Source organism: Myiozetetes cayanensis, unplaced genomic scaffold (assembly GCF_022539395.1).
Source record: "Myiozetetes cayanensis isolate MyiCay16 unplaced genomic scaffold, myiCay2020 scf19, whole genome shotgun sequence".
Lineage (NCBI taxonomy): Eukaryota > Metazoa > Chordata > Aves > Passeriformes > Tyrannidae > Myiozetetes > Myiozetetes cayanensis.
Genome location: NW_026087400.1, coordinates 648231 through 720319, shown reverse-complemented (window position 1 = coordinate 720319; position 72089 = coordinate 648231). Strand labels below are relative to the sequence as shown.

Genomic DNA, 72089 nt, shown 5'->3' with positions numbered 1-72089 from the left:
CCCATCTTGCACAGGCAGTAATATAAAAGGTGTAAATAATATATTATTGCTGTCATTCCTGTTGGCATATTATTAAAGAGTAATCAAGAATCCACTAGATTCCTCTGTCACATCCCAGTACAACATCTTTGTCTGTAGAAAATACATAAATTGTGAAAGTAATTGAAACAAGTGCAGGAAAGGCTCATGGATTACATGCTCCTGGATCTGAAGTCAGCTTCAGGTCTACTTTGTTCTCTTTTCTTTTTTTCTATATATTAAAAAAAAAAAAAATAGTTGCAGTGAAAAATCAAAGGCAGCTTTTGAAAAGTCAAAATGACATGAAATGTTTCACACCACACAAATACATGAGATTTGTCCTGCCAGCATAAGTACGTGAGGAACCAGCCATGTGCTCTACCCTTTTTATTCCTCTTAGCTGTGTAAACTACTCAAAACTGGAGGGCACATGTCATTTGCACTGACATGCAAATCATTACTGCTTTGTCTGCCAGGAAATTTGTGTAAACCAATGCTGAGTCCAGGTTCATTATATTGACATTTTTACCAACAAGTAAATTGAAAGGTTACCTTGTTGACATACCAGATGTTATGCAAACTGCTTTTCAAACCATGGTTTCCATACATCTCTATAAATAAATAAATTAGACACTTACAAATGGTGTGTGAATCAATATATGGTAAATCACCCGTTTATACACACATAGCAAAAACTACTGTGTGTAAACCCCATATTTCACACAATGTCAAAACCTCCTTTTCCACCCAGTACTTTTCATTTTCCTGAAAATAGCTGTCATCTATGTAAATGTTTTCCCTCAAGACCAACTGTTCTTCATGGTAAGAACAGTGCACAGAAACCTGGGTGCCTGAATTAGCACATGGTGTTATCAATGGGAGCTAAGAATCCAAGTGAGAGTTAGGCTATGACACAGCCTTAAGGATTTGAGTTTCTGTGTCTGAAAGAGTAGATTTGCATGTGATAAGTTCAGGCGCACTCAGTTTTTTAATATGGCTTTCTTCCAGTTTGGATTAAGCCTCAGGGTATTTTGACCCCCTCCTTCTGCATTTTTTCCCTCCTTGACTCATCTCTAACAACAAAAATAAGCAAAATGCTTTTTGTCCAATGAGATACTTATTTGAGACTGACTCTACCTTCTTGCAGATGCAAATCAGGACTGAGCTCGTAAATACAGTCTCTGTGAAGTACCTGCGGTCCAGAATGAAATCATAAGGGTTATTAATGTAATTTTAAAATGGTGCTGCACTCCCTCAGCCCTCAAGAAGGGCTGACCCAAGCTTAGCTTAGAAAGGCCTTCAGGTACCTCAGGCTCCATTACTGCAGGAGAGAGAATGGTGCTTGGTCCCTTTTATTCCCCAGTGTCTCCCACTGCAATCATTATTTCTCTCCAAGTCCCCTGCAGTGCCCGGGATTTCTTGACATGCCCAGTCTGCAAAGTATGAATGGATTCCAGAGTAAATCAGGGCAAAACAGATTAATTTTCTAAATCTCCAGTTGCAGAGAAATGGGATTTCTTGGAATGATGGTGATGCCTTCTGCCAGTTGCCTCATCTCCTAATCAGAGAAATGTCATAACAAATCAGGACCTTCCATACATTCAACATCCAGACACAGAATGGTTTCAATACACTCCAAAAGGCTCCTCCAAGCTGGAAGAAACCTTGATCAATGCAGCCCCTTCTCAACCAGCTGTGACACAGGACTGTGTCTTTCCCACTTTATAACTCTTTGCTGAGTGCTCATTCTGAAATTGTTTCATAACCACATGAATTTGGAGTTTTCATTTCACCCTTGGAAGAAATGTAGAGCCTGGCACGCTGACAAGTATAACAGTGTGTAAAAGCACAATTAACTTATGCTCCCACCCCATTTTTTTACATTTCTAAGGAAGCCCTGAGATTTCAGAGTGATTGTTTTCACTTCAGAGCCAGCAGCACACGATCCCTTCACTTCATCACAGTGCCGTGCAAAGCTCGGGCACCGGCACGGGCGGGAGAGCTCCCAGCACATCCCGCTCCTTCCCCAGCAACAGCCTTCCCAAACAAGGGAAGTGGCAATTAAAAAGGCCAAGTGGAGTCAAACACAGCACTAACAGGCACTGTAATCCCCAGGGGTTTCTTCAGGACAACCGACTTTTCATTTCAATATGTGGATTTGTCTATTCACAAACAAGCAACACCTTGGAGAATAAAGATCATACAAAGTTTTACAATCTGTTCAAGTAGAATATGCTGTAGTTATCTGCTTGCCAAGTATTTTGAGATCTTGGGTTCTCAACTCACCTTGATAAAAGAAAGACAGCTGCAAAGAAAATGGTTTCAGACACTCCATATTAAGAACCCAACACTAAAAATGTTTATGAACTTTGGTTTCCACCTGATTTCCAAAAACAGAGCAAAGGTAACTGTAAATGTTTGCAGAATATGGTCCCTTCTCTCTGACTAGTTGACACCATTTAGAGTATCTCCATCACATTTCATCTTCTTCCTGGTGAATGTAGACCCTCAAAACTTTTTGTGGATCTTCCAATGTATCTTAGCCATTATCTGTTTTCCTTCTAGTCACCCTTGTATTGATCTTTCTTTGGCAGCTACATGTAGATATCTCACTAGCAAGTGGTGCTAACACAGATCAGAGGGGCTTTCAGATTTAATCCCCTTAGTAATCGCCTCAATAATCTTGAGTCAAGAAAAAAAAAAATCCCTCCAGAGTTCATCTGTCTTAAATTCTCTCAGAGTTTGTTTTAGATATCCACCAGGCTTGCCACTTCTGAGGGAAAATAGTTTAAAACCACTATCAAGAGACTGCCACTGCAGAACCAGCATCCCCTGGATCACTGATGAGCGGGGCTCCAGCCAGGTATCACATTTCCAGAGACACTCAACAGCACTGCACATTTGCTTTGCCTTTAGCACCAATACCATCCAGACATTCTGCCAGACACAATCATCTGTATCCAGCCTGGCAACTTATAAACTATCCCAAGCACATGGTCTGAAGAGCCTGGCTGTCAAAAGAGGAGCAGCAATGGATAAAACTGCATCTGAGAGCAGAACAAAACACCACCATGCTGAACCTTTGCTAGCTCTATTTAACAAGCCTGTGCCCAGATCTGTGTAGGGCTTTAAAACTCTGTTTAAATACATAGGTAAATAAATAAAAGTATTCTGCACTCCCAATGGTTGGAAGAATCAGAAATTATAAGCAAAACACACCTATACTCACGGGACAAGCAAAGGAGACTGGTATTGTTTTATATTGAGAGGCTTTGCTCTGTGGATTCTGATTATTTTTTTTAAATGGATTGCTCATTTTTAATGGAGTTCTAATGAAACACCCTTAAGCCTTGCAGTGCTTTGCATCTACGACTAGCAAGCCAAATACCAGTCTGTTTTGTTTTGCAAGTAGCATTAGAGATAAGAGAGGGTAGGATCATGCCCTGGTTTTACAGGGCTGTAAGAGGCACTTAGGGGCCATACAGTCTCCTGCTTGGCTGCCTAAAGCCTACTCTGGTCATTAAATAACGTGAAAGGCTTAGAATAGCAGCTGGTGACTAATCTATTCCCTTTGTACAAATGTTTTACATTTGTCACTAGAACCACTGCAGAGACACAGCTCTGCTCTCCCAAACATTGAATCTTGCCCAGATTTTTTTTTATTTACTCGAAACTGCACCCTACAAGTCACCACTTGCCAAATACTATCACGACATGATGAGAGCTTACATCCTATGGTAAGGATGAGCAAAGAGATCATAGTCACAGGACCTTTAGGGCACCAAGGTAAGATAAAACATCTTAAGCAGGAAAAAGGAGTGGGAGAGATGATAAAGAAGCTCTTTCTTTAAACAGGTTGGAATTGTACTTTCCAACAGAAGTTTCTCTCAGTCTGGAAGTAGAAAATAACCCAAAGTTTTGTGTGAAGAGGTAAAAACAAAACAAAACAAACCAAACCAGTAGTTCATTTGGAGTTGAGATGCACCACAGACACACCACAGCCAAAGTTCTCTATTGTGCAAGTCACAGCTGAGGTCTATCAGACACTGCTTTCTGCTTTCCAGACACACAGGTCCATATTTCCCATATTTCATGTTTCAAGAGATCACATACGAATTGCACATGAGAATCACATGCACCAAACGTGTTGCTGTTGGTCCAGTGCCTTTTCCCTCTGATTAAAGAAATAATATTGCGTTTTTGGACATCCCAGGACATCTGTGGGTCATCCAAGGCAAATGGCAAATCATTGCACTGAGTCACTTCTCCAGATCAGTTTGTGACTTGCACAGTGAAGAAGAGCCTGACAGCGAGTGTGAACCTGGACGGGGCCCCGAGTTCCTGGAGGAGTCCCAGCAGCCTCCTTGTTCTAGAGAAATTGTAATTGTTCACCTTCCACTCTTTGTGGTCATTTATATCTTTTATAGTGGCCTGCTTCCAAGTAAAGGTCCAAGCATTAACCCTTCTTCCACCACTTTACCTGCACTTCTCCATTTGCAGGGAGGATCAACAGAAGAATATTTGTTCTGCAAGTGGGAGGGATTCTTCTTTCTTTCTTTGGGAATGGGTGGGCAGACACCTTTTTCCATTGTATGTAAATATGGGCAGAGAGCACAAACCCACAGCTCTTTGGCCAATGCTGCCTGAGACAAAACAAGCCTATGCAGGAATATGAAACACACAATTCAAAAATGGCCTGCAGTTCAGAGCACACAGACTCCCTTTCTCCTCACTGTTTGCCCTTTGGGCAGGAGTATGGAGAGTTTTACATTATAATCCCTCAGAAAATCAAAAATCCCAAGCAACAGAGAGGATGAAACCTTTCTTCTCCTTGCACAGCTTAGGATCAAAGATTATTACAGTCCTTGTCTTGAGTGAAGCCACGTACTGTCTCTGGTTGTGTCTTACTTTATTCAGGAAGGGAGAAGAGACAAGATTGATGCCTAAAGCTGGTCAGTGTTGTAGCAAATATTTCACCAATATCTTCTCTTTGGTCAACCAAAATGTTCCTCAGCTCTGTACTAGTTGCTGCAAAATCTAGTGGTTTAAAATACCCTTCTCCAACTATAAAACCAAACATTTAGTTTCAAGTTTTCAAAAGGAAATATTGGCATTTTTCAATCATAATTTTAAACTTAGTGTTTTTTGGGTTTTATTTAAAGCTTTAAAAAGTTAACAATACCCATTAAATGAACAAAAATTAAAGTAAATTCCTCATTTGGCTAAGGAAGGAAGGCTGACAGCTTTTCAGTTCACACACTTTCTAAAGACAGATTGTTTTGAATACATTCAAAGTTCTTCACAAATATTTTGCTACATGTTTTCAGAATTGTCAGAACACAAAAACAGCCCATTATTCACATAGCTGTGCCAGTAAGTTCTATGACTGTGAAGACTCATGAGGCCTCCAACAGCTGTATTCCATCTAATTCTCCTACTTCAGCTTTGGTTTCCTATTGGTTTGGCAACCCTGAAGGTCCAGAATATCCTGTGGATAACATTAGGCACGAGAACACAGGTAGAATTTAGTCTGTCTGAAAAACAGCCCTGAATTCATGGACATTTTCCATCTCCTGCTGGTCTTCCAGGAATGGTGCCACTCTAACCCACCTCCTTCTCCTCTCTGTCTAGGATTGGGTGCCAGTGGCACAACTGGGCTCTGCAAAGGACACCGAAATCCATATAGGAACCACAAAGGTGCCAAGAATGAGGCAGGACTGGCATCAGGTGAAGGCAGGGAGAAGCATGCCAAGGGAAAAGAAACCTAGGAGTGATGAGTCAACTAAATTCTCAGAAAGTAAGTGATGAGATGGGATGGGAGATGCTCTGGTGACAAAAGGAGATGTGACTCACAGGGCAGTCACATGAAATGGAACTGTGTTGCCCAATGTTCTCTGCCATGTCCTCCCAGAGGTATCACTAGGAGGAAACTCTGCTAGATGTGTGTGGTCACCTCTTCCCTGGAATTCATCAGGGACTGAAAGAGGAACTAAACGTGGCTCTGCAAAATGTGTGCTTTCTCGCAAACCTTCCATAATGCTGCATTTTCCAGTTCAGGCTCAGCTGTGGAGCTTTCTTTTGTGTCTTACATTCAATACCTATTATCATCCTCATTTAGTCCCAAATCAAGAGCTCCTTTGGAACAAATCTCTGACTGTTGGAACAATGATTGCCAAATCACACTCTGTCCAAGAAGCTGAAAATCTAAATGTAGGAAAGAGAGAGACAAACAAACAAACAAGACTGCAAGAGACCTATGGGACAACTGTGATAAGCAGGAGTCCAGGACATCGTGTTCCCTGGCACTGCCAGCTCCCTCTGCAGGCATTGCGGCAGAGAAGAACTTTATTCTCTTCGTCCAAAAATAACCTATATTTTGAATGTTTTGTTATATATCTGGTTTGATCAGAGACACAATCTCTGGAATGAGAATAAACACAGGCTATCTTAACAGACAAACAGCTCATTGAATGTTTATCTTCAAGCTGTTTTTCCCAAACAGTTTTATACTCTACACACACATGTATTTAATTGTATGCTTTAAATGAAATGGCATTCACGCTGTGCCTTAGCCCCACCATCAAAACACACTCTGGATAATTGAGACATTTTTATAAAAAACAATTTTACAACTAGAAGTGGACATGATCTCGTAATGTTTCTGGCTTGTGAGATCACAGGGATCAGATCTGTGCTGTACCTACTGCCTGAGGAAGCGAAGATCTTTCTTATAGGAAAATAGGGTGAAATCAAGACGCTGACAAAGCACCACAAATGACACCATCAAAACTTATTTCTAAGATAACCCACATGAGACTAAACTTGGTGGAAATACTGCAACTAGTATCAGTAGAGGCAAGCCCTACTGACAGCAGAGACAGTTTTAGAAGGTAGATGTGTTGGCATATTTTATTTACATGGCAGAACTTTGAGATATTCACGTGCAAGGTCCGGTTAAAGTGAAGGCTCTGTCTCTGACTCAGCCCCAGAACTTGGTGTCCCTTGTTCTGTTCCTGTACACAGGAAGGACTGATAGAGCAGCCACAGAGGAAGAGGGGAGTGTAATCTGTTCACAGCCTTTCTCATCCAGTGGAATTACAGGCAGGAAATGAGGCGAGCCCCAGCTCAGCTTGCTGGCAAGAGCATCTCAGGCTGTGTGGGGTAGGAGATGGGAAGGCAAAAGTCCTCCTGAGGTTAAATGGTCACCAGCAGATTATTGGCCTCCCTCAAGCTGGAGGAAACAGGGAGGGGTGTGATTCCAAGGGATACCAAAATTCCTGCTCAGATCAGCAAAAGAGTGATGCAGTGAAGATGTTACCTACTGCACTGGGCAGGACCTGTGGGCATAACTCACAATGCTCTCAGGCACATGGTGGGATTCTTGGGCTGTCCTGAGCAGGGCCAGGAGCTGGGTGATCTCTGTGTGCCTCTTCCAGCTCAGGGTATTTTATTATTCTATGATACCCTAGTGCAGAGAACTGCAAAGGCATCTGAAATTTTTAAACTTAAGTCTGCAGACAGATATAGATCTGAAAACCTCCACCTGGCACTGCAGTGAGCAGGGGGCTATTTTCAAACAGGCCAGGACAGTGGCTCCCACCCCTAATGGAGCCCCTCCAGCACCACCTCCAATACAAGAGATTCTTTTCTCATCCTTCACAGCCTGCAGCTCGGAACACTAAACCATTTTTTCTTCAGGTAACTTGTTCAAATCACCTTTGAGTGATGGTGAATTAAAGCATTCACCATCAAACAAAAAGTCTGGTGGCTGAAATAAGCTGCCAGTTGCATCGAATCAGACTTCAATGAGGCACACTTTAATAACCTGTGTGACTGCCTGTGCTAAGAGACCCACCAGCACAGTGATCCAAGAGCAGTGCTGTGCCACCAGCATTGCCTAAAGCAGGCTGGAAAAGGACTGTCTGACCACTGCTTCCCTGGGGACCTCTAGGGAAATGAGATGTATCTCATGAGCTTCTCAATCAGCAGAAATTGGAAGAAAAACAAATAAAACAGTTGGTGGTCTCAACTGTGTTTCTTGTGGGCACTCACCCATGTTGCAAAAGCTTTCCTTGTGATGGGCACTAATTGCTGTCCCTTGTGAGAGGCCTTAGTCAAGAAGTCAGAAGTGAAATTACAACGGAGAGTAAAGGTCAGGATGACAAAAGCATTGAGGTGCCTTGCCCCAAATAAGGAGACTGAACATCCACCAGAACTTATGGGGATGTTGGTCCTTGTGTAGGAATTGCAACCTGGACTCACCTGACCCACAAATTTGGGCAGTCAAAATGTTGCTGTTTCAGATTTTCTACAGTGGAGTAAGAAAGGCACCTCCAAAATCAGATCAGAGCTCCTGTGGGACACTCAGCCTCCCTGAAGGTGCCCATATCAAACACCAATCAGAAAGAAAGATGATCACTAAATCCTTGGAAAGCTGCCCAGTCTAAGATGTCCTGAACCTTGGGCTCTTTATTTACACCACTCTGCAGAGCAGCCCTGATTGTAGGATATCTCTCCTCATCCTACTCTCTGAAATGCAAGCCTCTAGTCTGAGCAGGTCTTCCTCGTGCCCCTTAAGGGGAAGCCCTTCTTCATTGACCTAGAGGGACCTTTCACTTGAATTTGAGGCTTTGAGTTTCTTTGAACTGAGCTTGCTCTTTTTTCTCCTCTGCATGGTCTGTGCAGCGTGAATGAACCTCAGAGCTGTTGCCAGGTTGGAGAGGAACATCCTGAATTTTGAATTAGAGATCTTGATTTCTGAGTCAAGCTTTGGTGAGCTGTCCCAGTTATTGGAAGGTACCACTGAAAGGTACACACCCTCTCTGCTGTGAAATTCAGGGAGAAGTAGCTAAAGCAGAGTGAAAAAGCAGTTCTGAAACTGCCCATTTTGAAAGAAATGAGCTGAAACAGGCAGGCAGTGATTCTCAGGCACAAATGTTAGTTCTCTAATCAGAAAGCAGGTCACTGAGTGCTTCCCACGAACAATGCATTTGTGGTTATGAAAACCCTATAGGCTCAATTTCCAGTACAAACTGAGTATTTTCATTGCTACTAAGTTCAGTAAAAACGTGTGTTTTCCAGTGAAAAATATGGTTTTAATTGCATTTTTTATCTTATTTTCATTAATTAACATAAAGATTTGTTTATTTAATTGAGGTTTAAAAAAAAAACCTTGTAGAAAATATGTTTATACTCTGAGGCCCACATGTAGCTAAGAAGAGATCCCAGATATTCCTCTCACTACAAAGATACCCTCAAAACCTTAATTTTAAGTAGTTCCTAGTAATCAGAATCTTGATCTTGAGGGATCAAGATGGGGAGCTGGCAGAAGGTTCTTACAAAGGACACTGTGAAATGGTGCATACCTGGTGGCAAGAAAGTGGTATTTGGTGTGAGATGGACCAGCCTTTCCAGTCAGTCATCGCTGCAGCTTCTCCCATCACAGGCATAATCCTAGGTTTTATTCTTCTCTGTGTTTCCTGCAGGAAGATTGTACGTGGCAAATCTTCAGGCTTTCAAATTTACAAGTGGGCTATGTCACACAGAATGTCAGAGGACACATCAAAGTGGCTACAAAGAAACAAGAAACAAAATCAAAACCATGAACAGTCAGATTAGATATCACAAAACTGATAATATGGAATTTTTACTGAAATCAATTTAGTATTTCTAAGAAGGTATCTAATTCTAGTGGGAATTATTTTCTTATGTGATATTTCAATGCTCAGAAATGCCAAATGTTTAAAAAGTCACCATGTCAAAACAAATGGTGGTGTTACAGTGGAAATGTTGACACTTTTTCACTTGAACGTCACTGATTCCTGGGGAATATTTCATTCTACAACAGCTTTTGAAGCTGTATCCAACTCTCCATGTTGCTCTCCAAAGGAGAGCAGGAGGGGAAGGGGGACATGCTTAGCAAAACAAACGGGTTTTAGGGTACCAGGAGAAAATTGCTGCTGAGTAGGAAGGTGAGTTGGTGCAGTAACTGCTCTGATCTGAAATGCAATGTCCAACCCCATCTCCTTCTTAACTTGAGCTTGGAGGGAGTGTCAGATCCCAATGTAAACTTTCCCATCTGTGTTATTCTATTAACTGAGAGGGAAAGGGATTAGCATGTGTACTTGTCCCATCTTTTGACCCGCTGCATACTGAGCCCCAAGGCACCCTTAGAGCCAAGAGCATCCTCCCCTCTGCCAGGACCAGCAGGGCACGGGGTGGCGGCTGCTGGAAGGCAAAGAAAGCCAGACCACGGAAAACCAAGTATGTACCCTGTGCAAAAACACATCTTGGAAGTCTATTTCCAAAGGGTATACCTTAAACAGGGGGAGAGAGAGGGAGAGAGAAAACATTTGAGAGGAAAGTTCCCCTCCCTGCCAAGCAGCAGATGGAGGCCCTTCCCACGGAAATAGCTGCAAAGACAGATCGCTGACAGCAACCTCTGCCAAGAGGGGGTCCCACTCTCTGTGCTGGTAAAAGCTCAGTGCACGAGAACACAATGCCTGAGTAAAACTCATGCTCCAGAGAAGGGAGCTGGAGTGTGGCACAACACTCTTTATCACAACAGAGTGCGGCCCCAGAGCCCCAAAGGATCGCTCATTTTGGAAGGATGATGTGGTTTGGGCCTTCTCTCCTTCCTGTCATACAGATCCTGTTTTCCCCCTCACTCTAAGTTTATAGAGCACATGTGCACACACACAGACATGCCTAATGGCAACAACAATCTGGTTTGTCTCTCCCTTCCTCTTCATTTTATTTCCACAAGGTCTTTGCTGTGACTGGGACAAGATGAAGTGTTGGATGCTGACACTGATAGAGAATCCATTTGGGGACAGAGGGTTTAATGAAGCCAGGCACCAAAAATCTCTTTCTCAAATGTTTCAGTTAACTTGGCACTAAATTATTCATAGAAGAAGAAATTGAGGGCTTTCTACTCCTTCTTTTTCCTGGATGTTTCTGATTCCTTTGTAAAAGTCCACAGGAGTGTATGCAATTACTCCGGGAAAGAAGAAAACAAATTCAGCATCTCCAGGCCAAACCAGTCAGTTCAGCAATGAGAAAAAAGACAATTAACTGTATTGCTATTGCAGAGAGCCAAAGGAATGGGACAGGATGGCCTGGGCACAGGGTGTTCAGGAAACAGGCTCTTCCAAGAAGGCCAAGCAGGTACACCCTGGTGTTCCCAGCATTTGAATGAGAGCCATTATATTACTGTTATGACCAACGCTTGAGCATCTGATGTCAACAGGTAGACATTTATTACAAAATATTAACCACAAAGAAAGCCCAGTTTCACTTTTGGATTGTTTTCCCTCCTCAGAGTGTAAGAACATCAACAAATTAGACTGAGTCCAGCAGTGGACAATCGAGATAGCAAAACAGATGAGAAAAGATAAGGGAGGTGAATTTGTTCAGCATGAAGAAGAGAAAGCTTAAAGAAGGAACTCTAACTGGTGCCTTCTACTACTGATAGATGGCTACACAGAAGATTGAGTCCAACTCCTCTCAGATACACACAGTGAAAAGATGAAAGGCAACGATCACAACCTGCAACAAGACAAATCCTTACTTCATTAAAAAATAAATCGAAAGGAGGACAGTTAAGTTCTGGAACAGGTTGCACAAAAAGATGGTAAAACACCTAACCTTGCAGATTTTTAAAACTTGACAGAACATGGCCCTGAGAAAGCTCATCTACCTTTGAAGCAGGCCCTCTTTTAAGCAGGGCCAGATGATCTACAAATGCCAGTTTCAATCTGAACTAGTCCATGACTGAGAGGACCAATTATATTTTTTGCATTGATATAGACAGTAACTTTCTGAAATCCCCATCTCCTACCTCAAACCCTAATGTTGAACCCTAACTCCGAATGAAAACTTTTTCTTTCACTCCTACAAACCAGGAGAGATAAAAGTATTGTTGAAAATAGAGTTTGCCCTTTGTGCTTTCGTGGCAGGGATTTTGATTCCTCTGTGAGCATCATCATCTGTGACAGGCCATGGCTCTTCCATTGGGAAGAGGCAGAGATGTGCCAGGAGTTGCACAAACACATGGCCCCATTAGTGGACGATGGGCACCCCCTCTGCACTGTCCCTACTGCCATCAGAAAGCATTTACCAGGTTGTGAAGGACATCAAACAGCAAATCATCCCCTGGCTTCAGTGGAGCTGGGGTTTTACACTGGGTATTCTAAGAGCAATATATCCTTTGATTAGCTAAGTGCTACCAGTATAGGTCTTGTTTGCACTTGATCTTCCCTAATCCCATCATTACCTGCCAGCCTTTGGGGTACCACTGCACTCACTGCTCTGTCTCCATCCTCCCTGCAATCAGTGCTGTTACACAGCTGACAGGAATGTTAAATAAATTGTGCCACTATTAATTAATTTCAGATTTGTCTGTCTGTCTTACGTGGATGCTGGTGTGAATGAACAAGTCAAGAGCTGCTCCTCCCAAAACAAAAGTAAGGTTCATTCAGCATCAGTCTGAGTTCTGAACCATGGTACATCACCATCCAAGCAAGCCAATTGCTATCACTTTGCTTATTCCTTCACACTAATAAAGTCCATCTACACAAACACAAAGTCCTCAGAGAAGTTTCTAAAAGGAAAAAAAAAAAGTCAAGCTAAATCAACTCTCAAATTCCCATGTAAACTGAATTTAAGAGTGGAAAATTTTTTTACCTATTCTTTGGGTGGTACAAAAATCTAAAATTCCTATAGCCCTACTTCTCTGGGCCAAGTCAAACAAGGATATTGTCCTTTTAATGTCTTAAAGGCTCTGTTTTCTTGTAATGCCAAATGCAATATTTTTTTGAAAACACTACACCAGAAGTTTCCCAGCTGAGAAAACAGGCTGGTGAAAAATGGTTTCAGAAAACGAAATAAACCATGCAAAAGCTGTTCAGGGTGTGTGTATGAAATGAACATCTGGATTTGGCTTGTTAAACTGCCTCTTTTTTGTACCTCTCCCCCCCACCTTTCTTTTTCTCACAGCTGTTCGAAGGAGTCCTAAGGGCAAAGAGACAGGTCAATGGACTGGGTTACACCTTTTTTTCTTTTTCTTTTTTTCCAAACCTCTTTGCACCTACGCAAGGAATCCAGGCCACATGTGTGTTTAATAAGTAGGCACAAACACAAGAGAGAAAAAAAAATATCTCAATTCCTGTTGGTTCTTAGGAGAGACACTGAAGGAAAAATAAACTCCGGATTTCAAATTTTCTCTCTCAAAAAAAGAAACCTTATGGTTCCAATAAAATATTTTTTTACAAACCCAATGGATTTATTTTTTTTTTTTAAATCAGGGTTTCTGCAGAGTATACCTTTTTTTCTGTTCCTTTAGAGAGGAATAACAAAGGGTTAATCCCTTACCTGCTGGAGCAAGAGGAAATTATGAAGTGCCAATGGCCTGGGTTCACTGAACTGAGTCCTCCTATAGCACAAAATAGATACACACATTTATATTGAATGGGTTCTTATTTCATTTCAGGCTGCAACTTCCTCAGCTTGAGCAGTCCAGAAATGCAACAGAGAACAAAAGGAACTGAGAAATTATCTGGAAATTATATTTTCTGAGAAGCAGAAGATTTCGCCTTTTCCTGCTGACAGGATGTCCCTGGCATTGCCACAGCAATGGCCAAGGGCAGAGCATCTTCCAGCTGGCACAGGCTGCAGGAAGCTCCCTCACCTGGCTCTGGCAGGCAGGGTCGAAGGGCTCAGGGAGGTCTGACCTCAGTCCTGGGTCAAAGGTCTGCACTCCACACTTCAGCCATCAACCATCTGCTAAGACACCTCCAGTCCACTGACAATGAACTGCTTGCAAACAGCTCATTCCCTCTGAAACAGCCACAGAGCACCTCGTGGAGGCAGCCAGGGAAGGCCATGGGACCTGAGCAGACACTGGCAGTTACTGTGAGCAAACCCACCCTCTTTATTTAAAGCTCCATTCTCTGCCCACCTGTTACCAATTTCTGTGCTCCCTGTGCACATCCACGCTGGATGCACACATTTCCAGCTCAGACAGAAGTACTGCACTTGTAGGCAGATCTACATAAATGCCCACCTGCTGCTGCTCAGAGGTTTTGCACACACAGGTGGAAGAGTTTGTGACCCGTGAAGCAAACCTGAACCACGACTATTTACTGACTTCCTTTTACTGTTGTTCCTTTGAGTTCTCCTTGGGGTTGGTCACAATACTGCAGTCCAGTAAGTCCAAGAATAAATCCCCAGATCCTTGGGGTTTATTTGGGGAATCTTACTCTGGGTAGAAAATTGATGTTGAAAATTAAATACCTGAGCAAAAGCCCTTTGCAAAACACAAGTGCTGGTGCCAGGAAAGAAACAGTATTGCTTAACATTAGTGCCATAACTCGGACAAGGCAGTGATATTTTCTGGAAAAAGCCTTTGCACAGCAGCCTCCACTGAAAAGCCAGGGCTTGGCAATAGGGGCTGCATGTACAGACCAGATTAAACACACAGTGACAGCGCTGAGCTTTGGGAAGTCCTTCCAGAGAGGAGAAGGCAGTGCTGTTTGTTGCTGTAATGACCAATGACCCTGGATTTGAGGAACATAAATACTACAGAAAAAAAAAAAAAAAGAAAAAAAGAACAACAAACAAATGGTACACAGAAAAATATCCCACTCTAATCCCAGCACTGGCTTGCCTGTCAATCCTAGGTCTGTGTGGGATCCAGACAAGAAGACAGATCTAAATCTGAAATAGAACCCTGCCAGAGGAACATTTTACAAGGGTATATAGAGACAGGAAAGGGGGAATGGCTCAAGCTGACAGAGGCAGGTTTAGATGAGATATTAGGAAGACATTTTCTAGTGTGAGGGTGGGGAGGCCCTGGCACAGGGAAGAGAAGCTGTGGCTGCCCCATCCCTGGAAGTGTCCAAGGCCAAGGTGGAACAACCTGGGCTAGTGAAAGGTGTCTTTGCCCATGGTAGGGGGTGGGATGAGATGGTTTCTAAGATCTCTTCCAACCCACACCATTCTGTGATTCCATGAGGATTCTATGATTCTTGCATTAAGCTGGTCCAGTGACCATTTTAGGGCACAATGTTTGGTCAGCAAGGAACTAATCTGCCCTTTTTTTCCCAGCCCAATGAGCTGCTTCAATAGGACTCAAAGACAGAATTATCTCAAAGTCCAGCTAAAGGTAAAACAAATTCCCCTTCTACCTTTTTTTTTTTTTTTTAATAAAAGACCATGAGAAGAGCATGGCAGTGAATATTATTTATGGAGCACCTAATAAAAATGCTATGGGGAAATAATTACTGGAAACATCTGACTGTGTGACTGTAAATGCCTGGGCCCCAGTGTCCTGATTTAATGGACCACTGCTCTAGTCTGTTATGCCTTGTGCTACTGACTGCAACCCCCTGCCCTCCTATTAAACCCCTTGCATCGCTGTTAGACCAGGAATGGATTCTGCAAGGTTTGTGGCAACTTTCCAGAGAGGGATAATGTGGGCAGGGGTGACTCTGTGTTCACAGGGAGGCCAGGAGCCAGCCCTGGGAGAGAAAAAGGGCTTCAGAAAGGAATCAAAGTGAAAACTTGAAGTTTTTGTGGTTCTGGGACCGAATAATGTTTCATAATCCAGATACCAGGTTCTTTAGGTATTTCTGACAGGCACTGGTTAGATGTGAACTCTTCCCTCTTTTTCTTTCTACCCATTTATCACTCACAAGCCACCAAACTGTTGTTTTGGTTTTTGTTTTTGGTGTTTGGGGGGGTGTTTGTTTGGGTTTTTTGTTTGTTTGTTTTATTTTTGGCTGTTTCTTTTTTCATTTCATATCCCTTTATGACCTCCTGAACCCAGCAGTACAAACCCATGCAGGCTCCCTGCACAAAGGGCATTTCCCACTGAGCACCACTCACATCCCCTCCACCCCCATCCCCTATTCATAAGATAGATGCAAAAATGTTAAAATTCACAAAACACCTTGTAAGTGATATGAAAAAGACAAGGATTTGAAGTTCCTGCTTTCATTTGCAAAAGCAGTCCTGAAGAAAGACCGGAGGGCTATCATTTAGCTGCTGCTGCTGACTTGCTAAATGAAGCAGCTCACTGCCACACTGACAGCAAGAACAAAATCACATCCACTCCTTCTGAACCCAGCAGTTAGCACTTTTTTCTTTTTTTTTCATTGCTGGTTTTAATGTAATATTTAAGTTGGAGCTAAAACAGACCATGGAACATTAAATCACTACCAAATGCAAATTTACCTATATATCTGAACTCCATTTTCTCCTACATTTACAAAGCAAAGTTCTACCATTTGAACTGCAAGCTCCTACCGCATCTAATGGGAGGCAGCAAACTCCAGACATTCCTTGGAATATACATGCACTTATCTTGTTGTTACAGGTCTCCCTCGCAGAACTAAAGAGAGCTTTAGCACCAGACAGTATCTCTCCGGGGTCATACCCAATGAATAGTGTTTTTTGAAAGGATTATTTCAAAGGAACTCTGAAAAAGAATCTAATGACTTGCAAGCTACAGGATTGCAGCATGGGAGGAAGTAGATAATGGAATTTGACAGCAATGCATTTTTCATAAACCCAGTGATTTCTATCATAACGAGAAGCCCATCTCTAATTCGGAGAACCCCCCAGAAGGAGACCTGGGCTGATGCAGAGAGTGCACTGGAGTACGAAATGAAACAATAATGATGAAGATGTTACCGATGAGTCCCACAGCTCTGTCTTCCCTTCTGTCTCACAGGGTCAGGCACGATGCAAGAGGAGCCCTTGCAATCCCCCTCTGCCTCGGCATCACTACCCAGGGAGGCTCCCAGTGCACATCAGAGCCCTCAGAGATGCAGAGCCCTGGAGAAGAGCTGCTCTTTATCTGCCCAAAGTTAAGGCCTGCATCTGCTCTCAATTAGCAGGCAATTAGGGGAGTTGAAAACAAACCTGTTTACATTGGCTATGAAGTCTAAAATAATTTGTGAGATGTCAGGACAGGATATTAAGATGTTAATGATCTTGTTTCCGTACTTGCCTGCACGCAGTGTAGTATCACATCTTCCCTTCACAGGTAGCAGGTTGATTGACCTCTGGGAGGGCATAAAACCCCCGGGGTCTGGTTTGGATGGGAGGGGAAGTTGTGTCTTACAAATAGTATTAATGAGAGACCTGAGGATGAGAGCATCTTTACAAAAAAAAGGGTGGTTGTTCATTTTTAATGGTGAAATAACGCCATGTCATGGATTACAGTGTTCAGAGGTTTCAACCACAATCCCCATAGTAAAGGCCCAGGTTGTAACCTCCTGTGAACGTCAGGAACAGTGACTGAACAAACCCAAAAAAGCCTGTCTGCACCCCTTTGCTGAACTCACTCTGGTGGAACAGTTCTGAGCCCAGCTCTCCCAAAAAGCCCATCTGGGCAGGTGACTGTGGCATCCTGCATGAGACATGGAAGGACAACTGTGACCCTTGAACTCCACATTAACATAGGGGACAGGACCTGCTCATTTCTGTGTTGCTTCTCTATAAATACCCATTTAAAGCATTAACTCTTTGGGAAGCAAATTCTCAGTTCAGCAGCATCACCAGGGTAAGGTTGCTTAAGGTTCAGCTTCTTGGCTTTGCTTGGATCATTTCTGACCAGACACATGAAAAAGGCTTTACACAAACATATCTTCTCCTTGAACAGAAAATGAAAAGCAGCATTAGGATTCTTTGTCTCTGAAATCAGAGAACTTGTCTCCACTAACACAATACGATAGAAGAACAGTGGAATTGATGAGGAAAGGGCAGAAACACCTGCCTGGAAAGTGCATTTTGTACCTTATTAAATATAATCAGCACATTCCTACTGGCTGCCCACATTAATTCTGTCAAACTTGCAGTGGGGCTTATTGCCATATTGACCTTCTATGGCACAGTCATCACATCTTATCTTTGTCCCTCATAACTAACAAAAAAGTAATTCTAGTAAACACTCCACTCCAAGTTGACAAAATTGCATTTTTACCGTTCCAACTAATCAACCCTGTTACTGTAGTTATTTATGTCATACCAACAGAGGCCTGAACTCACCCTGCCCTCGACAATTCAAAGAGCCCCAGAACAAAAAGTGCACCACAGGTGCTGCTGTGCCCTCTTGTGTTCTCCTTTGGGCCATCTCCTCTCTTGTCCTCTCGGGTTTTTTCACCACAAGCTATGGATCCAGCTCTAATAAGAGCCAGGTGCTCAAGGCCCCAGGCTACAAAATAGCTTTAATTACAATATTAATAGCATTCTGCTAAATCAGAAAAAAACCAAACCAAACCAAACCAAACAAAAAACCAAACCCCACAACAAATAGGTCAGTATCTGTGGTTATATTTTTCAATGTCCCGGTGTTTGTTTTCTTTCCAATTTTATGTTTCTTACTGACATTTATAATGCCTAAAAGACATTCCAGAGGTTAAAATACAGGCGATCTGATCTTTGCATGATACTCCAAATTTTCCACAAAAAGAAACAGCAGGAGGAGATCAGATCTACATTATACCAGCCCCAGAGGTATACCCTTGAGTCTTGACCTCCTTTGATGAAAAGCAGAAGAGCTCAGTATTATTAGTATTTATTGTTATTATCTTAATTGCTACTATTATTAAGCAGCCCATGAAATATATTAATATAAATAACACAAACACAGACATTTGAAACACGAATTCAAGCACAAAGGAAAGACACCTCCTATTTACCAAATATTAAACTAAATTCATTTAATACTTTCCATTAATAACTCTTGCAGATGCATACTGCATGAGTCAGTCAACAGTAAAGGTTAGGATGAATGTGTACAGTATGGGAATGCCAGCTGGGCTCCTTGGTGGATTCTTATTATTGTAAAGATTAAAAAAGGGGGCTGTGTTAAAAGAGAAACATTAAACTAATGGAGTTTCTGCCATTACCATTCAGGTCAAGCCAATTCAGTTCAAAAGCCAAAAAAATCAAGCTTTTGCTGGTTCCTTTGCTGGTGGAAGGAGCCTGTGCTGAGCAGTGGGGGGAGGGAGCCACAGGGTGATAATCTGTTCCACAGCATCAAGGACTGCAAACACGCTTGAGCTCTGCATGTGCTGGAAACAAAACTTCTCCAGCACTTCCACAGAAGCAGAATTATGGCCATGGGCATCACAGCTCTCCTGAGCCATGGGAAGGATCCCCACTCCACAGCATCTTCACCCCACACAAACCAACCAACATCTCGACATCCGCTTGCCAAGTCATTTCCCTTCTGCTGCTTCCCCCCCTCTCACCAGCAGTAAAATCTGGGCATGCACCAAGCTCAGTCTGAGCACCCTGCTCTAGTGGAGGTGTCCCTGCCCATGGCAGGGGGGCAGGACTGGATGATCTTTAAGGTCCCTTCCAACCCAAACCTTTCCATTGTTCTGGATTCAGCTGTTGACACTCGATGCAAGGAGCTCAACACTTTCACTCCCAGCTCTGTTGCCTCCTCACTACTGAGAGTAGTGAAACATGTTTTTGTCAGTAAACTCCAGTGCTGTGACTCAGACCCTGACACACACAGGGCAGTCACCGTGTGTACAGTAACACGGGGCCATATTTAGAGTTTCTAACCATAACCACACTTGCAAAAACTGCATTAGATCAGCAGCCAGTTTCCCGGACTCCCACTCCTTGTTTCTGGCTTCAGGAATTCAGATTATTTGTCTTGTACCAAATAAAGTTGCTTAGGAGATAAAACAGTACGAAGGAAAAACAGAGGGGCCTAACAATTAGCTTTAATCTGCTCTGGCTCAAATAGATAATGCTTATAGCGGAAAAAAGCAGATAGTAAAGACAAAAAAAATAGCAGCAAATTGAAATCTAACATGAAAATAAACCTTTTTCCTTGATTTTTATTTTTAAACTTTGAATGTTATCCTTAGCAGCACATGAGTAATTGGCAGAAGTGTTGGCCAATCTTCATTAACTCCATTTGTCCTTGCTAAGGCTGCCTGTAAATATCAGCATAGGCAAAACAAGAAGACTCCCAGAGGAAGGTGTTCACTGTGGCTACTGCTGCTCTCTGCAGTCAGTGTAAAGGCTCTCTCACCTCGTTTCTCCTTTTTTTTTTTTTAAATAACTTCAGGTATTGCTGGTAGGATGAAGAAAGTCAAGAGACTCATACAATCACACAGGATGTTTTGGGATTAGAAAGGATCAGAAGCTCATGCTTTCATTGCAAGAGAGAGTGTTTAACAGTGAGACCAGACAAGATCAAAGATACCTGTCCTGGGAAAAGAAAGGCAGATAAACATCATGAGTTAGAGAAGGTGACAAGTGCTGGGAGAGGGGATCCGGGACATATCAGATAACTCTGACCTAGGTCCCAAAACATATCCTGCCTGCAAGGAAAGGGAGCCTATACAGGTGTATTTATTATTTTGTCTACACTCGTTTCTTTCCCATGCTATTTCAGAGAGAATCATTTCAGTACCCTAGGCAACACCTGCACTCAGCTGCTCCCAGGGGATTACAGGGATAACACCTGCAGGCTTGGGAGTCCAAGCAAAAATAGGGACTTCAAGTGCCCAAGGTCAGGGCTGGCCCTGTGGTTTCAGGGCAGCTGCACCCCAGAGCGCTGCTGCCTCCAGCACCAGGCACCGAGGGACAAAGTGTGCCAGCAGGTGAGAGCTGGCACAGGGGCCAGGGCAAGTCCAGTGTCTGGGAGCTGCCCTGGAGAGTGGGAATTGAAGCCTCTGCAGTGCCCACTCACTCACCCAGTGTCGTGGACAGGTGGCACAGCACTGGCACACCCAGTCAGTGCAGCACTGGGGGACTGCTGCATAGCAGAAACCAATTCAATCCACTCTGAAGGCAAAATGGGTTGGAAAATTGTTCAGCATATTCTTTGCTTTATTTTTTAGTCATTCTTTTGATGAATGTGCACAGTTTCAGCGATGATGGAGTTTTGTTTGTTTTTTCCTCTTTTTTTCTTCATTTTAATAGCAATAATCACAGAATGGTTTCTGCTGGAAGGGACCTTAAAGACCATCTAGTTCCAAAGCCTTGCCATGGGCAGGGATGCCATCCTGTAGATCAGGTTGCTCAGGGCTCCATCCAGGCTGGCCTTTGGCATTTCCAGGGATGGGGCAGCTGCAGTTTCTCTGGGCAACCTTTGCCAGTGCTCAGTACCCTCACAAGCAAGAATTTCCTCCCAGCATCTCATCTAAATCTCTCCTTTTTCATTTCAACCATTGAAAACAAAGGACAACAGTAAAAGTGATCATAAAAGGGAATGGCTGTTTGGATTAGTTGAAGTGGGGGGCTCTGGAGAACCCTTTTCTATCAATAGCACTGAGAGATGCCACTGACCTGGCTCTTCTTGCTCCATTTTCAGGGCAGGAAAACAGTTGTGTCCAACTATGCAGGATCCAACTGAGGCTGAAACAAGAAACCAGAACTGTGAAAATTCAAACACTTAGCAATATTGTTACTTTACAGCAGACCCGGGGGGGAATCCTTTAGGTTGGGTCCCTCTCTTTTCTACCCTTTTCTCTACTACAGAAAGCCCAGAACTGCTCAGGGTCACCCATCAGCTCTCTGGAGGCTGCAGCTCCAGGAGAGGGGGCTGGCTGGCTCTGCTCTCACTGTTTACTTTCTGGGAAGTCAGGCTTGGTCAAGTGGAATGAATCTTGTGTTCATTTTAAGCAAGTTTATATTTGACTCTGGTAGAGCTGGGGAGGAGGTAAATGATAGGAAGAGGAGGGAAGGGCCAGAGAGCTTATGGGGCTGCCCCCACAACACCACAAGCAGCCCCATGACTAAGGCAGCAAGAAGATAAAGCAAAGCAGCAAAATCAAACATGCCTATTGTTTTCCCTTTCTTCAAAGCTGAGAGATGACTCTAAAGCTAAATTCAGCTCTTACTCCACAACTGACCTTGCAGCCCATGCAAAAATGCAAACTAAATCCCCAACTTTTAAAAATCATCTCCTAAGTTATGGAAAAACAGTTCCTAACTTTGCAGCACAACTTGACTCATTCTGCAGCAACAATCTCTATTTGCTACCCACACCTTGGGGACCTCAGAATGTCATCTGCCACTGCTGCCTGCAAGAGAAAGTAAGGGGATGCTTTTTCTCACGCAGTTTTTGGAGGCATTTTGCTGGGACAGGCATGGAAGTAGAAGTGGAGAGAAAAGCTGGGCCATTCTGGACTTCCACACCAGCTTTGCATAGTTACTTGAATCACTTCTAAACTTCTTAGGCTGTACCCTGCAAGCAGGGTAACAGAAACAGCCGATGTAAATCCACAGCTTTGCATTTTTTGCAGGGCATCATTCCCTCCCCAGGAACTGTCAGGAGGCAGTGTAAGCAATCCTGCCTTGGCTGCTCACAGAGGAAGCAGTAAATGGAGATGCCCTGTGCAGACTCTGAGTTCCCCATGTGGTGTAAACCAAAACCAGTTCCTGCAATTCTGTGCAATAATATAGAAAGTTTGCTGGTTACTGCTCCCATCTGTCTCCTGTGGGTATAGACTCCTGGCCTCTGAGGAAACCAAGACTGCCATCCTTCTAGATTTATAATCACAGGGATTTATAAAGTACAGTGTTGTTGTTAGGTGCCTTGAAGTGAAAGAGGAAAATAAATAAATAAACTATGTGGGCGTTACCACTGGAAAAAAATAATAATAAAAAAAAATCTGATCTCAATCAACCAACCACATTTACTACTCTGCATCTATGGCCAGGCTCGCTGCATAAACCACCCCTGTCAGCCCTTCATTCCTTCCAATACTTCTTGGGAACATCCATCTTCTTCAGCTCGCCGTCCCTGATGTCAGAAGCCAGACAGGAATCAATTCTGGGAATCCTACGGTGGGGAGACGTTCAAGCCCATTCCCAGGTTCCTGGGGAGGCCTCTCCGTGCCCGTGTCAGCCAGCCTGGAGCAGCCTGTTTCTGTGGCAGGGTGGGCAGAGCTCTGCTCTAGAGAGCTAAATTAAATATTTCTTTTATTTTCTTTTTAACTCTTTAATTCTTAGTGAATTCTTAAATCTCACAGGTTTCATCTCCACAGCCCAGTTGCCTTCAAGATTTCTGCTGCAGCTCTCCAAGGTTAGGAAAAACAAGGGTGGAAAACAAGGAGGGGGAGCTGACCCTTAGCGTTCAGAAGGAATGTGTCTAACACATCTCCCGGGGTCTGAAGGTTTGGGGGGTTAAATTACCCCTCAGGGTTAGGTGTTAAGTAGCATCTCTCCTTCCCACATGTAAACATTTATACTGTCAAGGATCTCCCTGGCTGTGGTGTTGAATGGCTGTGCTGAGACGTGCAGAGAGCTGGGAGGGTGGGGATGGGACAGGGACCTGCCTCCTGACTCACCTGGCCCCAGACAGGATCCAGGGTCACACGCTGCATCTTCAGCTGCTGGCACAGACCATCACAGCACATTTTCTTCTCTTCAGCTCCTTCAAATCATGCATTTTGTCAATAACCCCACCTATTTTTATATTAATTTTATGGGGATTTTTTTTTCCGGGTATTGTTGAACCTTGTTTCAGACAATCTGTGGGTAAAATAAACATTTCCTGAAGATACATTTCCTTCCTTTGTGCTTCAGAAGAGGAAGAACACCTTGTCCTAAGCGGATATGGTGAAAGGTTTGGGTTGTTTCAGGGAGTTGAGCATCATTTGGAGCTAAGCTCAGACCTTCATTTGTGACCTATCTGCTCTTGTTAAGAGCAGACAAGAGAACTCAGTGCCATGTTCACCCTTTTAGGAGCAGAGTGGTCCATACCCAACATCTGCCTCCAAACTCCTGCACACACAGCCTCCTCTGCCTGGATCCACACCACTTCTGCAGCAGATGGTGGTGAACATCCCCCACCTGCAGCAAAGACCAAACCAAAATCTCAGCCCTGCCAACTCCCCTGACTCTGGGCTGTGTTTGATCCAGCCACCAACACTATGGGTATACTGGATTAACTACAAGCTGAAGCCAATGTGGTCCACTGGCACTCAGGGAAAATAGCTGGTGATGAGAAGATAGGAATATGAGCTGCTGTGTTACAGCCAACATCTGACTCACACCAATAGCCAGAATTTTGGAGGAAGGAGGGAAAACTCCCCAGATATTCAGGCATTGCAAAAAACAAGGAACAAAGCCCGTTCCAGTCATCTGGGAGAGCCAGCCCAACCACAAAGACACAAAGGAAAAATTGGGAAAGGACCAGTTATGGTCAGGAGGGGCTTTTGTTTGTTCTTACCAGCATTTCTACACCCCATCTTCTTCATGATATTGTAGTTTATATGATATCTGTAGTGACAGGACAAGGGGGAGTCGCTTCCAACTGCAAGAGAGTAGGTTTAGATTAGATGTTAGGAAGAAATTCTCCCCTGTGAGGGTGGGGAGGCCCTGGCACAGGGTGCCCAGAGAAGCTGTGGCTGCCCCATCCCTGGAAGTGTCCAAGGCCAGGTTGGATGGGGCTTGGAGCAACCTGGGCTGGTGGAAGGTGTCCCTGCCCATGGCAGGGGATGGAACGAGATGATGTTTAAGGTCCCTTCCAACTGTGATATTTCTCCACTGTGGGAGCTGGCGAAGTGGATTGCAAAGCTCATGCAACACACTGATATTTTCAGTACAGACAACAACAGAATAGCCATTTTCCATGGGTGAAGATGGATGAAAGAGTATTATTTAGAACTCCTTGAATGCTAGGATTCAGACAGTTCATTTAGTAGTTTTTAGAGCTCCACTGATGTTTTTCTTTGTGTTGATCAAAGGACAAGACTTGTTCTTGCCTATTATACAGACCTGAATCTTGCCTTTGGCAATTCCACTTCAGCTGGCTACACCTCAGTTTCCAAACTATAGCAGGAGAACAAAGAGAGCTATTTACCTTCTTACACACCTGGGGCTAAGTGCTTTTTGACCATAACAGACATGAACTACTATTAGAAATCTGTCTTACAGACTATGTCCATAAATGCTTGAGAAGACAGGCTCAAAAGCAACATTTCAGGGATCAGAAACTAAATTCCTTGAAAGATCTATAAGAAAAAAACACAACAGGCACATTAATTATTTAGCAAAACTCAGATGTCCATTAATGGCCACTTAGACAGCGTTTTGGCAGGACATCCCATCTCCTGTATCACTGTTGTATCCCTGCTTTGCTGTGGTGTGTTTGGGAGCCATTTCTCCTGCTCCTGTCACTGGGCTGAGGCTCTGCAGTTCCCTGGCTTATTATGAGTGGTTTCTGCTACCATACCCACCCCTAGAGCCAGCCCCCAAAAAGCCTTCCATGGATGGCTGAACAGCAAAATGAAGTCATCAGCCCTGGGGAGAAAGGAGCTTTGGCAGATATTATTTTTTTCAGCTGTAAATCAGTGTAGCCTCATTTTACCAAAATGTAGGATTGAATCTTCATCTGCCTCGGCCAGCAGAGCTTCCTAAGGTGATGGAGATCAGCATCTGGCCACTGAACACAGAAAGCTTGGAGAAGTGACATTCCATGCTCTTGGGTGCCGCCTGCAGGCTTTGGGACTGCAGCAAGAACGATTCCAAACCAATACTGAATGTAGTCACTTGTGCAACAAAAAGGGGACTTATTACACTCAAATTCTAGAGAAATCAAGGGTGGAAAATATGAGCATTTTTTGAATCAGTTTTTAGTAAGAAGAAGCTGAGATGGGCATTTTTTTTCTCACAATGAGTCTTCATGTTGATTTAAACCCAAAAAGTAAAATTCAATAAACAAGCCAGAGGGCCATAAACTCACACATAGCAGCCAGGGAGGAAACAGGCACAGGAATGTCCCCAGATGTTGCTCCCTCTAACACAACATTGCGCTTTGACGAGGCCTCACAGACTTTCAGCCACATAAATGCCTTTGAGGATACTCATTCCAGCCCCAAAAGGTAGACCACATATGAACACTTACAAAGTTGCTGCTATTTTCAAGTTCTTTTCTTCCTTTTCTTCCCCTCCATTCATTTTTGTAATGCTTCATGTTTCTTGAAATACAGAAGTCCAGAGGCTCTGGCTTCAGTGTCCCCAGAGCACCTCACTGGAGCTGTGATAACAGAGAAGGGACAGTGATGTGGCCCTGGATGCAGGGGTTGGAGCCACCTGCCCATGGCCAATGGCTCTCCTGTGACATCAATGGCCAATAAAACCTAGCTTTCAAAATCCTATTTTCTTATAAGGAAAGAAGGTTGTCCTACACTCCCCTTCGCCTGGAAATGCATGCTCATTTCTATAAAGAACTGTAGATTTTGTTTCAAAATAGATCTAAAATTGTTTTCATGTTTTTGCCAGCTTGATTCAAACAGCAAGACACTGATTTGGTTTTAAAACTTATAGAATCATAACAAAGTCTGAAGGTTACTAGTTTACTGGTTGTTTTGGTTGTTTTTTTTTTTTTAACTTTATAACCGGGGGTTATATTTCTTGCATAAATATAAAGGAAAAAGGAAAAGAACAAAAGGAGAGAATAACAGATCAGATGAACCAGAAATACAGAACTGATAAGTCTGGAAGAAGACTATATTAATTTTAAGTCCTTTTTTTCCCCAGAAAAAGTGGAGCCTTTTACTACTCTGAGAATTTTTCATGGCAATTGCTGCACTGTCCACCCAACTATATTCAACTTAAAAAAATAGCACTTCAAGAATACATTTTAACCATCACTCATAAAATATAGTCTTTTCTCCTTTTCAGTGCTTTCTCTCATATGTCAAAGTCTCTGCCAGAAGTTCAAGGCCCTTCTCATTGAAAAAGGAAGAAGAGAATGCGACAGAAGCGAGAGCGAGTTTAGGGGGGGATGGAAAAAGGAAGAGAGAGGAACAGCCCTGACACAGCAGAATTGGGAAGGGTTCAGTGCCCTGTTGAAAGTGTGTAGAGGGAGCCACAGAAATCCATCAGTGTCCCAAAGGCCTGGCCAGATGGGGCTTAGATGGGGTTTATAGAGGAGGACACGGAGCTCTCCACAGTGGTTTGTGACGCAGCTCTGACAGACAGCACAAGGTCCCTCAGCTTGTGGGACAGGATCAAATCCATCTCCTAGTCTCTAGCTCCTTTCAAACACTAGATTATCCCCATGCAGTGCAATCTGAAGTCCTCCACTCTGACCAGTCCCATTCCTTCAGCCGCTTGGGTTTATTCTCTGGAGTTTGTATCCTGGAGTCCCAGCAGCAGCAAAAACAGCTGCCAAAATCCTGGGAATATCTGCCTTGGAATCTCAACTACTGTGTGAAGCTGCTGCTCTCCAGTTTGAGATTTGTGTTTGCAAAGGAAATCTGTCCAACAACAACATCGAGAGAGGAAAAAAGGAGGAAAAAGGGCTTTATATAACAGAGTTAACAGAGTTGTTGCAATAGTAACGTGTAGTTAACAGGCAACTTTTCCTCCTCCTTCTCTGCCCTCACCCCAACCTCCTCCTCTAACAGCAATTTCATTTGTTTTTGTTTCCAAGCTTCTTTTACTGGCCACTCACACAGACCCGCTCCCTTTGTCTAATTTGGATCTCGAACTTCCATGCAACAGACTCTTGCTGTAACTATAAATCTTTTTATGGCCCTTCTGCCTCTGAACTGTAAAAGCAATGCCACTGTAAGCTGCCTAAATGGGTCATAAATCCACTTAGTGCATTGAATGAGGAGAAAAGTTTTTAAGGGAAAGAAGGAAAAAAAAAAAGGCAAACTAAGGTGGCTGGAGGGACACAAGGGAAAAAAACCCCAAGACTGTATTTGCTAAACGGAACCAAAATAACAGGAGTCAAAGGGAAAATATGAATTTTTTTGGGGGGTGGGGTGTAAAGGATGAAATAATGCATCTTGGTGGTAAAACCAAACTGCCTCTGCAGGGCTGTGCAGTTCATTAACACTCAGCGATTTACGGGAGGACGCTGGTTGCCCTCTCCACTCCTGTTGGCACCAGCAGGATCTGGTAGCACCAGGAGAGGCTGTGAGACTGCTAGCAGCTAATTGACTCTCTTTTTCCACTGGGTGGTCCAAGGACTGCTATCTGGGTCTAATTCCAGCTCTTTTGCACTGCCTGACTCGCAGGTTTAGTCCTGGCTCTGTGTCTCAGTTTCTTCCATTCTGTAAATGGGAGATAAAGATATTCCCCTTATTTGTAACGTGTTTTGAGAGCTGCTTAAATGCCATCAGGGAGGGGCAGAACTGATTCCTGTGGCAGTCAACAGCAACAGTTTAATTTGTTTCTCTGGAAGCAGAGCTGGCCCAAAATGGGCCACTTTTGTCTATGTAATTTATTGCATTTGTCACCATGGTATCTGAGCTCTAAGAGTATTATCCAAATTCCACTGAATTCACTGAGTGTCTTTCCACTGCTTTCAATAAGTTTTGGATTTCACCCTAAAGTCACAAAAAAAAGAAACCCAAAACACCCAAACCCAAACCTGAGGAATATGTCAAAAGAATGTAAGTGGGTGTGAGTTGAAATTGAGGAGTTTGGAGACAGGAGTATGCAGAACAGTAGCTATTTAAAGACCAGGTTTGCTACTGAGTGTTCCCTTTTAATAGGGTTATATAAATACATTCCCGTCTCGATGCATGTGGAAAAACAGGCAGCGAGGTGAGACTCTATTGCTTTATTTCTTATGGGAAACACTGTGCACAGCTAAACCACCTCTTCCCCTTTCCTCAGCCACCACCCACAGTCCCTGGAAGCCTTCAGCAGCTGTGCACAGAGTGAAGAGGCACAGCCAGGAGCACAGAGAGTTAAAGAGTTCACAGCCCTGCCCTTAAAATAAAGCCCCTGTTTTCACTGCGTTCTCACTTCCCTTACAGACTTGATCTGAGCTTTGGCACTCAGCATGTCAGAATGGGAGGGGAGACTGGTTATGCCTTTTTATTATTATTATTATTATTATTTTACTGGTCTGCTCCCTTGCAAGGAAAAGGGAAGAGAAGAAAAATGTTCTTGCTTGGCTCTCTGCAAAGACCAAACGAGCTCCAGTGCAGCTGCCCCGGGCCAGGTGTGCCCCCACCAAAACCACAGCCCAAGGGGGCACCAGCTGGCATCTCAAGTCCCTTTCTCAGGACAAAAAGCCAGTGGCCAAAGAGGACTGTGAGATGAACCCTCTCTTTTTCACCAGTACCACTTGTACGGTGCACTGACCAATAGCTCAGTTCAGGAGATTCTGACACTACAACTTAAAAGAATCCTATTAAAATGATGGAAATCTTTGACTATGAAAAGTGGGGTCTGCACCTGGATAGTAATTATGTTTCAAAGGAAATACATCTGGTATTTTATTGCTTATTGTCTCCATGCACTTTATGTATAAGAACAATACAAGGGCTGGAATATTTCTTATCAGGAGACTTCCAAAAAGCTGTTTGCACTCTGTCAGGCCAATAAGCCACACAGATTTTTGCAATATTATATAAATTATGGCTAATAACTGGAACATACACTTTTTAAAAAACCTTCTTAAAAACACTGGTATGGATACTCCATCAAGAGGCAAACTCCATCAGACTCTGTGGAGCTCATATGCCCAAGAAACAGTTAAATCTTCGGTGTCTGGAAAGTTTTACAACTACAGCTAAAGTCAAGGGAAGCTTATTTTTGCCACCACCAGAGCCAGAGCAATGTGCTGCACTGAGGATTGAACCCTGTCTGCACATACAGGCTGGGGAGGGGGACACAGATGTCCCAGGGTGCAGCACAGGGCAGTTATGGGGAATCCTCTGGCCAGGTGAGAAGCAGCTCCAAGACAAAGACTCGTGTCCATGTGTTAATAACATCAGCCTTGAGCTGGGTTAGGCCTGTCCCTGTGCAAACAACCATTTTATATTACAAAGAGCACATTTTAAAAAGAAAACTATAAAGTCTACCAGAATTGGGTACCACCTTTAAAGATGCTGGGAATGCAACTACAGACTTAAAATAAAATTACATCCAGCCACAGCAACTTGATGACAAGGCAACCTCTCCTTCATTGCCAGCTCAAGTGATTTTGTTAATTCTAGTGAATATATCACAGCTCTCAAGATGACTGATGCTTTCATTACTGCCTTGGCTTCAGCCATTAGGTGATTGTTATGAATCTCAACTTTCATTTTTTTAAAGTTTTAGCTGTCACCATTCAAAGACATGGTATTAAAAATAAACAATGAAAACTTAGAAGTAAGAAAGAAGGGGAAATGTAAGGTAATCCCTATGGAAAAGCAGAAGATAAATTAAAAAATGGTATTATAGTAATTATTTCTTACCTATCTTGAACTTTTAGTGGTGATGTTTGATGGCTAGAGCAGAGGTTACTGGCTGGCTGACAGCAGCATGGTTACTGTAAATGAGACCCATGCAATAGAATCTGGCTATAATCTACATTTGCTCTAAATTTGTGCAGCCTCTAGTACAGAACCAGGAAACAGTCACAGATTTAATTTACTTTTCACTTCTGATGCTCTCTGCATGTTGTGGGGGATATGGTTTTGGCAAGGAGTTTGCATTTATTAGCACGTATAAATTTACCAGGAATGTTTGGTCTTGCTGTTAAAGCTCAGATCTAGAAGACAGGAATATGTCAGAAGCTGAGTGTCATTTTTAAAAGCAAGCTTCAAACCCATGTATTTTTGTTTAAATACTTCACAAGTAAACCAACTGCACCTAAAACAGTTGATAAGGCAGAAAGAAGACATGACCTGAAATATTCTTTTTAAAAACTTATTTAATTATTTCTGAGACTTGGAAACCTTATTCATGATTTCTATATATTTGGAATTGGAAATACTGCTGTTATCTGCTCGTTGTTGTTTCACATGCCATCACCCAGATGCGAGTACAGATTTCTTTCTCCCAAACCAAACTGGAGAGAGCAGATTTACTGAAACAACTTGCAGAGTCACACCTCAGCAGCTCAGGGTCAACAGAGGATGCTGGCACTCGGTCTCCTGCCCGCTCCTTCCACGTAAACACCACTGCAGGCACTGCAAGAGCGATCATCCCAGGGCACTGGGGTGTGTTTGGGATATTCAGGTAGGAGATTTTGCCAGGAACCACCCTGTGTGACCCTGGCTGACACGGACAAGCCCAAGCTCCACAGGAAAATGACATGCCAAGGATCTGGACCTTGACCTCCTCTGCTTGAACTCCCAGCTGTGACATGAAGGAAGCAGCATTGCTATGGCACAAACCACTGGCAGAGGTGTAATTAAAGTCACTCAGTCCAGAGCATCACAACAACCCACGGGGGAGCTGGTTTGGGCTCACCTGAGGACAGCTGGTGTGTCTGATGAGCAGTATGTCGTGCAGAGGTCCTGGCTCAGGAACTTGGGCCAAAATAGGGTGAAGAAGCTCTTACACTCTTCCACTTGTGAGGTGGCTCCTCCTCAGATCATCTCGGTAAGTCACTGCTGTGTATCACTGCCTGGAGAACAGCACCACAGCAACATCACACTGGAGAGAAAAAATTGCAACAGACAACGAAAATACTCTTATTTCTGAAATTTTCAAAAAGATATTCAGAAGTGTTACAGTTCAGAAAAGGCCTTTTATTCTTTCCTTAAGCAGGTATAAAAAACAAAAGAGATTTGGGTGGAAATCTGTGCCTAGCTCTGAACTGCTTCTTTATCTCTGCTTGCTTGGCTTTACTCCTCTTGCCAAGGAGATGAAGAGAACAATTTATTGTGGGGTCAGCCTCAACTTTCTGTTCCTGGCAGTTTATTTTGGATCAGATTCCTAAATTCACATACACAAACTCGAGCAACTCTTTACATCCACACATAACCTACCATGCTATTAAAGAGAAGAAGCCTCCTCTCAGCCTGAGGAGAACCTGCTGTCGGCAAACTCCTTCCCCTCTGAACCATAACCTTTGACTCCTCCTGTGGGGGGGAAGGGAGAAATGCAGTCAGGTGCAGAATTCCAATACGTCCCTCTGGGGTGACAGACATCCAATTTCCAAGCAACCATTAAAAAGTCCATATGGAATTCCATCTTTAATATGAAGCAGCAAGAAACAGGAAAACCCAAGGGCGAACACATGCTGTGTGTTACTCCTGCCTGGGGGCTTGGGCCAGCGTCTGAGCCTTTCCAGGTGCTCTCCTCTCCACAGAGCACGAGCTGTGGGAAGGTTCAGCACACTTGGGGTGCTCTTACACTTTATTATTATTATTTTAACTAAGAAACTGGCTGCTTGGTCCATTTGAGAAGGGTATGGCTTTGAGACAGATGTGGAAATATTCTGAAAACACAACGGTCAGGCAGTGGAACACATCCAGGATTATATGAAACATTAAGCGAGTGGAAAACATTTATTTTTCCCATCTCATATTCCACCACAAACTTGTATTTCACAAGCTTATCTTCATATCTGCATTATAACTGAACACTAATTGTGTTTTCCTCCATGTTTTTTCAGTAGATCAAAAATGTTCCAGTCTAGAGTCTCCACATTCATACCACAAGAAGTTGTTTTCTGCACCTCTGGCACCAGCTGAGCAGGCAGGAGCCAGTGTGCAGTGCCAGAGACACTGAGGGAGTGCAGGGACACGCTGCAGACCACGGGCCCCTGGAAATGAAGATGAAATGAGGCTCACTTGTGTGCAGCACATTGATAAGATTTTGGCCCCCATTTCAGCGTGACCCAATAGGTTTAAATTGCTTCATTTCTCAGCCAGCCAAGAGCAAATGGGTGGTAGATGTGATATGGCTGTTCACTGGAAATCACCCTTGATTGATTTACCTTCTCCTCCCCGGCAGTGCATGGGCTCAGTGTGAGGCTCAGGCACATAAATTACATAGAAAAGCCCTTTCGTGGTTGTGTATAGCCTGTACATGTTGTCACCCTATCAGAGGAGAAGCTTTTATGAAGTATTAGCTCTAAGTGTATACAGAACAGAAATGATCATTTTTATTTGCTTGACAAAAGTTAAGTCACATTTCCAAGTAATAATTTTGAGTTAGAATCAAGTAGAACCAAGTAACTTTGATCATTCCTTTTAAGTAAAAAAACAAACAAACAGAAAATTCTGCTGCTGGTTATAAAAACAACAGCAGAATTTTTAGGGGTTATTTTATTTGGTTTTTTAAAAACTAATAAGAGCTGTGAAATTCAAAAAAGAGTTTTCAGTTTTCATTAGCAAGATTTCAACACTTTGTGTTTGCTTTTGCCTTTTTGAAAGAAGATACAGACATTTCATTTTAACATGTTTGCAGAAAAAAAAAAAATTAATTGCTACCAGCACTACTACATTGTTATTTCTGGGGGATGAGTAACAATAGATTGGAAAATTATTCAGAAGAATCATTTGGGTGATTTATATACTTTATTGTGATTGGAACAAGGACCTCATTTCAGGCTGTAATACTCACAGTGCTGTCCACAGATGGGTGTAGTGTTGAGAACAGTCACTTGAACCCAAACTGAAAAGAACTGAGATAAAACCTGGGAATAAAGCTCCAAGCCAAGGGGTGGGTTTGTCTCGGGTTTGTACAGCACAGGGAGCAGGGTCCTGACTCCAGACTGCATTTCCCAAGGGACACAGCCCTGACAGCCCCACAAATACACAGCAGAAACTGGTCCCAGAGCAGGTCACTGGTCCCAGAGCAGGTCACTGGTCCCAGAGCAGGTCACTGGTCCCAGAGCAGGTCTCTGCTCCAGCCTGGCTGGAATGCACGGCACAATCTGGCTTTGGGGGAAGAGGCTTTGGGTGAGAACAAAAGGGAGGAAAGGATTTTACAGGCCTATGCTTAAGATTCATTAAAATCAGGCTTTAGATCAGGTAAATTTGGACAACCACGCAAGGTGAGATCTTTAGATTACCTCTTTTAGATTATCCTAGTTTTTAGGACACGCAGAGTCCACCCCTCTCTAAGTAATATGCCTCAAATATCTATGTAATGTGTCTCTCATTCCCATCCTTAAGCTCAAAACTTCAAAACTACCCCAAGTGAGACGACTTGTTTTTTTCCTTACCCAAGCCAGCTGAAGGCAATAGAGACCCCCCTCCCCACCAAGGTCAGTATAGATTTACAAGATTCAGATCTATTTTAACACTGTAATGTCCCTTCTGCTCTGAAATCAGCCATGGTTCTCTGGTTACTGTAAAGTAAACAGTGCATAACTGCTGGCTGCAGAAACCCTGGAGAAAGTCAGAACATGTGATAATTAACAGTTCCCAGCAAACTTCCACTCTTCATTTCAGTTTGGTGAAGAAGGGAAATTAATAAATTTTAAGCCTAAAATACCACTCGGCCCGTGCAATACAAACTCCTGCAGCATAAACACCACCCCTGCAGACCACTGCCAGAAATCCCTGCCACTCTCCCAGGATCCCAACCAACCAAAGGCATGGCCAGGCAAAGCACACCTGCCACGAACCTCAGCTCAGCACAGCCTGGTTACAGCCGGCAGGGACGATGGGGGGTCCCAGCTCCCTCCCCTTGTGCCCCTTCCCCCTGGTCCAGGCATTCTTCATCAGCTGGTAAAGCTCTCCCAGCCATCCAGCTGGATGACAGCAGGGACAGCAGGGGGGCTGGAGGAGGGAGTCAGGAGGGGCATAATGAATGAGACAACGGGGTGGGTTATGCCTCTCTGATTTCAATTAACCTCTGAACTTTGCAGTGCCAAGATCTCATGGTTACCAACTAACTTCAGCAAAAGCCAGCCCTGGTAACTGGTTCATGCCAGGGCTCAAACAGCCTAGAGTGGGGATTGGATGAGTCTCTTCTCAGATCACCTAATGCTCACTGAAACAAAAAGGAGTAACCGTGGATCTGATTATTGTATCAGAGCTTGAGTCTGATTTGTCCCTATTTTGAATAAAGTGCAGAATTCATTAATGGGAGGAGAACAAAGTCAAAAGACCCTGAGAAATATATTAATGGCATTAAGGACACAGGCATTCAAAGCTTGCAAAACAGATTAAAGTATACAGACAGATAAATAAAAAGAAATCTTTGTTCAGGAAAGACTGAGAGAAGCACAGAGCTGACATCAGAGAACAAACCAATCTAGCTATGTTAAGAATAGAACTTTCCATTATTTACTCATGTATTTTAGAGAACAATTTTTAGTTTTAAAATCAGCCCAGTTTTAGAGTTTCAATACAAGAGGTTCTATTAAAACCCTATGTGAACTACAAAGATTTCTAGTTTACAATAAAGCTACAATTAAAAATTAATATCAATCAGAAGAATGCAAATTTTTAAATAAACATATTTTGAATTATTCTACCTTTTAAATTCAGAAACTAGAGAGGCAAATCTGGGTTTTGCTGGCCTTCATTTTCAATATAATTTTTTCACTTCAAATTTTAACCATTTCTGTTTAGTAGATTTAAGCAGATTTAATTCTGCTATCACTTTTATAGAGCTGCTGTGGGTACAAGATAACTGTTACCACTTTGTGTATTGGCTTAAATGAATTTGTTCTTAATATTTAAGAAACTATAAATTAGAACCAAATCTGAATTTATGACAGCAGACCCTGCATTTTCATGTAGCTGCAGCTACAGCATCAGGTATGGGACACACTGAAGGGTGGAGAAACAAAACCAAAGGCTCCAAAGCAAAAAAATACCAGGAAATGTGATCAGACTCATAGCACTTCAATCAGATGTGCTATCCTACAAGTCATTTCAAGACAATTTGAAAACAAAATCAATGTTGCTGATACGGATAATAAACCTCTCTTTACAAATGCATTAATAAAAGTATCAGTTTGAAAAGGAAAAATGCAGTAAGATTATAAATTTATTAAACAAAATCCATTGACTGAACAGTGCAGGCTATTGTCAGCCACTTCTAGGACTTTGTTATGCAGTTCTTCATAGCTTAAATAGCACAATTAATCAAACTAATTGCAAGCCTGCAAATTCTTTATTCATAACAGTAAATAACTACATCTATTAAGTAACTTCTTTAACGTAAATCTCACTATTTAGGCTGATATTATCATGTGTTTTTCTTCTAATGGATTTAAAGTACCTGCAGTATATAAGAGCCAAAGTCAAAGCTTTTTTAAAGCAAAATATCCCACTTTTAATATTTAAGAAATTCCATTTAGACACTTGAAGATGCTCACGTTACAGCAGACTGTGGGAATGCCCTTCAGTTCCTTACACATTACCTGTCTAATAAAGCCTCATGTCCCAGTGACAGAAGCATCTGGCTCTTCTCTCCTAATCAATAAAATTCAGCAAAAGTCCCTTCTTCCAGCAGGAGCATAAATTATCAGATAAATGCAAATAGACTTGCTAATGTTAATTGCCAGGGCTGATTGGTGATTAATTTTTTGATTATGATCAATCATTCCACACGAATTTTAATAAGACATTCAAGGCAATCTGCAAATTGATAATAATTAGGGCTCCCAACTAGCAATGCACCCACAGCCAGCTCTAACACATCCCTGTGACTGTTCCTGGAACAACATGCTCCAGTCTGGGAAAGGGGGTGATCAAAACCTCCCCAGCATACCTAACAAAAGCTCCTTTTTCGCCATTTTAAGGTAAGATGGGTATGGTGTTCTCTAACACAACTGCTACCTTCTTTGTGTCCCTCATATGGTCAGAAATTAAGTAGGAGTTTCATTTACATGACAGTGCTTTGGGAACATCACCCCAACTTGCAGACTTCCAGCCATGAAAACAAGCCCAGGACCCCCAGAAAACCAACAGAGGAACATCTCTCAGATCAGTCCTGCCACACCTGCAGGGGGCATGGCCAGAGGCAAGATACAATTAGAATTCCAGGCCCTGCAAATCAAAAAAGGGCCAAACAGAAGGTTCATGTAATGCCTTTTTTTTCCCAAAGCAGAGCAGGCAAGAGCATTCAATCGCCAGCAACAAGAAAGGAATTTTTCCCTCTGGGACACTTGTTTGTGTACTTCAGGGACAGAGTTCAGATGTTGCTGTAAATATAACAGCTCAAAATGCAATATGATTAATAATATTTCCTTTCAAAGGGAACTCTCTTGCAAACATAAATATCCCCGCCCAACACTTTAAACCCAAACACTCTCGCTGTGCACGAACCAGAAAGTGCAAGGCACTGGAAAAGGACACCAAGTTGTCCAGACTTGCAGAACAAGTGCTGGACTTTGCTCCCCACTGAGAATGGACAGACAGACCTTGACACCTGGGAAGAGGAGCTCAGCAGTCATCACCTGCTGTCAAAAATGAGTGAATCCAGTGAAGGATACGGAGCAGAGTAAATTAAGAGTACACTGTATCTCAGCACTGCCCTGTCATGTCCAACTAATATCCAAGCTTTTGAAATTCCTGTCCCCACGGCCTAAATTCTGATTTGTACAAAATACTCCTCTTTATGTGTCAAGAGTGGTGCAAAGGAGTTGGAATATAAATGAAAATAAATCCCTGAGGTCTACAATTCTTTCAGTTCTTTCAGTGCTGCCAAATGGACCATTTTATGATGAGGTCCCAGGTAGTTGCTCTTTTATTTGAAGAGCTTGCAGTTAGTGCAGTGCAAGTAGCTCAGCTTTTGTTTGTATTAAAAAGACAGAGTAGGATTGGCCCTACTTTTATGTTAAATTTTCTGAACAGAAGTTAGGTTTCACTTGAATGTTATTTTGCACAGGAAATATCTTCTTCCTGAATATGTCATCTTTTCAACAAGAAACTGAAACGTGGTTTTTACAAAAAGTGCAGCTTTAAGTGAAGCTTTTAAGCAAATAGGAAAATATTTTCTTTTCCTCCAACAGTTTCAATAAGAAAAAAAACCCCAAACCATAAAGAAGTGTATTCTTGCTTTCTTTCCTATATAGCAAACAAGATATGTTTTAAAGTGACACATGCATACATGAGGTTTTTAACTATAAAATGGATTTAATCTTGGCCTTTTTAAAAGCCTGGCTCTGTTCTTGGCTTAGTCTTATAATTCTCATCCAGGCTCAAGAATTTTAAGCAGTTACAGAGGGAAGTTAGTGGCCACAGCAAGGACAGTGTCACAGGGAGCAAACATACGTATGCAACAGGGACATTCACCTTAGACAAAACCAGCCCTGTTCTTTTCTAGTTGCCCCAGTTCAAGAACTCCCCTCTAGTCAGGGAGTGATTCTACTGCTAAACTGATATCTTTGATAAATGATTTAGGTCCTTGCTTTTTAAGTTAACATTCCCTTAATTTATTTATTTATTTATTTTAATTCTGCATATTTTCCTAAACTAAATGATTAACAAATGCTTAAGTTCCCTTTGCAGCTGAGATCCCTCACTGTTCCCTTTATAAATCTCGTTCAGGAGAACTGAAATGCTGACACGTCTCCTGGATTTGGTCTGTCATTCCTCTCCAGCTCCTCGCACTTGTACAATTCACAAGGTCACGAGTACAAAATGTGCTTGTTAACTTACACAAGAATAAAGCTGTCAGATGGGCTGAGGGCTCCTTGTATACCAGTTTAGTGAAATATGATTATCCAGGCTGTAAAATGGATAAACCTATTAAATTAATAAATCTGCTGCCCTGAAGACTACGACTGATGTCGCTGCCTTACCTACAAGGCACCTCTTCTTAAATTAATACTTGATAAAGGAGTAAATCTTTTAAAGACACACTAAAGCTTTGCATTGAAGAGTTATCTTTTGTGTTACAAACTGTAAGTACTTTTTAGTGAAATGGATCTAAGTGAGAGAAAATGAATTCCAGAAAAAGAAAAGGAATCTTAGAAAAATGTTATTACCCAGCTAACACTGTGGGCCGCTTCTTATCTGTACACAACTAATCACATCCCTGTTTCTTTTTTTATTCTAATGTGTGTGGATTTTGGAGCTCATGAAAGTGAAGGATAATTAGTAGGGTAGTGGATAAAGTGGAAGGGCAGTGCCTTATCAAAGGCAGATTGGGTCAGCTACACACGGGCAAAAGAAATCACGATTCCCCTTGTTCGGCTGCTTTGATTTATTTCTCTGAAGGTCCAACAATGAAGTTTCACTTCAGAGGAGAGAGAGGGGAAAAGACTTTCAAAGGGTTCATCCTTCTTGACTTCTTAGAAAGCCTTTAGCATATTGTGTTTGTTAGGGTACAGTATCACTGTTCTTTAGTATTATTAATAATCTATTACACAGACATCCTCTCAGAAACAAAAAGGAACTCGCCAGGGCAGCAACCAAATACATGGCAAGATGACATCTGTGTTGCTGAGATTTTACAGTCTAAAGTATAAAAATCAAAAAGTGGAAGGGAAACGAGCACAGACACACAAAAGGAGCTGCTTTAAGATCACATGGTAACGGAGCAGCAAAAATATGGAAAACAGAGTCCCTGATCCAGCTTGGACTGCAATAAACTTGTGCTGCAACCATGCTGAAAAGGAGACAGAAATAGAATCTCAGCGCATCCAAAGGCATCCAACAACGTGCTCAAAACTCAAGAGTGAATTTGTAAAAGGAAACAGGAAATGAAAACTAAAGAGGGTTGACATGATTACGGGGTGTTAATAAGAAAAGACATAAGCCAGGGGCCTTGATGTACAACTAGACAACAAGAGGTTACGTTTGGAGTCAGGGCTATGCTAATTTGCAAACTTGGGCCCGTTTCATTAAGTGAGCTGAGAGACAGGCTGTCTCAGTCCAGCAGAGAGGGATCTCATTATCCATGTAGGGAGCAAGAGATAAGAATCTTTTAATAATTGCTGGGACTTTTTTTTTTATGATGATATGGAATGCCAATTTATGCCTCTCCACTCAATGTGGATAAAAACCAGCCTCCTTCACAGTTCAAACCAGCCCCCCTCCTGGCTGTGGCCATTAGGACAGGGAGGGAAAACAGAGACTAATATGTTTGCCCAGGAGACCAGTGCTGCAAAACTCCATTAAATGCACTTCATATTGGGAACACGTTTGTTTACCGTGGATGAAATACTTTGCCAAGGCTTTTTACTTAATTAGTAATAGGCACAGCTGTAGGATTTAGGTCCAAATCTAAACCCCTGCCAGTGGGCAGGACTGCTACTGACAAGTACCCCTTGGATCAAACCCTTTACTCATTCCTTCTTAAGGAATGGCTCTGAATCCATACCTTTGGAAAAAGCTAAAGACCATATATGCCTTTTGGCAGAAGCACTGTTTGCAGTGCCTTCCCCTTGCCCCTCTCTGAAACTGCAGCCACGAGAAAGAAGCTTTGTACAGCTCTTCCCTTCCCTGCTGTAAATGCCCTGCCTACTTCAGACCGAGCACAGATTTGGTGACAGGGACAAGCTCAGTCCATGAGGGACCAATTTTGAGAGACCTGAACCTTTCACATGACAGTGCCAAACACAATTCTGGCCACTGGCAAAGTTAGACAGGGTCTCATGCTCACTTTTTACTTTGCTAAAGGCTCAGATATGGATGCAATAACTTACCAAAACCACGTTAATGGCATTTAACTTCGAAGAGTAAACTTTTCCGTCTGCCCAAACTTACACTAGAAGGAAAAGAAGGAAGCAAAACTGTTTCCACAGCCAAATCTGCTCATTTGCTTGAAGTCCCTGAGTTGGGCTCTACATCAGTGTTGGAAAACATTGTCCAGGGAACTCTGAAGCTGTGCTTATCTCTAAAGCTGGCTGCAGGATTTGTTTTTATGCACTGGGTCAACCTAAGGACTATGCACAACTTCTCTGTCTCCTCAACTAGAACTAAATTAAAAGGTTCTCTTCAGCTGACCTTGCCTCTTTTCCCAGTTTCATGTTGTTCATGAATAATTTTTAATTTTCCATATGCTCATTTACTATTGGAAACAATTTGGCCAGTATCTTTTGTGAAAGGCACACCCAGCCTTCACTTTGCAGGCAAGACTGGAGAAAGGAGGACTGGAAAAATGGAAGCTGACTTTTCTGGATAAAAAGCTCATGTTCTGGACCCTTCATTCAACAGCAACAACTAAAATAATCAGCTATATTGGCACAAATACTCACCCAGGAGGATGAAAGTGCCTTCTGCAAGTACTTTATAACATTTACCTTTAAGGAAAAACCAGTTACTTTTTGCTTTTGAATTAAATCACTAAATTTCAGCCTGGGTATTTAAAGATAAAAACTCAACTTCATAATGTGAGACTCCTAAGGCATCATGCTGGTTGCTCTGCTCTCTTCTGTCTCCTGTCCACATGTTCCTGTTGTTGAGTTGGAAAATGTGTATCCAGGTTACCTTGGTTTGAATTTATTTGCAAAGTATTGAGATAAAAGTCCAACTGTAATATAATTAGAATTAAGTAGGTTAATAGGCTCCAGATTTTTTAAAACATATTAAAATGAGATATCTCCCTCTCTCTGCTTATTTCTCATAATTACAGCATGAATTTAAGGTACTATAAAACTAATAGAACACTGGCTCTAGAGACTGAAGTCTCCTGCACAGGCAGACAGACAGCCTGTCCCTGCCGGTGCCCCCAGCTGTGACCCTAACCCTGCACACCATAACAGCTGCTTTACCTCTGGGCAGTCTCATTTATTGACCCTTTAAGAGGGATGTTAAAGGACCAATTGCAGCTAATAATGTATAGTGCTTTCTGTGAGCTCAATCCTTGACCACAGAGAGAAGATTTTAAATTACTCACCTCATTACATGCCATGGAAAATCTGAGGGAAGATCACCCTCTACTACTGAAAAGATAGATATAGATGATATAAAGATAGAGAGAGAGAGAGAGAGAGACAGGCAGACAGATAGACAGACATTGATACACACACAGAGGGAGATTTGCAAGCTGGAAGTACAGATATGGCATAGTCACCTTTAGCCTACAACAGGTATGGTTTGATTTCGTGGTTTAGGAGGTTTTGGTACACTTAGGTGGTCAAAGCAGTTTCCTTGTCCCATTTCCCTGTGAGATACTTTTGATGGTGTCCAAGCAGGCCAGGGCAGACTGAACCACGCCCTGGAGATGTCACAGCCACCGTCCCATGGCCCTGAGGTTCTGAAAGGGATGTATTGTGCATCTAGGTCCACCTGGGGAAAAATCTCCTGCTTTCTGTGCCCTCATTTCCCAAATAGCTGTGGCTGTAGCTGAAGGCAGTGGCTGTGTGCTGGGAACACAAGAGGGGACAGAAAAGAAGGCTCCTGTTAACAGCTCCTGCAGATGAGACATTCCACCCAGCCACATATCTGTGCCATGTACAAGGAAAACAGAGCTGTGCACACAAGCATATTCACTCAAGTGTAGAATATGATATAATTATAACCAATTAAATAATTTTCCCTAAGATGCTTTTCAGAAATCAAGTTGTTACCTATTCATCAGGCTGTCAGTAAACACATCTCTCTCATATACAACATGTTTAACTTTTGCTCATGTTACATTACTCATACACAATCCTTGTGGTAATTAATGGCACCTCTATCAGTTCCCAACTTTTCCAAACCCCTGCAAACAAACAACATTTTTAATAATTGAGGGGATTATCCTTTATACATTTGAGAGTGGTTAGGTTTGGTTTGTTTATTTGCTTTTTCTTAGTATTTCTGTATTCAACACAGCTTCTAGAGGTGGGCATGGAGTCACTCTGACCCCAGTCCTGGGAATGCTCAGTCATGCCAGCACCTTGAGGACAGGGGACAGAGCACATCCAAGAATTGAGAAGTTCAGCTTTATGAGGCTCAAGGTTTGCTTTGCTAGGTGTGCATTCAAAACTAATGACTGTCACTTCACAGATGCAAATACATATACATGCTCATTTTGGTTCATAAACACTTATTTTTGCCTATATATATAGAGAGAGAGATAGGCAAAAATAGTAATAATATAATATATATAATAATAATATATATACACACATATACACTCACGTGTTCTGTAAGTGCATACAAGCCAGCCCTGGGCCTGCAGCCCAGCTGATTACAGTTCTGTGGGTTATGTTAGTTCTGGCTCAGTTTTCTGAAGTTATGTCTCCATTTTCCCCTTGCATCAGGCAGTTCTTCAAGAGGCAGTTAGTGTTGCAGTCATAGAAGAATAATGATGTATTGCCTGGGTCCAGAAATGTCAAGTGGACTGGTGGGAAGTGCATTTTGTGATGTTCATGGCAATGGCTTCACTAAAATCCAATGTGCAAAGCTGAAAGGCTTTCTTAGCCCCTCTTCAACCTGGGCTTTTCCTCAGCATCTACCAGCTAGACCTGCTTTAATCCATCACAAACAGCTTCTGTCTTTATCCTAAATAAGTCATGGAGCTTAAACAATGCTATTTAACCTCCTGTGCCCTCTCCCCATATTTCTACGGGTGCCAAACACCCGTAAACTCATTCCAAAAAGCCACACGTTACCCAACCAGTGCTGCCTAAGGAAAGCATTCAGGAGTGTTTATGGGGCAGCTGAAGTGTAATGATTTAGTAGATGTTTATAAATGTTTATACTGTACAGATTAACATTCCCCAGGGGGCCTGTAATGAAGAGAGTGCTCCAACTGGAATCAAACCAGGCAGCCTGGGCTGAATGAGCATGAATGAATCCTGCTGGCCTTCCCTCCCGAGCTGTTTACTCAGTTTGAGCGGATTTCCTCCAGCCATGCTCCTTTGGCATTTTATTTTGGAATCTGGTCTCAGAAGGAGCACAGTTTGGAAACAAGTTAGAAAATCCAGCCTGTCACTTGGATCGTTGCAATCATTCACAAATTGCACCAGACAAAAGAACAAAGAGCCCAACCCTTGTGCTGTGGAAGCGGAGGCTGAAACTCCCGGTGACTTCAAAGGGAGCTGGGTCTCACTCTCAGAACGTGGTTTTCAAACATCACATCCCAGCGTAAACACTGAAAATCACACTGAAGCAACTAAGTCCTGCTATTGGAGCAGGAGCAAGGCCTTGGTATTTGCAAAGTTTTGTGTTAGGTCACTGTGTTAACAAATCATGACTGGAGATGGTGTGACGTTGTGCTGGAGGTTCCCAGAAATGGCTGATGAAAGAAACACTGAACTACTGTGGTGGACAGCTCCACTCAAACAGCCACCTGAAGGGGATGGACATCTTTTATGCAGAGTAAGTGAACGAACAACCTCAGTTTATTCAGTGATGGCTCAAAGAGTAAAAATATCTGCAGCTGCTATTGGGATTCATGCAATGGGTCTCAAATCACCACAGGTTTAACAACATGAACACCAAACCCAAGAAGTAAGGCTGGGAATTGATGGGTGAAGCTGGGCCTGCCTTGATGCCTCAGAAGCAATGAGCAAGCAGGTTTTAAAAGAGGCTAACAGCAGGGATGACCCTGAGAAGTATGAGAGAAAGACGTTTTCTTTTGGGCATGACGCCAGGTGAAAAATCAGTCTGTGAAATCACAAGTAGAGAAACAAATCCCTCTGGAATTCTGCTGTGGTCAGGAGAGTAAGAGTCTTTATACATGACACAATTATATATTCAGAGAGTGAATCATCTCCAGGGGGCCAGGGAAGGGTGGGAAGCAAATAGAAAGGATCATGGCATAGCCATAGGCAGCATGGGCCAAAAAATGTGGCCATAAACACCAAGGAGAGTAAACTGTATCTTCAAGAGGGGAACACCACTGCCAGTGGATTTCTCAGACAATCTTCCTTAAACTATGCTTTTTTTTGCTGCTGTGATAAGATTTCTCACTTCTCCAAAAGTGTTTCTACCTCTGGCTCTGACAGTGACATACCTGCACAGGACAAACAGCAGCACCATAACTACAGGTGTTCTCCAAATAAAATACACAATATTCCTTGCAAACTCTTAAACCACAGCACTGGAGGCTGAAAATGTCTGCTGTGATTCTGCAGCCTCTCCAGTGGATCAGACAGATGGGGAGGGCTCAAGACATAAAATTTCTTTCAATGAGTTTCTGAGATGTTTTCAAAGCTCAAAATAAGTTTGATTAACATCCTGGATGGAGACACTGGACAAAGGTAATTTTGTCTGCAGTGGTTTATTTGTCCATCTCACGAAGCTGTCTCAGCTCGTTACAGTGTTTGGCAAACACTCCTGGTGCAAGGTCTGCTCTGTAACCCCACTTGGGTCTTTAGAGCAGTGGAAAAGACAGATATTTGAAATCTAGAGCGCTCTAACCATCAGGTAATTAGCTGTAGCACACTGGCAAAGTAGGAAAGGCTCACAAGAGCTCTGAAATGAAAGCAAAAACTGCCTCCTGGAACTAATTTTAGACTGGCTTGAAGTATTTAATCCTGCAAATTATTGCCAGTGAGGAAACATCAAGGTACTGCTGGATCTTAATAGTGGCAAACCAGCAGGAGGGGCTCACCCTGAGCTGCCTCCTGCTGATGGCTAAGCAATCAGACATGCTTTACACCCCTCACAAGGTGCAGGGGCAGCTATGTTTTGTTCCCACTGATTTGCAAAGTGGCCTGGAATCGTTCCTCTCTTGTGTTTGGAAAGGATCCTTTGTCAGCAAAGCAAATTCAGCCCTACTTTGCAAACAGCAGAGAAAAGGAAGAGGAGAACAAACACTTGGGGTGCAGACAGCACTCCCCACTGCATCCCCATGGACCCCTCTTCCGTGGATTCCGTCCCTCAGAGGGCAGGGAAGGGTTGGTGGAGGGGCACAAGAAGGCAGAGGGCTTTACTCTTTCCTAACTAGGACCTGTCTGATTTGGAAAGATGCCTTTCTGATTCCTTGCTCTGCTCATGAGTGCTCATTAATGAGGCTGAGGAGACTGGATTTATTCTTTCATCCCTCCAGGAGTCAGCTTCTCCTGTGTGAAGTGGAGAAAGCAAATGTCAACCTTGTGAGGGCTGTTTTTAGGAATAAGAAATGGCAGATATGGGACTAGAAACCAACTTCTTAGGTTCTTAAGACCTATTTGCCCTCAAAAAGATCTTCAGATTTGCAAACTCCTTCTTTCTTTGCATCAGACATCACGTGAGGGAATTAGGAAACTCCATGTTTCTTTCCACTGAGGAGATACTCAAGAATTCTGTTGCTGTGGTGGATAAAAAAAATTCCCTTTATTTTCCAGACAGAATTGATTCATAGCCAATTAATACCCCTTTGTTCTTGTGCCAAAATATTCTTTTATCTTTAATAAGTAGTCTGTCTAGCTCTGTGCAAGTGCTACACTTGAGTGCTGCAGAACCAAGGAGTTCCCTCTTCCACGAGCCACAGGAAGAAATGTTAATAACAGAACATGCTGAAATACCCCATGCAAATCTTGCAGGAGCCTGTCCAGGTGTGTGCAAGAATCCAGGTACTAATATCAAAACTATTTCTACTATCAGCTTTCCCAGTGGAAAGATTTGCTCATCACTTAAAAACAAAGGAGAGACAGCAACCTACATTTTAACACTTACTTGAAAATTGTTTCCCAGATAGGAGAGTTGCAGTGTCTCCTCCTTTCCAAAACTCAGCAGGCACCAAGAAGCATCTCTTCTGCAGAGCCAAGATTTAAGGTCCTGCACATTTCATTGAACAACAAGCATTCTGGAATTCAGATTTTGCTTCTTTTTAGGCACAGGTATCCTTTTGCACACGCACTACTTATATCTGCAAGACCAAGTGATCAAACATCAGAACTAAAGTTAACCATAAACCCTTATTCATCTGCATTATGATTCATCCTCTAAATATTGGATTATGTCTTGTTTTCCACCAGATTCTACCTCAGGATGGACAGTGTTCACTTAATAAGCAGATATTCAATAGTTTGTTCCAGTGTCATTTTTCAGCATGTGGCTCGAGATCTTATTTACCACATAACATCCCAAACCTGCTTGGAAGACACAGTTGCTGATTTTCTTGTGAGCTTTTCTAAGGTTCTTATCAGGATGGCATGAATGCATCTGAGTGCTTCACAATGCTCATTTCTTCTAACAACACCCTGGAAAATGAGAGGATATTATTATTCTTGTTTAACAGATGGGAAACTGAAACACAAAGAGATTCAGGTCAAAACATTCTGCTTTCCTTGGGTACCCAAACTGAGATGTCTGGGACTTGATTTCTCAGAATTTTTAATGTTGTGCAACATCACATGTCAGGAGAAATAGCACTGACAGTGTACTCTGCAAACGGGAACACAGAAAACAAAATCAAAATACAGCCAGTTGGGAAGAATTTAAATTGACTTCTCTGAGACCTGATGAGAGCTCTACAGGATTCAGGTGCCTTAGCCATGAGCCAAAGCTAATTTTCTTTTCAATTCTCTCCCTTTTACTGCACTTTCCCTGTTTCCACAGCAAATCCAGGCAAAGTCCACCAGAAACCAGACTCCTCCTCTACCCAGCTTTGACTCATCCACTGAGCTGCTCCACCTTCTGAAAGGAATGAGACCAGGGTCTTCTGCTAAATCTAAATATAACACATGGTCATGTAATTAAAGACTAGACCAAACACAGGTACAAAAGGAAGACAAATAAACGCTTTGCAGGAAACCCTAATTTCATGAATTCCCAACACCCTTTTCTAAATAATAAGCTTTTCAAGGAGAACACTGTCTCCATTATACATATGTATATATAAAAATGTAAATTTTTATACAAATGTAATTTTTAATTAAAATATAAATGCTTATATATATTTTTATAAATGATATATACAATATATAGGATAGGAATGTTATTATATAAATGGAATCATATAAACTTATGTATATTTATATTCTTGTTCCTGAATTCAGATGAATTTTTCCAAAACCTGGAAAAGGTATCTGGCATGGTATGCTAAGCCCAAATGATTAAAGTTTTCAGAATCTGCCCAGTAGGTTTCAGTTCAGCATTTTGACTGCGTCTTTCTGTTTCAAAAAATCGGGATGTACGTGCCTGGGTAAATCTAAACCATTTGTATTTCATAATGTTCACTGCTGAAGGAATATGTAGAAGCAGGACTCCAAAATTTCCAGTATTTGGGAAATTCAGTTATTTCATAATTTCATTTCATTCTGAATCGAGAGAACACCTATAGCATCCCTTGCCTCAAACTTTGAAATTCCCCTAAAATTTTATTTGTGTTGGGTTTAAATTTTTCTAAATAAATCAATCAGAGCTGATACCAGCACCGGGAATTTCAGTATGAATGTTTGGAGCTTGACAGAGTTACAAGGAAATAAAGAAGCCTGGAAAGTTTCAAGCAATACCAATTACAGATACATCACCAGCTATTTTTAAAATACCACTGCAGTAGCATCTAAATTTTGTTAGAAAAAACTTATTAAACGTGGTATGTGTTATTTTCAGTGCAGTGATACTCAGGAATGTATCCTCATTTTCCAGGTGCTTTTCTGCCGGAGCTCTGCCCTTCCCTCAGCCACAGGCCTGTCTCATTTCAGACACTCATGAAAAAAGACCCCCATCTGAACTTTTTTAATCTACAGGACCCACCAGTAACCTGTGGAAGAAGGAGCAGCAGCTCCAGGTTTCCCACTCGGGCAGAGCCAGCCCACCTGCAGCTCCCACACATGTGAGAACATAGAGGGAATTCTAAGAGGTGAAACCAGGGTTCAGGCTAATTAAATGCCATGGAAAAGCTGGACAATCTGGCCTTTTCACTGACTAATATTTTGTTATTTGTCATATATATATTTTTATAAATGATATATACAATATATGTTGTATAGATCATTGGAGCTGCTGCAGGTGACCTGGGATAGAGATCCTTTTCCAGCTGGTATTGCCTTTCTCCCTTCATTTCCCTTAATCCTCTGCTCCTCTGGAATAATCACAGTAACTCAGTCAGCTCCTGAGCAGGATGCTCATGACACTGTTATAAAAGTTGGCCCATAAACCCGGGATTTTCAGCACTGATTTCAGCTGAATTTCAGCAGTGTAAAATGAGCTCCACACAGAGCAGAGCTGACACAGGCGTGGAGGTCCCTCATCAGTTTTCCTCAATAAATTAACAGCAGAGCTGCTGCCACAGCAGCCTCGAGCCGTTTGCAACATTTGTATTTCTGCTTTGGGTGTATTTATTGGTGTTTTTCACAAGCCCTTTTAATGCCTCCAGGAGTGATTTATGGGGACAGAATAGCATGAAAAGAGCAGATTCTACTCATTTAAATCTCTGGATGAGGAAAATCGCATGAGAAGAGCAGGTTTCACATTGTCTCCTTTCCATAAATGGCTTTCTGAGGCAGTAAAAGCCATGTAAAAGCAAACATAAACACTGTACAAATACTGAGATATTCAGATTTGTTTGGACTTACTTACCCAAACACTGCCCAGAAATTTTCAGGTTTATTCAGGTTTGGGCTCTGTTTTGTTAACTCATTCCTTAAAATGTTGCAGATTTTAGTTATTGTTAACATAACCAACCAGATATACATAGTAAAATTTCTTTTAACTGATATTACTACACAAGAGGATTACATTAATAAAAACAGTTCTTTGTATTATTCTTGTTACTTTTCAGATTGATGAGTAATGTGTGTGACTGTGGTGATTCTTTTTTCCTTTTTTTCTTTACTTGGCAGCCCTCACTGCTCCTGCTCCAGCACATGATCTGGACACCCAGGATGGTCCAAGTTTCCAGCAACTGACATGCTGATTATTAATTTTATAAAATAAGCAAATTAGTGAAGCATGACTTACAAACTTTTTGGTCCAGTGAACATTCGTCTGGGTACTCACATAAAGAACTTTAACCTTTTAGTGCTAATAGTAACAGCTAATAATAATAGACATGGGCAGGTCACTAAGTTTCCTTCCCAGGGCTGGGGTGCAGTTTAGGAGGTGTCTGCCACACACAGAAGCTTTACATTTTTCAAGTGAAGTGAAATTTCTAAAATAAGTAGCACTTGCTTTCAAAAGGCAAATGAAAGAGGTTTCTTTGCTGTGTCTTTTTTCATTAATTAATACTCTTAACTCCCTAATTTCCAGAAAAAGTCATAGAATCACGGAAGGGGTTGGGTTAGAAGGGACTCTAAAGATCATCTTGTTCCACCCCCTGCCATGGGCAGGGACACCTTCCACCAGCCCAGGCTGCTCCAAGCCCTGTCCAACCTGGCCTTGGACACTTCCAGGGATGGGGCAGCCACAGCTTCTCTGGGCACCCTGTGCCAGGGCCTGCCACCCTCACAGGGGAGAATTTCTTCCTAATATCTCAACCTAAATCTATTCTCTTTCAATTTAAAGCCATTCCCTCTTGTCATAGGATACAATGTTTTCTACTTCAGCTCTCCTATATTTCATGTTTTGCCTCATGAGACCGAATTTATTACAGTGAGGGATGTAATTTAATAGTATACTTTAAAAAACCATGAGTGTACCTGCTTGGCTCCTCGTTTTTCACCAAGTCGTTCGAGGAAGTATTTAAAAGTCAGAAGACTGCCCCAGAATTTGTTTGAATAATGCAGGCTTCATGATTCTGCAAGACAGAATAGAAAGTTAACATGAGAGGTTCCCTCTGCTGCTAGTCACATCAAAATGCCATAAAAGCAGACAGATCCTTTCACACCCTGTTTTCCTAAAGGGTCATGGAAAGACATCTCAATCTAGACCTTCATCCAGCCAAAAAATCCTGCACCCATGCTCAGCTTCCTTCACTGTTACCTCTGTATAATTGGAGGAAATAATCCACAGTGTACAAAACTGCCAATATATTCAAGACTTTGCAAAATCCCAACCCCCCAGACCTGAGCTGAGCAAAGTCACAGGATTATTCATAATTTCACCAGCCTGATTCAGCAGAAGGAACGTGGAATCATTTCAAGTCACATATAAAGCTGTTTATGGGTATTGGGAGAAGCTGTGTCCCCTGAACAAAACGTATCTTTTCGTTCCTGTGTTTAAGGAGAATTAAAGCATTCTGGAACTTGCTGGGAAAAGGGGAACAGGGGGATAGAGAAGGACAATTTATCTCTAAATTACATTGCTCTTCAGAGTAAACCACAGAGAGCTGTAATGGGACAAGTAATTTTTTTACCTAGTATAATTAATTAGAACCCATAAAACCCAATTAAACAGCACTTTTGAGACTATCAAGTGGTGCATGTTTGAAACTGCAAATATGACAGTATAAGTACGTTTTTATAGCTGGGCACACTCCTCAGGATTATTTTCAGTGCTCTACTAAAATGGAAAATGGCACCAGTTTGGCCCCTGATAATAAATCGCTTGGAAACAGGCGATATTAATAATCTTTATGGGGGCAGGATGGAAGTCAGATGGGGCAGGGAGGGGAGTGTGAAAGTGGCATAATATATTGGCCTGGAAAACATAATCCAGGCCAGAGCAAAAATGGAATCTTGGTGTGTATCAGAGCGGGCTGAAAGTGGTGGCTGAAAGGGGACTCGCCCTGGGAGATCAGGAGGATGATTTCCAAGGTAAGGAAGGTAACATCCTGCCAGGTAAGCATAGAATGGAAGCAGAGAAAAGAGATGCTCCAGCAGATTCCATGGCAAGGAGAGGGAAATGTAAACGGGCAAAGGTGCTGGGAGCTCCTCTCCCTGCCCCCTCCCAGCCGTGTCCCGCTGCCCTGGGAGGGGGCTGTGCGTGCCATGGGTGTGATGTGTGTGATGGGCTTGACACACAACCCAGAGTGAGTAAAAGCTCCCTTGGCCCTTGTTTATTTCCAGAGGCCCCGTTTATGTTGGCCCTGCCGTGTGCCAGGCGCTGCCCTGGCAGCACCCCACAGTCATCACCTGCCCAGGCACTGACCCTGGCCACGCAGAGCCTGAGCAGGCACTTCATCATCCCCTGTCAGCAGCTCCCAGCCTGGCCACTGCCAGACCACAGCGAGCACGGGGCTAAGGAGGGCTCAGGAGGAGCCTCTGCCTGGGGGAGCCGCTCCCCTCGTCACACGGAGGGCAGTGATCCCCTTCTCTCCTCTGGAGTTAGGAGTTTGTTTGGCTTTGGAATAGCTTATCCTTCAGAAAATAGCAATGCAGTGTGATAAAATATATATGTATATATACATGCAATGAAACAGCCTGTGCTGGCTGAGCCTCAGTGACAGAAGCAGACGCATTAAATTCTGACATTCCCATTCAGCTGTAAACGCTCCCTGTGCAAGCTGCTCCCAACAAGGGGTAGCTTTATCTTATCAGTCACTCAGAAAATTCCTCCAGAGTCACCTATCAACACAGGAAGAATATTTAATCTAGAAATGCAGGAAAATATACTTTCAAAAGAGATTTGGAAGGAGAAATGGAGGGAACAGCTGGTCTGGGCAGAAAGCATTGCAGGGAAGACTCACAACGTCCACAGGAAGATACAGGGAGGACTTAAGAGCATCAAGGAGATAAGAGCTTTCTGCAGAAAAGCTTTGTGCTGTATGTTATGCTCTCTGAAGGTCTGCAGAGTGCTGTCACATTCTTTATATACATGGGGAGGCTATTCATCTCTTAGTTTTTAAGAATCCATTTACTAAATCAGAGAATCTTATAAATATTTGCATTTCATAAGTCTTATGTCTTTTCACCTGCACTGAGACCTTAAGCTTTCTGAACTACATAAATAACTTTAAGATCTGTCTCCTTAGTATATCCAAATACTGTCATTTTAGTTTGATAGAGACATTTCTTTCTATTCGCTCGGTGCATAATTTTCTCAGTTTAAAATCAATAGGGGCAGAGACTCTGACAAGACAACAGTCAGTTCTGGACCACAAAAACTTTTCTTAATCCAGAAAAGAAAAGGGCCTCTGCATTGTACAAGGCATAGTGGGATGAAGAACCTTCCTCCCCAATTTAAGCAACACACATAGCAAGAGTAAGCTGCCTGGACACTGCAGAACTGGACACTTAGAGATTCACACAGACACATACAGCATCATCATAGAGTGAAGGAAGGACAGAAAAATCACCCGAATCTTAAATCCTGGGTTAGATGTTTCAAGGAAAAAAAGCACATTTCAAGGAAATTGGAAAGCTGAGACCGCAGCAGACTCTTGGTCTAGTTAGTTAGGGGGTAGAGACACAAAGAATATCAGCAGCCATCAACAGGATGGCAAATGCCGTTTGTATCGACATGTGTCATTCCTGTACCACAGCCAAGTGAAACTACAAACACTAGTCCAAGTATAGAGCTTCAATTTACATTCCTGCTAAGGCATCTCTGTGTTGCCAGAGTATTGCTAGTGGGCTTAGTATAAATGAGATTCTGGCCTTAATATTCTCCAGCAGAAAAGTGAAAATACACAGACATATTGACTTGGATTCACATTCTCTGCTCTGTTAACACAAGGTATCTGCAAGGACCAGAACTGGCAGAGAGAAGATGAATCTTCAGGTATGGCATAGCAGCTTCAGTGAGCACAAATGATCTAAAGAGTCACTTCATGTGACAGCAGAACTGGCCCTATAGAATCACAGAACCATTGAGGTTGGAAAAGATCTCCAAGTTCATTGAGTCCAATCCACCACTAAACCGTGTCCCCAAGCACCACATCTACACATTTTTAACACTGTAATATTACATATGCCCTTGCTTTTAGCATCACATCCCCCAGTACCACACAAGCACTGCCTGGATCATTTGCCCACTGCCATGGCAGCAATTGTGGTGCTGAAGTCAGAACTTCAGCTCCAACACCCACCTAAAATTCTGAGGCCTTTGAAATCAATAGCAAATCTCTCAAAATTTATTTGTGCCAAGATATTGAGCTGAACATATTTAAGTAGATTCCTACATTTATTTCTAAATGAGAGAACTGTAGCTCTTGAAATGTCTTCTTGGGATGTGTTAATTTTGATAGGAAAATGAAAAGTGCTAATTTGTCCCTGTCGCCATATAATATTAAACAGTTAAATGTGGTCTGATTTTGGAAACAGTACATGGCAGACATCCTTAAAAAATCATTCAAAAGGTATTGAAAGAATAATCTTTTCCAAATCTGTCAACAAGGTTCTAGCCGCTGTTCCTGGCATGAAATTTAGCTTAATTTGGTAAAACAATCACTTTTGCTCTTGCAAACATTGTAAAACAAATGGGGTCATGGAAAGAAAAATGGGAACATTAAAAAGACCCTTGATAAATCCTCAGGAGTGTGCTTCTGTGTTACTGTGGGGTATTTCCAAGGACTTGCCGAGGTTTTAAAAGAACAAGTAAATGTGGAGGGCAGGAGGGAGCTCAGACTGCCAGGGCTGAGACGCTGCAAATCCCATCCAGAGCGTGGTTTTGCTGTGAATGCTTTTCCAGGTCTCACACCATTACATAGGATGTTGCATCATAATGATGTCAACCCTTGGACCAAAGAACAAGCTGATTTAAGTTTTATGAGGGGAAGGATGAATACTTTCAAAGGAATGGTGAGTCGAATAAGACAGAGCTGGTGGGATCACAGTTCAGGGAACTCACGGTTACGCTTTGAACTATTTTTAGAGAGGTACTGCAAGTTCAGGGATAGTTAGAAAAGGCCTGCACAGCTCAAATGAAGCACAGCCTCTCAAAGCATTGACAATTTGCTACCAATTTTGCAGAGAGGGAATCAAAACCTCTCTTCCCTTCCTGCTGAAGGTGACTGTGGAGCAAGGCTGCTCTGTGTGTGTGTGAATGATCGTCAGTCTGTGCAAGGAGCCTCCCCTCCCTGTTCTCCACCCTGGGACAAAGGACAAACACTCACCTTACACTGCAATCAGCACATGCCTGTCTCTGCTCTCTTCAGGGTGCACCAAGCACAGGGTGAGGGGAGGATGCAGCAGCAGGACCCAGGCTCCCTCCATCCCTGCCCTGCCCACAGCAGGAGTGCTCCCTCCTCGTCACCATCCATCTCCCTCCCGAGGGTGTTCTGCTTTGTTCTGCCCACTCAGGCAGGTACTCAATCCACAAGATTTTAGTCCCAACATTTTCAATCTGTAGGGAAACACAACCCCCCTGAAGATCAGATACAAAAGAAAACACAGGTGTGTGGGTTTTCCATCAAAGCTGCTGCTGTTCCTGCAGTAAGAGCACGTCAAAGACGTCCCAGCTCCCTCTGGAAAGTCACTGCAGATGACTTCTGCCAGCTCTTGTTATCTTTTTCCCTTCTTCAAACACTTAGGAATATCCAGTTATTGCAGATCCACAGGAACACACAAGGAATGGGTTGCTGTATAAGCTTTACCACAATTATGGATAATGTTGGAAATATATACTGTATATTTCCTGTATGGTGGGACTGCTACAAGCACAGAAAATCCACATTGAGGGGGATTTCTATGCAAGCTATGCAGCAGATAAAGATTGTATTGCAAGCTTGAATTACTGATTCAAGCTGCTTCTTCGCCTCTCCCCACCCACTTCCCTAATAGCTTTTAAACTTAAATAGCCATATAAGTTAAAATGTTCTTTTATAGGGTGAAATAAACAGATTTTATGGTTCAGAAACTGCAAGTTTAGAGATCAACACTTTACCACTAATTCATGCAGGTTCAAACTAAGGAAATGGCTCATTTTCTTCTCTGCAGTTGTTGAGATTTTTTTTCCCCAAAAAAAATTCAAGATGCAGTTCAAATTAGATGTTATGAAAACTCTGGATGCAGATAAAGCCTTCTCTCAACAAAGTACATCTAACTTGCTGCATTTCAGGTCCCAAGTTCCATGAAATCAGAAGGAAATTACTGCTGAAACCCTCAGATTGGCTAGAAATTGGTACGAAACAGAATTTATTGTTCATGTTTTGATATGACCTTAAAAATAAGCAAACAAACCAACAAAGAACCAACAAAACCCAACAAACTTACAGGAAAGGTTTCATATGCCACTCTGCAAATCTAAAAAGGTCTTATGAGTGCAAATGTAATTAATATTTAAACTTGTTTTTAACTCTCAAAGCTCTGTAAAGAGCATTTAGCCCCAGCCTGCCCAGCACAATCCTCTCCAGTGGAACAGTGGGAAATAGCAGTTCCAGCTGTCCCAGAGAACAGGGAGAAGCAGTACTGACAAGCTCCATACCCTACACAACACATTGCCATTACAAGAATTATCCATTGGATATTTTAGGGAGCCAGGGGAATAAGCATGACCCAGAGATTCTTGGAGAAATAACTGGAGGGTACAAAACACCAGGAAGATACAGCTTGGAAAGCTTGATACAATCTGAGTGCACAGAAAGAGCTTTTCAAACCAAGGAAGGACAAGAACTGATTCTACTGAGCAGTGGGAGACACTACCCTAAGTGCTCTAAAGAAAAACTGCATTGCCCTGATTGTTTTATCAGAAAAATCCCAGTATGTTTCATTTATCCACCTATCTGTTTAGTCAGCCCTCATCACTATGATTTTGGAACATCTGATACATCCAGTAACAGCAGGGGAGTATTTTTCTTCCCATTATTATGCCAGCTACATTAGCCAGCATTTAAATGGTTAAAATGGAGGTTTTTGTTTCCAAGCAAAGATAATCCTGTTCCTCAGGACACCAGTAATGGTGGTATATGACAACATAATCAGCAGCACAAGGACATAAACAACTCCCAATTATCCCAAACCAAAATTTTCGAACATCTTGTTACATTTTTTCCTTAGGCCTTAAAATTACTGAGTTGTTATGGTTGGATGCTTTGTGGTGAATAAATCTAGAATAATTCCCTGGAAAGAGTGAAATGCACTGAAATGCTGTTAGTGCAAAAGACCACAGTACCAAGCATTCCCTGGCTTTCCCATCCATGGGGAAAAAACCATACCATGTTCTCATTGTGTGGGGACAGGGAAAAGGGAGGAGGAGCAGGGCTGGTGTGATTTCTAAGAAGTGGGAAGCAGCAGCATGGGAAACAGGCAAGAGGGAGAGTGCACCCAGAACACAGAACAGCAGGGGCTTTTGCACATTTGACTTGTCTAAATGCCAAATTCTCCAGGCCTCCAGGTAATTCACACACACACAAAAAAAAATCTAACTCTTAAAAAACCCCATGGCACATGAACACAACCTGACAGGACCTGGAGAGCTCCATGGGTGCCACTTCCCACACGAGGTGCAGGGAGGCACTCAGGGCTCAGAGCTGTCACACAGATAGGAACACAAGATTTTTGTGCCTGAAACAGAGAAGTCACAGGACACAGCATTCAGATCTGAAGGCAGATCAAAGTAACCACACTGAGAGCCAAATCCAAGCTTGGGCTTTGAATAGACTTCCAAAACATGGATGTTTTTGGAGCTAGACTTTGGGTTCTGTCATCCATCTAATCTTGAAATGGGTGGATCAAAGATGTTCAGTCTGAGGCTTAGCAAAGTGCTAACAGACACTTCTGAACAGAAATGGTTCAGTGAAGTGCTCCAAGCAAGAACTAAATTTGTTGGTGGGTAAGTTGGGAAGTGAAAGAGAAGTGAAATGACTGTGCCTATCGAGTGCTTTGCTGTGTTACCTCCTGACATTGGCTTTATTTACAAAAGGAGGGAAAAAGAGGCACAAGGTGGTTGAGGAATTGGACCAGAAAGCTGGTAGCAGTGCCAGAAAAGACTGGAAATTAAGAAGGATGCCCAGTGGTTTGAGTGCTGGCTTGGAAACCAGTAGCAATCATATGTTTGGTTCTCCATCCCAAATTTCCTGTATGACCTCGGCCAAGTCATCCAGTGTCTCAGCTTCCAAAAAGTGGAGCTCATAAACCTCATTAAAAAATAAAATAAAAAAACCCTGTGGAGGTGAAGAATTATCTCCCTGTACAGCCTCATGGCTTAGAGGTGGCCTGATGTAGTCATTGAACAAAGGAGACCGGATGGCTTCCTAAATTATTCAAAATAGAAATGCAGATATACAATTATACAAAAGAACTGACTGCAGAAAACTAAAAGCTGTAGGGACAGGCCTGGTGATAGATCTTCTGACATTTCCATGCTCCTGTTCAAGCTATAGGAAAAACACACACACAAGAATTACACATCTCTGGCTGGCACTGGTGTTTGCTCTGTAGATGGCACAAGTGCTAACCTTATTTTCTACCTTGTTTATGCCAATGTAAAGTGGAAATAGCTGCAGGAATTACCCCTGACATGTGTGAGATCTGGCCACATCAACCCTCATTTATTCCAAAGCATGCATTTTCCTGGCCATCATTTCTCAGCCTACCTTAGTCAACTGCAATAACATTTTTGGCCAGTACAGGTTTTTGACCTGATGTCTGTGCAGATCTGAAAGGAATTTCCCCTTCAACACACATGATCTTCCATTAAGCAAAGCCAGTTCCATGATTCCTGGAAGAATTAAGAGGTAGAAATATCCTGTAACTTTGGATCCTTGCAATTAATTCTATGGTCTCCTTTTCAGGGACAAGAAGATAATTCTTTCACACCCAGGGCTGATGGGTCATTTAGGGGCAGTCTTATCACTCCATGATTAAAGATACATTCCTAAATAATTCAAAACGGAAATCTCTGGTGGTGTTCATTCTTCTGCTCTAACTGACCGAGTGTTATGCAAATTTTGGAGTGGAAAAATATGAACTCAGTCTTGCAAATGTAATTACACCCTAGATGGGTTGCTGTGTTCTGGAGCAAACACAAGGATAAGAGCACCAGACCTTACACAGACCTTTCAGTTTACTAATCATGGAGAACTGCAGCATTTCTCCTGCTGCTACACACAAACACTTCATCAGTGGTGACAATCAGAGAGGGCCAAGCATTTCTACTCCTGTGTCATCCCAACTTGGCCCATACCACTTGCTGATGAAGACTCCTCCTTGAGTCATTGCTGTCTTTAATGGAACAACACTCATGGACAACTGTTCAAGTACAGAAAGGAAGCAACCTCTTAAACACCTACACAAATACCTACTGAAAGGCAAATTTGCATTAAAGGCCAAGCTTGATAAAGATATCTAGGCAATAAGAACAATAAAAATAATCAAATCAATCAGTAAAATCAGAATAATGACATTAATCAGGAAAAGAGACATAAAAAAATTAAAACTCTGACCTTACAACAAAGTATGGCTTTGGAAAGACTTAGTACACCTATGTGAAAGTTCTCCAGAGGTCTACATGGTCCTTCACTTAGAGTACAAAACTGCTCCGCTTGCAGAGGGTAGAGCTGTTGTATTCCTGCTGGAAATGTTAATACAAACTGTGGAAAACAAGGGTTATGTCCTAAATCTCCCTAACTCATGGATTTACACTTCTCTGCCTTGGGAGAGAAGCTCCTCTTGGTACATATATGTGGGAGAAAATGCTCAGGTCTAAAACTTGCTGTTCCCTGCCTCCTGCAGGAAGGTCACTGGGCAAAGACATCCAACACCATCTATCACACGTGTGTGGACATGGCATTTTCCTTTTCCAAGCAATGTCCAGGTGGAAACCAGGGAAACCTCTTTAGCCACAGAGACATAAAATGCATTAGAACATTCTCACAAAGTACATGCATCTTTATGCAGAAGCAAAGCCAAAGCTGGCTGCTTCCCCTACAGTGTAAAAATTCCTATACAGATTATACACCTTATTAATTCTAGGCCAGTGAACTTTCCTCCTACTTTATAACAAAGTGTCACATTATTAGTCAAGTTTTCCAGCATCTTTTGATAAAAATGGTGCTTTTATTGCAGTATAAAAAATACAAGGCAAGTTAAATGTTTGGTATTTTCTTATAAAATATTTAGGTTTATAAACTGTTGCAAACAGCCTGGTGTTTATATAATATTCACAGACATCTGTAATGCCTCTCATGAAAGCTAATGTATAAGCTCTTAGCTTTGCAAAAGAGTTTTAAAGATGCTCTGCCCATCTTAAACTGTAATTCTACACAGTCTGAAGAGCTACTTTGATAACAGCTTGTTTTGAGCTTAATGTTTATTCCTCTCACTACTGTCTATGTTGAAATTTGCTTACTTTATGAGTGAAGGCCCCAGTGCATTTAAAATTTAAATACCTGACTAGGACACCCTTACTCAGCAAAAAGCACACACATGCCCAATTTCAGGTACATGCTTAAATCCTTTAAGTCTCAGGGCTCAAATCATGTGCCCACATTATTTAACAGACAGAAAAGCAGCTGGGAATACAGGCATTTCTGAGGCAGAAGAATGCAGTTCACAAGGGTAAGAAGTTTTAATCACTTCTTTTCCAGGTATTGCTCAATCTCTGCCACTACTAAGAAATGGGACCAGATGAGTGCAGCTCAAATAGACCCCATGAAAGAAACAGCTCTGAAATTCCATGAGATCTGCAAATCCCAGGCAAAGATGTGAGGACACTGTGGCAAATTAAAATAAATTTATCCTTTCAAATAAATTTAAATAATTCTAAGCAAAGAATAGCTTGAAAATATTCTCTTGCCTGCCCCTTTCAGTTTACTTTAATGAGGGACACCAGTTAACAATGCCAGGAATAGACTGTTGGGGTAACTCATCATGGCCACTACAACCCAGGTGTAATCAGACAGGAGAGTATCAAGGGTTGGCCAGTGCAATCATTAGCAGATTTAGATTATTCAAAGAAAGAAAAAAAGAGCAAGAAATTTTAAAAGAGGACTTTTATTTATTTGATTAACTCCTTGCCACCTATTATAATTCTTCCTGCTTCACACAGTCATTTTCCACTCATCTCTCTCAGCCTCCCTGCTTGCTTTGCTTAGCAATGCATTTCTTGCAAGCACATGAAAGCTTTTCCAATGGTCCCAATCAGGCATATTCTCGAAAGGCAGGCTTACCCTAAAAAGCACTCGGAGTCAGAACAAGATGCAAGACAAGTAGATGCAGCAAATGAATAGGAGGCATCACAGTGAGACAATTATGATGAATATAAATAAGCTGGCGAAAAGAAATATCATTTCACTGAAACATGCAATTTTATGAACCCAAAATCATTCTTGGAGACAAATCTGTCTTCAGAGAGCTTTCAGGATGAGGATTTTTGAGGTTGCATCAGCTGTGATCTAAGACAGCAACATCCCAGCTATTTAGACTGAGTCTGTCCTCATTTTGCAAAGGCAAATTTTGAAGGTGAGAATTGCCATTATCTGACCATCTCACGGTGCAAAGTCACCATGGGCCATTTTTGGGGAGGAGAATGTTCTTAAAGGCAGTTAGTCCATATCTTCTCTTACTTTGATTTAGAAGCCACTGTGCAGCTACAGAAATACCTGAGCTAAATCAGCATGAGCCAGCTCGAGCACAGTGAGAGAACAGACACCCCCTCAGCCAGCTGCCCAAAGCAAGCATGTGGAGATCCACACACCTGCAGATGCTGCATGGAGACACCTCGTCAGGTACCTCCACACTGGACTGCACAGCCTCCCCTGCACACCCACACTGCTCTGCACACCCACAGCATCCCCTGCACACCCACAGCATCCCCTGCACACCCACAGCCTCCCCTGCACACCCACACCTCTCTGCACACCCACAGCCTCCTCTGCACACCCACACCTCTCTGCACACCCACAGCCTCCTCTGCACACCCACACTGCTCTGCACACCCACACTGCTCTGCACACCCACAGCATCCCCTGCACACTCACAGCATCCCCTGCACACCCACACTGCTCTGCACACTCACATCACTCTGCACACCCACACCTCTCTGATTTAGCCTGAACAATCAAAGCTATCACAGGTCATGCAGCACTGCACGTTTCTGACGTGGTGCAATAAGTCAGACAAATCTGGTCACCCAAACACTTCCAGTAACTCTGGTTAGCAATGATCTACAGGATGAGAAACATCCAGCAAACTACAGCAGTTTTAGGAGTTCTCCCGTGAGTTATTTCTTTTTTTTTTATTTCTTATTTTTTTCCCCATTAGGGAAATACTAATTGCTCCAAATTGTTATTAACTGGCTCACAGTTCCACATACATTGTCAAACTGCTGGTCAGCTGGAGGGCACACTGTGCTTTCCCAGCAGATTTCTTTCACAGCTGGATTTGCAGCCTGAAAGGTCCTTCCCATTTCCAGCTCTGCAATCCTTCCAGGCAGAAGGGAGAAGAGGAACAGACAGATGCCTTTCCACAGAGATGTAACAACCCTAGCAGGTTCTCAGCATGTCAATAACAATCTAATCAGGCTACATTATACTGAGGGGAAAATGAGGTCTCTGACTTTGCCAGAACACTTCACACATCCTCTTGCTCTTACAAACACATACAACACACTCCAGTTTCCAGATGCAGATAAGGATAACCACAGCGTGGAAAACAATCCAAGAACTAGTCTAGCCAACTCCTAGCTGGACCTCAGCCTCTTTCCACCTCCTCTCTGTGCTCTGGAATAACAATCGCTGCCTGGGACTTCAATGCAGTTTCACAGACAACTGCGTTGGTGTTGATGTCACAGCCAGCATCCTGCTGCTCCGGGATACAGGGGGAAGATGGCTCCACCAGCTCGACCTTGCTTCCCCCTCTGCCTTGGTGTAACCCCAGGGAAACCTAGCTGTGCCCAAGGAGCAGGAGTTTGTTCTGGAAGAGTCCTGATGGCACCTCTAGAGAAAGAACAGCTGCAAGGATCTCTCCTCCCCACGTGGTACCAACTGTGCAGAGATGTCTGCAGCTCACCAAAAAATAACGCACCAGACTTTATTCTGATCAGCCTAATTCCTGCCAGAGCTCCCTCCCTGGGCAGGGCTGATTAAAGCTGACCTAACTCTGACTGGAAGACTGGGGGTATCATCCTCAGGTGACCATAGTTAACTTGAATTAGTCACTGGCTTGTGAATCAGACAGCGATGAACCAGCCCACACAGCAGAGCTGCACGCTGGCTCCTTGTCCAGCATGCTCTGAGGCAGGGACTCCTGCCCAGTAGCAAGCTAATCTTGTAAAAAAAAAAATTATAAAATAACACAATAGGATTTTGAGTCCAGAATCACTGCCTGCAGGAAGGAGGAGGTTATTTCTTTTTTTTTCTTTCCTGGCTGATTACCTAAAGAAAAAAAAATTAACTAGCTCCAGTGAATGAAAAAGAACTTTTTAGTCCAAATGCCTCAGTCAGGTCATCCAAATTCCCGGTTGCCTTGATCTCTTTTCCAGCCAATGAGCTCCTCTTAAGCTCTGACTGATGGTGTTGTATATTTTAAAATGTGTTTATTCTGACAATTTGCTCTGCTTTTATGTAAGAGGACAGGCGAGCAACTCATCCCCAAAACCTCAAGGAAAGAGCACAAGTCGTGGTTGCTAGACTATTTGGCTCCCTGAAGACTGTTGATTCTTGGACAAACTGTTATTCCATCCTTAAAAGATGTACTTACCCTGAAAAAGAAAGTGCACACACAAACATACAACTAGATATTAAGAGCTTTGGTAGATCTTGACTCTGGCCTTGTGACTAAAGTGTCAGCTGCTTCTGCAGAAATGGACATGGTAGTGGAAAAAAATCCCAAAGAAAGAAACAAAGGAAGAGTGAACACTGAACTGCCCACAGCTGGACTGAGCTGAACTTCCACTGCAAGCCACTAACGTTGGGTTCCCCTCACTGCCTGTCAGTGAGGTTATGGAAACCAGAGAGGCAAACAGATGGGAATTTCTAAACAGATCTAGGGCTAAAGGAAGGGGGGAAAGGGTGTGGGGCAGAATATTCAGAGAACATCCGTTCTGTGGAGGGTTGTGTGTTTCTCAGGGTACCCAAGAGAAGGGCAGATATGCCTGGGCAAGAAAGGTCAGTGGGTATCAGATCACATCACCCCTTTCCTCTTTCCCTTGGCTGCCTCTTAACACTCCATTTGAGTACATTTCCCTTTCATTGTGGGAAACACATAATCCACCAGTCCTCTTTCAAAGCATGTTGCAGTGGCACTGCCTGAAATAGAAACCAGAATTTTGCCTTCAAGCCCCCTGCCTTAGCCTCTGTTGATCACACCTAGCCTTAATCTGAGCAGAAAAGACAGGACTGGGGAGGTGGGCACAACCCCACTGCACACCCAGAGCACAAGGATTACTCCAAATACAGATGGTGGGGCTCCTTAGTCCCCCTCACTCCCTTCCCCTAATGAGTTCACCCCTGGTTTGAACAGGAGTGCCTGCACAGACATGGTGGAAATGCATCCTCAGATCACCATAAGCATCTGCATGCTCAGGGGTCAGCAGCCCTGAGAACAATGCCCAGCCAGCCACATGACGAACAGAGACAGGGACTAGATTAAAATAGACTTTTAAATGAAGTTCAATTTAAATAAATCCCCCTATTTGTGTTGCCATTGACCAGTTTAAACTATATTTATCCTCTGCCATTTGTCTTCTTTTTGTACAAACTATTTGTGCTTAGCAGAGATTGCCTTTAACAGCCTGACAACAAAGGGAGGCACAGGAGCTCATCATCTCCCAGGCTGCACCCCCACACTGCAGGGGCTCACTCCCAAGGGTTTCCCTGGTGAAGGGCTCTGCCTGTATCCAGATCATGAGCTCCTGGGATGTCCATCTTCCACCCTGCCCTGCACACTGATGCCTGTCCTGCAGCCCTGCCACGTCCACCCTCATATCACACCCCAACATCCTGGGACACAGCCCTGTACTGGGATCCTCTTCCCACAGCTGTGTCAGCATCCAGACCAGGCTGGCTGTGTCCCCAGCCCACCACAGCCTGACACCCTGCTGCTGTACTGGGAGAGAAGGTGCTGAAGGCTTCTCTAAGGGGTGGCCAGGAGTGGGGACACAACCCCCAGGGAGGTAGCAGACAGCCATGAGAGCCATGGGAAGCACCAGCCAGGCTGAGGGAGTCCCTGCCCAGTCCTTGCCTCCAGCTGAGCTGCTGGAGGAGCCCTTGGCCAAGCTCACACTGAGTACACTGCCCACAGTTCACAGCACCCGCTGGCAGCACCCAACTGCCCTTCTCCAGGCCCAATTCCAGGCTGCTAATTAGGGAATGGAAACGGATATGAAGGCCATGCCTGATTATCTTCAGATGGCATCAGGTCTGGAGAACAGCCAGACAGCCATCCTGGACAGGCAGTCTCCTCACCAAAGCTTCCCACAAAACCTCCTACCTGAGGCAGTCCTGCATTTGCCATCCACGTGGTTTGTCCTGAACCTTTCCATTTGGGACATGGGGCACTTGTGGGCATGTGGACATGGTTTAATGGTGGAACTGGCAGTGCTACATGAACAGTTGTACTCAATGATTCTCGAGCTCTTTCCCAACCCAAACAGCTCTGTGATTCAGACAGGGCTGGGCAGGCTCAGCAGCCTGGCTGCTATCAGCAGGCTGGGAATGTAACCTCTGGGGCACTGCATCAGGACTGCCCAGATCCCATTGATCTCCTCCCTTTTAACTTGGCAGAAGGCTAAAGTTTGCAAAAACGATTCTCTTTAACCTCGGTGAAGAAGGAGAGATGTCGGGGATTTGAGTGCTGATCATCTTCACGCTGCATTAGCGGGTGAAGGAGCTTGTTTGAGATTCTGCTCAGCTGAGTGAGCGGGTCAGGAAATGTCAAAGAGCATCAACGCCAAAGAAGATGGTTGTGTTTTTAACAAGCTCTGCTGCTAAACATGCAAGAGAGGAGCAGCTGGGAGGCAGGGAAAGGATGTATGGTGACATGGAGAAAGGGAGAGAAAGTCTCAGCCAGCAAGACAAAAGCATCCTGAGTCACAGTGCTGGGGAGGTGGGGCTGCTCTGCCAGGGAGAGGCTGACAGACTAAGTCAGATGCTTGGAGTAACTCCACAGTGTTAATAAGTAAATAAATCCACAGCTCCCACGGCCACGAGGAGCTGTGTGCTCAGTCCCAGCCCCACCACTGGGACAGGGCCCTGTCCTGGGACACACCAGCTGTGATGATGGCCAGGGGAGCACGTTTAGGGGTGAGAGGAGCTTGTTCTGCTGACTCGTAAATGTGATTTTCATAAAGATGCAGGGAATTTGTTGAACTTGGCCTCTTTCACTTTGCCTAGGTCTCCACAGCTCCTTTCTATGGCTATAGGCCCTCTAGGTTATTAATCCTTGTCTTATTTGCTTTTATTTTCTGCTGTAAAACTTTCTACAGTTCACTGAACTTTTAATTAGAAATGCAACTATGAAAATTTGATTTTTTTATATATACCAAAAAGGCCATGCTGCACACCAAGGCCCTTGAAAACTTGCTGTAGTTTCCCTACCAGCAAACTTCAGCCTTTTATTTTCAACTTACAAAGTGTAAAGTGAATACAAAAACATGAAAAGAAAATAACCTTTTTCCATCATTACTCAGGCACTAATAAAACACAATATTTCATAGTCCTCTTTGGGGACTTCTTGGGGTAAAGTTGGGACCAACAACAGGAGGAAACCATATTTCCATTTTGTCTTGTAAATATTTTTCTTGCAGTGCTTTGCTTCAGCACCAAGGGTCTAAGGAACGAGGCACAACAGTGTGTGTAGACAGAAATAAGATCTTTCATTGGATGAACCAGAATAGCTGGGAAAATCAGATAAGTTTCCAGGTGCTTCCTAACCATTCTCTCTTGCACAGTCACTAAGACAAGTCTACTGAAATTCCTTGAGCTGAAGGATTCTGTGGACTCTGCTTAGGTTTGCTTTCAGTCCTTGTTTCCAGAAGCACAAGTCCTTTTTACAGCTTACCTGACCTGAAGGCAAGGATTAGATCTCTTCAGTTTCAGAGAAGTGTCTCCCCACTTCTTCAGCCAGAATCACTCCAATCCCTTACTGGCTTGGCTTGCTCCCAAGCTCCTCTCTTTTCATTTGGGAAAAGAAATGGCCAGAAGAGCGGTTTAGAATATAAGCACACACACACACAACAGACCAAAACCCCACAAATAAAACCAATCACCTTTTCTGAAACATCAAATCTTCTCAGTCCCTTCATGAGTTAAACTCTCCCCAACACCCACACTGGGTAATGTTTGGTTGCTCCCAGCACAGTGCCCGTGTGGTGGAACTGCCGGAGAACAAAGGAGATGCCACCGTATTTCATACACCTGTGCCCAGGCCACCAGCTCTGTCCTAATTCCACAAACCTCATGGAGAGAGAGGGAGGAGGAGGGACAGGAGCCCAGCACACCCACAGACCCAGGTACCACAGACCTGCCATTCCATGAACTCAGCAGATACGGCTGGAAATGACTGATGGAAACCCAGGACACCAGGGAGCACAGAGCACTGCTGGGGATCTGAACTGCTCGGTGCAATTCCCTGCGTGCACACTGCAAGCATGGCTGAAGGAAAACAGCCCTCAGTGCTGGTAAACACCACTTATTTAACCTTGGAAAAGAAAAACAATGATTATGAAAGAGGTGACAAGTTCTGGATAGTCTAACTGAAAAGTGCTGCTGTTTTCCAGCTCCTCTGGATGTGGCACTGCAGTTAATCAGAATTCAGTGATAAACAGTGCTGGGAATGAGAATGGGGTTTATTTGCTCTAAGCAGAGGACAGTCAGCAAAAACCCCATGAGGGGCTGTGAGGCAAATATTGGTCCACCTTGGCACACGGACACCTCACAGGATTTCAGCACCATCAGAAGAGCAACCACGTTCAGAGCTGCTAAAGCCGAGCTCAGCAGCCTGAGAGCTCTCACACACCACGAGCAGACCTCAGCAGTGGGGTTGGACTCAGATGCTTTAGCAACCAGCAGTGCAGAAAGCCCAGAGGATGACTGAATCGAAAGTGTTTCTTTGGAAGAACAATGGAAAAATCATCCAGCCAGGGTCTGAATGAGTAACTGGTCCTGACACCTGAACTACGAGCAATCCCAGGGGCTGTTTTAAAAAGAGTAACAAAATCACAAGATTTGTCAGCAGATTTTCATTATGAGGAAGCTGAGGTCAACCATATTTCTCAATTAATTTTCTAGTACATCTTGGTTAGACTTTAGTTAGTAGCCCCTCCTCCAGCCCCCCCCCCCCTTTTAATAAGTACAATTTACTAGAGTTGCATAAAAATGAGTAATACCTTAGTTTCACTTAGACCCAACATCACATGAGTCATTTCTTTCCAGCACATGACCAGGCTGTTATGTCTCTTCTGAGTACACCACAGAAAGATAAAGATGCTACTTTTTGCCCATAAACAGACACTGTAAATCATCTGACTCTTTGAAGTGACAATGAATTCACCTCCTGAAAAGGTCCATTTGAAGTGCACCTTTCCCTGTCATACCCACATCCCCACAGCTGTGTCAGGCCCTGGGAAAGGGGCACATACTTTGTTCCCATGTTTATCTCCTCTGGCTGACAAGGGGAAAAAGGTCTCTGACAATGGAGCCCCAAAGGGAATAAACATGGTACCTTTATTTATAGATCCAAGGCTTGATAATCCCATCACTAGATTCTCCATCCCCTTCAGGCTTTGAGTAACCAGTATTTATTACTGCCCTGTGCTGGGCTTTTCTGCCCCTCTCATCTTTCCAGCATTCTGCATCTCAGACACACTCTCTTAGGAAGGTGGTGGGTCCTGACTGGCACTATGAAGTGCACTGTTTGTGCAGATAACACGATGACATTGAAATCACTATTCTGTCTCCCCCAAGCTCAGCTTTGCCCTTCAGTTTTATCCCTTGTGTTTCAACTTAAAGAAGCACAGCATAAGCCAGGGATTCCTGATCTTCTCATTGATTAGGCTCAGTTTAAGAAAATCTGGCCAACTAAACCAAGACGCTTTTTCTCTCTTAAAATAGAGAAGTTTATATTTAAAATTAAAAATGCAGCAGAAACAAACCCTCCCAGAGCAGGGTGGAGCCCTTTGGCCTTTGTCCCTTCCATCCCAAGCAAAAGAGGGTACTTGCCTTCCATGAGGCAGGACATGCTCAAAGAACTCAGTCCCATCCCAGGAGAAGGACACCTGGATGCTTCCATGCCCCAAATCATTGTCTTACACAGCAGGAGGGGTCAGCACTACCTTGCCCTGCAGTGGCAACAACATTCCTGCAAAATCTGTGAGGTTACACTGAAATTAGGGTGGATTGACTGGATTACTATTTCTCTTTGCTAAATTCACCTCTGACCAGTCCTTTGGGAACTATAGGGCAAATAAAAGTGCTAATCAAAGGCAGGACTAATGGTAAAGCCCAAAACAGTTATTAACCTATTTACTTTAACACAGCCTGACAGAAACAGGTCATTGCATCCAAAAATCTCACCTTAGGGAGGAGCTCCCATGCCCCTTCCATGTCTTTTACATCTTCTCTGGCCTCTTTCCCATCCGAATTCACAGAGCATGTTTTAAACATACAGGTGGATGCTCCCCAGTGTCATTCTCATTGACAGCTCCAATCACTGTCAGCAAATGGACACTGGCAAAGATCCCTGCTATAGTCTAACCTAGCCTTGCCCTTCACTGCCATCCAGAAACCAGCCCTAACATACTGACTATGGAATACATCTTCTCCCTTTCCGAGGAAATCTCTTTACTGGACCAACTGATATGGCAGGAAGAGACAAAACACCTTTCCTGCTCCCAAGTCTGCTCTCAAGGTCAGGAATGGGAGTAGGAGATTTTTCACTCACACTGAATTATCAGTTTGTTCATTGGCATCACATGAGTGACTACAGCATTTGCTATAGTTCCAAATCCATATGCAATTTTCAGCTCTTTGAAAGTAGTAACTGATGTACCAATTAATGCATTTTTGTTATGGGGGGATGTTCACCCTGCACACAAATATCCAACAACACTGATAATATCAAGTATTCCCTACATGTATGCATACACCAGTCTTTGGTGCCAGTAATGACACTTCAGTGTCCCACTATGTAAAGGTGTTTTAACCCTCTTAATCAAACTTAGTTTAAAGAAAAGTAGGAAAAAAGAGAAAAAAAACAGCAAACAACAAAAAACTTACTGTCACTTTGAGTCAGAGGCAGGCACAAGAAGATCTCTTTTAATATATTTAGTTCACAACATAGTAAGAATTCATCAGTTTACACAAGACAATCATAGTGCTCTGGATTTACACAAATGTGACTAAGAGCATGCTTCTGGTAAAAATTCACAAAAGCTGCTCTCCTGCCTTCCCATCTGCCATGAAGATCCCCATGACACTTCTGCAAACTCAACCCCCACCCACTTCGCTCAAAATGGAGCTACAAAGAGGTGACTTGCAGCTCCTTTTCAGATCCCAAATCCAGGAACTTCACTCTTATTCCTTGAAGTTTGACCTAGAAATACTGAAATCCCTTTTCTTCAAAAATAAATAATTTTTTTTATATGAACTGTATATCACCACCTCCTCACTTTGCAATTTGTGCCAGCTTTTAATCCATTGCCTTCCACTACCTCAGTCCTGAACTACCTCAAACTGAGATCATGCTTCCTATATTTTCTTTGAAATCTTGACACCTACAAGGAAAGGGTGTCAGTAGACTACATTTGAAGACTTTCCATAATTCAAGACCTGGAGCTATAAGAAAGGACTGTGCATTGCAGCACTGATGATCAAACCATGAGTTGGCAAGACTGGGCTTTCATTCAACTGAACCACAAATGCACTTCAAACAGTGACTTGCTTTTCTCCCTTTGTTCCAGATCAGCCAATGATCTTTGCTGACATCAACCAACCAAGGTCCTTTCTGCTCTGAATCAACAGCAAAAAAAGGAAAGGAAGAGAAGATATCACTCTCCACATCTTCGATCCCACAGCATATTCCAGAGGGCACAATTTGATCATAACTTCTCTCACTCTCCCGTGACCTCTTGCAAAATAATCCCTCCTCACATGCAAGTTATAAAGCAAAACAGCTCCTTTCTTACTGAAAATGCACACTGGCTGTGATGGCAAGATAAAAAAGTCATCCAACAACACACACAATTTCAGCTTATCTTGAGAAAAATGATCCCTCATCCACCAGCGGGGAGGGCTGTGCAGTGAACACAACTTGCCCAAGGTTATGGAGGGATCCACATCATGGAGAACTTGGACTGTCCAGCCCTGTGCTGCTTCAGCACACAGGTGAGGCAAAAGGCTCCACCACAACCAAACTGCACAGCAGCACTCATCCAAGGGAGTTGCCTTCCCCTTCCCAACCCTTCAGGAAGCACCTGTAGGACATGGCAACTCCCCCAGCCCGGTGTCCAGACGATGCCTCGCACCCTCATCAACACACACCCTAAAAAGGGTGACTGTTTTGTTAGTTCAGCTTTGATGCTGCTTCTTGCTGAAGCCCATGCAGGAGGGAACCCTACATATTTGGGACCATGCTTCCTCCAGCACGTGGACACAGCAATGGATGTGTCAACATCCACAGAGCTACAACATCCAGGACTAGAGCACCAGTGGGAAGAGTGGAAACCCCAGCCCCAGGAAGTGCAGGTGCAGTGTCATTTCCAGCCATGCTCCTCTTTCATCCCAGGCTCTGCTCCTGAGGAAGCAGCCTTCATCTCCCACCTTTCCCTCACTACAATCCCACTTATTTCACTGCCCAGCAGAGAGGCAAACACCAAGCTCCACATCACCAGTGGCATTTCAGGCTCCTTGATGTATCAACAGAAACACCTAAACCAAGTCTGCATGTGGGTTTAGGCTTTCTTTGGCTGTAGTGTGTATCCAGGGGAAAAGCACATCTTGAGCCTCCCCCAAGGACCTCTGCTCGCTGTCAGACTCACACCAGTCAGAGCTAAGGAGCGAGAGAGGAGGAGTATGTTACATTTATTTCCTTCAGACAACGCTCCAAAAATTCCTGTGTTTGACTAGAGAAAACACAAATGATGTGGTTAAACTGATCACCCTGGCAGTGATTTAAAAAGAAACAAAACAGAGCCAGGGAAATCCAGATTTATAGACCTGCAGCCCGTTTCCTTGCAGTATGAAGGAGAAAACCAGCTTGTACACACATGCTTTTCCAGCCCCCAAATATGTTATCTGTGCTGGCCTTACATCCAGAGGTATTCCTGCAAGATACCTTCAGGTAAGCAGCAATATAACCACAGCCCCTTCTCATGCAAGCCAGATGTCACAAAGGCAGCCAAAGCTCTGGGCCTGTGTTTTTGTCTGCTCGTAGTAATAACCATTAAGGTCACTGAGTAGGAGAAGAAACACTGTGACACTCTCTGCTCGGGAACCCCGGATACATCTTCAAACAGCAAATTACACAAGTATAAAGACTTGGCAAATGGAGCAGGCCTGCTCTACTGCCATAGGCTCCCCCTTCATATGGCTTTCACCCCTTCATTTCCATCACTGGCCCTCTCACTGCATGATCATGCCTTTACAAAAGTGCAGTGCCTTCTCCTGGTAACATCAACCTTGGGAAGCCAAAGCTCTCCAAACGCAAGGGCTGGCGCTAAATAAGGAGAGTTATTGTTACACTTCTTACCCCTACTTAAGCTTGATTTGGGCATAGATTAGAAGTGCAGAACAGACTGACAACTGCTGAAAGCAGAGAAAATACTGAGGGTTCCTGTCCAAGGCAGGAGAGGGGGAGGGAAAGAGGCTGGAGGTGGCTGTTCCTCAGGAGCCTGCGCTAATCGAAGCGAGCCATCCTCATCAATATCACTTTGCTT

At 43.1% G+C, this 72089-nt stretch overlaps 1 long non-coding RNA gene across 1 annotated transcript; it reads right to left on the bottom strand.

The window, feature by feature from the left end:
- Positions 1–31259: 31259 nt before the first annotated feature.
- On the bottom strand, positions 31260–46310 carry LOC126639098 (uncharacterized). The gene is made up of 3 exons (XR_007628751.1): positions 46191–46310; positions 31731–31823; positions 31260–31395 (listed from the first exon to the last, which is right to left on the bottom strand). It is a non-coding gene; the product is annotated as an uncharacterized LOC126639098 (long non-coding RNA).
- Positions 46311–72089: the final 25779 nt, after the last annotated feature.